The sequence below is a fragment of the Lygodium microphyllum genome, chromosome 1 (assembly GCF_053477565.2).
Source record: "Lygodium microphyllum isolate KBCC chromosome 1, Lygodium_microphyllum_v1.1.10, whole genome shotgun sequence".
In the NCBI taxonomy this organism is placed as follows: Eukaryota; Viridiplantae; Streptophyta; class Polypodiopsida; order Schizaeales; family Lygodiaceae; genus Lygodium; species Lygodium microphyllum.
Genome location: NC_141135.1, coordinates 124,630,939 through 124,703,027, shown reverse-complemented (window position 1 = coordinate 124,703,027; position 72,089 = coordinate 124,630,939). Strand labels below are relative to the sequence as shown.

Below are 72,089 nucleotides of genomic sequence, written 5' to 3'. Positions count from 1 at the left end.
TGTTTATTGTTCTTTACATTAAAAAATGACACAAAATAACCATTTATACCTATGCACCGCATCAACACCTAAACGATGAGGAGGGATAAAGTTTGTGTGACGATCTAATTGCTGAAAATATACAAATTCTGATTTCCCTTTTTGTGCATAGAATTTAGGGATGGTTCCATAATTAAATAGAGGCAACTAGTAGCACCAAAGTTCTGGTGCTAGTTCCTAAAGTACCTTAGCACGTAAGACTTAGTTAAAATTCATGAAAGGGCTATTTCTTGCACCTCACATGGCTAGTTTTTAAATCATAAAATGGTGGTGCAGAATTATCATACACCTTGCATCAAGCATGCCATGTGGTATCTCTTGGAATGCATTGCACTTGATTGATAAACTTTGACCAACGCTGAGAGGACAAGAAACCTAAGTTGTAGGATTAGACGGGTGCTTCCGTTGGAGAAAGTTTTGTGAGGCAAATCAAAATCTCCTGGAATGCTAAATTATGAAAGAGTGGAGTTTTTGCGAATGTTATATGTGTGAGCGACGCATCTTGGGGCTAATCCTCGAGGTGTAGGAGAGTCGTAGTGGAGCCGCGGCAATTAGCCAGAGGTGCTTCCCTATGTGTGTATTACGAGGCATTATGTCTATATGTTATGGGATCTCCCTCTAAGGAAAGGGAAAGTGAACTTTGGACTACATATTGGATACAAACGCAAAATTGTCATAAGCATTTAGTGCAAAGTGAGGTTTAGATGATCCTTGCCTGCAAGGCCTTGTGGTGGGGTTGTCTGTCGTATGCATGAGGTCCGACTAGTGCCATAGCTAGTGCCGGCCCATTTTATGTCCCATTAGTGGTGTGTCTGCCAAGAGCCGCCAACAAGTGGTGGTTCTTGAGTCTAGTGTTTTTAGGAACCAAATAGTTGGTTTATGTCCTCTAACAAGGACCATCAAGCCGAAATACAAAAAGCAGAATGTGCTGGGAAGGCTAGACGGCGGTTGGAGATTATAAGACGCTATTCCCCTCAAAGGAGCAGCCCATTACGCATAAGTCGTAGTGGTTCTAGTAACCTAGGTGTTACGAGTAGCTCTTCGAGTGCAAGTGTAAGTCTTGGTACTTTTCTATTTCCGGTTAATCAACCCACAACAAGTGGGGGTGTAGTGTTTCCTACACAAACTCCGGTTGTTAATCTGGTTGTAGCCATAGCACAACCTATCGCAATTCGAGCAGATACACCGGATTTACTGGCATTAGGACTACCATTTCCCATTTTCCATGGGTTAGCAGAAGAAGATGGAGAACTCCACATTAAGGAGTTTCAAACGCTCATGTCCAACTATCGAATCCAAGATGAAGGACAACTAATGATGTTCTTCAATATGACGTTAAAAGGAAGAGCGATAGTGTGGTATCACGGTCTAGGAGGAAAAACCATACACCTCAATAGAAACGAGTCATAGATGCGTATGTTAGACGCGCAAAGTTGGGTGTGTCTATCATTGCATCTATATGCGCATGTAAAAGAGCGTGTAAATAGACACGAATTTGGTGTCTATATATCGGCACAAATAAACATGAACATAGACGCGATTTCAGATGTGTAATTATTAAACCACCTGAAATTGGACTTAATATAATAAAAAAACTAGAGTTAATAATTATTTTTGCATTGCTCTCTAATTAATGGTAGTTCCTCCAGTTGACAAGCCTGATATAATTAATTAGCGGCAAGTGATACAAACCTTATTACACAATTAGTAGCAGGCATTGCATGTATCTCGTAATTTCTCTATCTGCGCGTCTAAATACGCGTCTATTAGCGCATTTATGTAAAATAAGACGTGCATATACACACACAAAAAGATGCAAATGTCAAAATTCAAAAGATGCAAGAAATTTCTTTTCAAACTGCACCTTTCCTGTGTTTTTTGCACGTTCTAGAGCTCGAGTTCAGCCGACATGCAGTCTACCTGCACTAGTCTCTTCATGACTCACCTCTTCTTTCACTTTAAAGAGACAAGAAGGGAAAGAAGATAGCTAAAGGGAAGAAAGCCAAGGAGAGGAAGAAAGAGAGAACAAAAGAGAGGAGAACAAGAGGAACAAGAGGCAAAGAGAGGAGACAACAAGCAACAAGCATCAAGGGAGAACAACTCACCAAGGAGAGGAAGAAGGGGAAGGAAGCAACACCACCACCCGTCCACACCAAAGACCCAAGGTGAGTCCTCTCTCACTCTCTCAGTCTCTCCATTTCCCCCTTCCTCCCTCCCTCTCTCTGTCTGTATTAGAATCTTTCTTTCTATGAATTCGAAGCTTTTATATCACAAAAAAATCATGGCAGTTGTCGGTCTTAGAGCGGCCGACTTAGCGTGTCGCGTGTAGTTTCCAGAGTAGACGCAGATATAGATGTGCAACTGTGTTTTCTGTTATTGCATCTACAAGCGCGTCTCCAAGCGCATCTATTTTGAATGATAGACGTGTGTATAAACACGCCATGCTAAAAAAAAAGCTTTTGATTTTTCCATGGTGGTACCGCGTCTCTAAGTGCGTCTATTCTGCATACTAGATGCGAGAATACACGCGCTTTGCTAAAAAAAAAAGGATTTGACTTCGGGGAAGCATCCTAGAGCGCCTCTATTCTGCATCTCAGACACGAATATACACGCGCCACGTCTGATAAAAAGACAAGCTTTTATTTATGGAATTGTACAAACCTGTTACACAATAGTACAGCTTACACAATATTGCAGTTTAGCAAATTTGTCTTATTCCTGTGTTTTATTTGCAAATCTCGCATCCTGGTTCATCTAGCAATGACCCTGATTTGGAGCGCATGAATGATACATTGGTCTTGTTCAGTAAAGAGGTCAATGCTTTTCTTGGAGGTTTTCCTAGTAAGGAGGACTTCATGGGAGAGATGACTAGACATCTTGGCCACTCTCCCACAGCAGACGAGGTGTTCAATGTCATGTCTCGAATGCCTCTGATGTCTTTACCTGGCACTGCTTCCCAAACACCAAATGTCCAAACCCCAATTGCAGGTACTCCACCTGTACTGCTTGTACATGCATCAACTGAAGCACAAGCGTCAGCCAATGCATGTGCATCTAGCGAGGCAGAGGGTAGTCAGCAGAGAGGGAGGAGGGAAAGTCGAGGGGGAGGACGAGGCTTGTGTGGGGGTTTCCTAGGAGATGGCGAGCGATCACCCTCACCAAAAGATCACGTAGAGGAGCGAGTATGCCAGTACTATAGAGTTACAGATACTGGTGGCATCTGTAATGTGTCCCCTAGTATCATCCAGGACACGTCTTAGCAGTCCATCAGAAAGGATGTCTAGAAAGCTCCACCCGGCACTCCCATGGAATGTTACGGGTTTTGTGATCTAGTTCTTTCCGCGTCTGCCACGTAGCGGAAGTATCCTGGCCGTTCCCACTTAGGATCTAATAGCAACTAGCGTCAGACCCGAGCGAACTACTTTACGTAGAAACGCCAGGTCCGAAGCGGATTCACGTTGCACTTGGTTCAAGGAGAATGGGAAACGAGAGGGATTCAACACTCAACCTCTCTGCCATAAGGCATAGTCCCATTCCGTTCCCCTAAAACAGCATAAATCGGGTAAGACATAACTCTAGGTCATCGTTCTCGTTATTCTTTTTGATGATGATGATCATTCCGCTGTTCCTCGAGATTTTTGAGAAAAGTTCCCGGCTAACCGGGACTACCCAACCGTAGGACGGGCCCATGGCCCATCCTCCACACTTTCCTCGGTTTGTTTTAGTTATGTAATTATCTAACACATTAATCTTGTTAAGCACTGGTTCCTTCACGTAATCTTATCACGTGACATATAAAAACAATATCAAGCAAGTTCTTTTAACATCTCATCATTTTATCTTTGAATTACAAGAAGTTCCGCTAGTAGGCTTGTCCATAATCTTCCCGAAGGCTAACCAGTAATCTCCAGGGATCACTATTCCAAGCTTCCCCCCGTCAACTAGTATGCGGGCCTCGAGATCCAATCCCGAGTCACGTTAGCCTCTTGTGCAGGACTCGAAAGGTGAGGGATTTACGGCCAGAGCCCCCCTGGCACCCAAGCGTCCTCCTACTCCAAGTAGAGCTTAATAGAAAGACCTCTCGCGGCGGGTTCGGTCCACGTTCTCGGCGCGGTCAACAACCCCCTTGGTTAGGGTTAGGCAGGCAGTCGGGGGTAACTGAAGCTGCCTCTCCCTTGAGGCCTTTAACCTGAAGTATAGGTGCTTATTTAATTTGTAATTCATAATTCAAACAGAGCCCTAAAATCTCTAGCAAGCACAAACATTTCCATTTATCAACCCACTTGTATGGCAAACTGCTAAGGAAGTGTTTGTCAAGATTGTGGGAGAGAAGGAAGGAGTCTCGCTTGAAGCTTTCTTGCTTGCACAATGGGGGAAGACACACAAGGGTGGAGGCTGAAAACAGTTTTCCTCTTCTTAGTTGTGTAAGCCAAAAGAACTCTTGTACAAAGAAATAGAAGAACCCTAGATATGGGTCTCAAACCAAACTCAACTAACTAAGGTGGCATACTAACTGAGCCACGAACTAGAGTAGATAAGGATAGCTATCATGTAGCTATTATTCATGGGCGGTGTACCAACCGCGTCTGCAACTGACACGTCGGTGACATAAATACACAACAGTCACCCTGGCGTATCACGAGTGGAGCTCGATATCTCAACACTCCCCCTCGAGCTCAATCCCAATTCCTGCACACCAAGCAGGTCTCTGAACTTGCGCAGCTTCTCTGCGCCCAATGCCTTCGTGAATATGTCAGCTACCTGATCCTCTGTGCTGACATAAACTAGATCAATAAGACCTAGTAAAACCCTCTCTCGCACATAGTGATAATGCACCTCAATGTGCTTTGTTCTAGCATGATAGACTGGGTTATTTGCCAAGTGTATACTACTCATGTTGTCACAATAAATGACAACTGGCCCATCTGTAGACTGATGCATATCATAAAGTAGCTTATGCAACCAAGCTACCTCACATGCAGCCATTGCTGCACCCCTGTACTCAGCCTCTGTGCTCGACAAGGCAACTGTAGGCTGTTTCTTGCTGCTCCAAGTGACTGCAGCACTCCCAAAAGAGAACACATATCCACTGGTAGATCGTCTATCAGAAATACTACCAGCCCAATCAGCATCAGTGTATCCATGCAGCTGTATCTGAACCCCAGTCTCATAAAATAGTCCATACTGCAATGTGGGCTTCACATACCTGAGTATGCGTCTAGCCGCATCCAAATGCGGTTTCCTTGGAGCCTGCATAAACTGACTTACCAATCCAACAGCATAGCTCAAATCTGGCCTGGTAATAGTCATATAAATCAAACTTCCTACTATGCGTCTGTACATAGTAGGGTCTTCCAGAAGGTCACCTGCATCTGCGCTCAGCTTCACATTCTGCTCCAAAGGAACTGAAATAGGCTTACAGCCTGTCATCCCATATTTGGACAGCATGTCCAATCCATACTGCCTCTGCAAGAGCTGTATCCCACTTGGTGATCTAATCACCTCAATGCCCAAGAAATAACGCAGCTCTCCCAAATCCTTCATCTCAAACTTCTGCTTCAATAGCATTTTCACATGAAGGATATCTTCATCACTGTCACCTGTCATAATCAAATCATCAACATAAATGACAAGTAGCATAATACCTTTCTCTGTTTTTCTCACATAAAGTGAGAAATCTGCCTTGGAAATCTGAAAGCCAATAGTGACAAGATACTGTCCTATCTTGTCAGACCATGCTCTAGGTGCTTGCTTCAAGCCATACAAGGCTTTCTTCAACCTGCAAACAAACTCAGGATGAACAGCATGCACATAACCTGGTGGCTGCTCCATATAGACCTCTTCTTGCAAATCACCATGCAAGAAGGCATTCTTTACATCCATCTGATGTAAAGACCATCCCTTTGATGCAGCCATAGCAATGACTGCTCTTACAGTTGCCATCCTTGCAACTGGACTGAATGTTTCTTCATAGTCAATGCCATATGTTTGTGCATACCCCTTGACTACTAATCTTGCCTTGTATCTGTTCACAGAACCATCTGCATTGTGCTTCACCTTATAAACCCACTTACAGCCAATTGCATTCTTACCTTTAGGCAAAGGTACTAACTCCCATGTAGCATTTGCTTCCAAGGCATCCATTTCTTCATCCATGGCTTTCTCCCATTTTTCTTTTCCCATGGCTTGCTCAAAAGATGTGGGTTCTGGTTCCTGTATCACTTTGACCATATATGCATAGTGAATGGCTGTAAATCCATCATATTTCAGCCTATCCACAGGATACCTAACTCTGGTAGACCTGCGCAAAGTGGGTTCACTCCCAGGTGCTCTCAAAACATCCCTGGTCTTCCTTACTCCAGGTGTAACAATAGAAGGAATACCCAACTCATCATCAATGCTCTGTTCTGAGCCACTGGATTCACCATCCACATAAGAGTGACCTGCATTCACATCAAACATGGGCTGATCAACCTTCTCTTTTCCTTTTCGTGATACCTGCATATCACTATCTGCATTACTTTGAGAAGATTCTCCTGATCTCAATCTGCCTGTCCATGGCGAAGAATGTGAACCACTGCTAGAGGATGCTCCAGGTCCACTAATATTTTGTGACTGCTGCTGTGAATTCTGTGCAGCATTACCATTTTGTGCATCTACATCATCAATCACATTTACTGGTTTATACCAGCTACTCATCTCATCAAAAACAACATCTCTGCTCACTGTAAACTTACGAGTAGAAGGGTTATAGCATCTATACCCTTTTTGCTGCAGAGAGTAACCAATAAAGATGCACTTCTCAGCTTTTGGATCCAACTTGGATCTCAACTCATCTGGCACATGTACATAGGCAATGCAACCAAAAATTTTCAAATGAGAAATATCTGGTTTCCTACCAGTATACCTCTCCTCTGGAGTCATTCCATGTATTGCTGCAGTGGGAGTCCTGTTCATTATGTAGACTGCTGTAGCAACTGCTTCAGCCCAATAAAAATCTGGCAGGTCTTTTTCATTGAGCATGGCACGAGACACCTCTCCAATATGTCTGTTTTTCCTTTCTGCAATTCCATTTTGCTGTGGGGTATGACTGCATGAATATTGCTGCTTTATGCCATGCTCCTGCAGGAACCTTGCAAACTCATTTGAGAGGTACTCTCCCCCTCCATCTGACCTTAGGCATTTTATCTGCAGACCTGTTTCTTTTTCAACCATAGCTTTAAGAGTTTTGAAATGCCCAAAAACTTCACTTTTCTTTTTCATAAAATACACCCAAACTTTTCTGCTATAGTCATCAATAAAACTGACAAAATAATGACAGCCTCCAAGAGATGCAGCTTTAGTTGTCCACACATCAGAGTGGATTAATTCCAATGGCTTCTCACTCTCTTGAACATGTCTAGGAAATGGTTTCCTTGCCTGTTTTCCAAACTGACAGGCTTCACATACCTTATGCATTTCTGCAACCTTGAATTTTGGCAATCCTGCAACAATATTTTGGGCCTGCATTGATTTAAGTCGCTGTACATTAACATGACCAATGCGTTTATGCCAGATATCAATATCTGCAACTACACCGGTCCCATGTGCAAACATTGCTGCACTCAATTCAGACATGTCTGCATCCAATGTAAACATTCTGCCCTTCTTCTTTCCTTTTGCTATCAAGCGACCTTTATTTTTCATATCCTCAACAAAGCATCCATGAGGATTAAATCTGACCTGCAAGCCCTGTTCAACCATTTGACCAACTGAAACCAGATTCTTGGTGATATTCGGGACATGAAATACATCGGACAGGTATTTCTTTTTCCCATCCTGCATAGACAAGGGAATCTTTCCAATCTGCACAATAGGATGTGCAGTATCATCACCAGTCTCCACAAATCCTGGTTTTTCCATTTTCCTTGCATCCTCCATCCATTCTGCATGACCTGTCATGTGGTTTGATGCACCTGAGTCAACATACCATACATCATTGCTTTCTTCTGCACTTGTCACAGAATTGTTCATGTGCTGCACCATAAACAGATGCTCATTTCTGTCATCACCCTGTCTACTAGAGGATGCATAATTTCCTTGTTGCAGTTTTCCATTCATGATGTCATTCTGCTTTTTATAGCAGTCTTTAGCCATATGACCCATTTTACCACAGTAGTAGCATTCAACATTACTGTTTGCATTTTGGCCTCTTTGCCATCCACCACGACCTCTTTGGCTCCCCCTGCCTCTAGAGTTACCACGTCCTCCTCCATAGGACTGGTTTTCTTGAGTTTGCTGCATATTCTGATTTCTACCACGGCCTCCAAATCGGCCTCCTCTACCTCTGCCTCTACCTCTTCCAGCATTTGAGTAGAAGACAGCTTCTTTTGAAGTTCCTCCTGAAGAAGATGCACCACCATTTCTCTGTTCCTCAGAAATTAGAAGAGCAATCAACTCCTCAAAATCAGGAAATCTTTCACGAACTGAAATGGATGTCCGAAACTGTGCATAATCCTTTCCTAGACCATTCAAGGTCACGGAAACTAAATCATCATCTTCCACTGGCGACCCAATGGAAGCAAGTGCATCTGCAATCTTCTTCACCTTCATGTGGTAGTCGTTGATGCTCATACTTTCTCTTTGCACATTATGCAACTCTTGCTTGAGCTGCATTTTCCTGGCTTGCGTATTTGTGCTGTACATTTTTGACAAAGTATCCCATGCCTCCTTTGGCGTACTTGCATCCTGAATATGCACAATCATAGAGTCTGAAATGCTGATAGACAGCCAATACATAACTTTCCTGGCTCTCTCATGCCATGATTTAAATGCCTGCATTTGCTGTTGATTGGGAACATCAGGAAGAACTGGTTCTTCTTCATTTCCTGCAACAAATTCCCAATATCCTTTTCCCATAAGGAAATTCGTCATTCTAAACTTCCATGCTTGGAAGTTGTTCTTGTCAAGCTTTTCAGTGACAATCTGTGAAAGAGAATCAGATGCCATTACAGAAGACTGCAAAAAATTCTGTCACTGCAAAAACCACAGCTTCACCCTCACAAGGGAAAATCTGCAAAACTGGCGAAAGTGGTATTTGACCACACAGTCACTTCCTAGTGACGATTTTGCATCAACAGGCAACAGGGATGATTCTGCAACTCACAATGTCTCTGCGCACAAGCATACAATGCAATTTTTACAGTAACTATTCACCGACCTGTAGAACAGTGGCTGCACAGCATAAAACTGGGCCTTTTCCTGAGTGCGTGCAGAAAACTTCCGCCTCCAAAACAGGCCCCGAAATGGCCTCAAATAAAAAAAATAAGGTCGCCAAGAGCTAAAGCTCTCTCCCGCAGCATATACTGCCCTCTTGCTTCACCGCGAAGGGCGTCTCAACCTGAGACAATGCACTCTTGCAATTTCTGGCTGTGCTACCTGCAGAGATCTGCTCCCAAAACAGAAAATGAAAGCAACACTGCTCCTCTTACCAGAACACCGCGAGCTTGGCTTGCTTTCTTGAGCTCCTTACCACGAACAAGGCTCTGATACCATGTCAAGATTGTGGGAGAGAAGGAAGGAGTCTCGCTTGAAGCTTTCTTGCTTGCACAATGGGGGAAGACACACAAGGGTGGAGGCTGAAAACAGTTTTCCTCTTCTTAGTTGTGTAAGCCAAAAGAACTCTTGTACAAAGAAATAGAAGAACCCTAGATATGGGTCTCAAACCAAACTCAACTAACTAAGGTGGCATACTAACTGAGCCACGAACTAGAGTAGATAAGGATAGCTATCATGTAGCTATTATTCATGGGCGGTGTACCAACCGCGTCTGCAACTGACACGTCGGTGACATAAATACACAACGGTCACCCTGGCGTATCACGAGTGGAGCTCGATATCTCAACAGTGTTCTTTCCTTTTTGAGTGTATCAGCAGTCGTTCTCAAGATGTCTTGTAACTTGGCAAGATCCCTTATATTCGGGTGTAGGGTATACCCAACTTGGTTTTCCCTTTTCTCCTTGTGAATCGATCACAAAATGATTTCATACATGTTGCGCAAGTTCGGCGATGGAATAATCTGTTTAGATTCCTTAAGCTAACATATGTCAGGCCTAGGGTTCCTTCATTTAAGAACCTTAGGGACAAACCCTAGTTTCTTATCTTTATGAATTTATTATCCCTACGGTAAGGAAAGTAGTCCAGTGTTTAGGGTATGAATGTTTCTATGTTTAGATTGGTTCGGTTATCTTTTGGAAGGTAATCTTACTCGTCTTGTTACGGTTTTACTATCCTTGTGACAATTAACCTTCCTAATCAATACAGTTTAATTTGGCATATAGCATAATGCCAAAATGATACAAAGATAACAATACTCCTTGGGACAAAAAGGCCTAGCTAAGAAATTGGTGTATACACACTTTATTAGTTCCAAGTCCTCAAATAGCAGGGAAAAAGTGTTAATAGAGTGTCATCCAGAAATTCCCCATTACATTTTCTTTCCAAATGAGTTCGTATATTTAATTTTTATACTTGTTAATTCCTAAAATTTAACTTCCATTTTCTTTAAAGATGAACTCATGCCAAATAACAACAATTGCCTTGCTAAGATGTGCAACTAGCAAAGATAACTCCCTAGTAATTTGAGCATCAAAAGAAATCTTTCATGAATTTAGTCATTTTACCATGATTCTTTGCGAAAGGAATAAGACTAATGGTGCAAGATATAATTTCTACACTTTAGGAATATATTACTATAGTAAATGGTTAATCTTGCCTATAATTTTATAATGCTTGATGCAATTTGAAGAAAGCTAATTTGTATACATTATCATTCATAAGCTAACTCCTTCGTTAAAAATAACTCGAACAAATATATCTTTCCTTAACAAATTTTCTTTGCATGCTTGACTTAAAACCAAATTAACACCAAGAAGAAAAACCTGGCTTTGAGGTGAGATATCCACATGGATACTGGGAGATGACCCTCCCACAGCTACACCTTGGATTTTCTTTGGCGGTATCGTAGTTCGAATGCGAGATAGCCTTTTCCTTTTTCTTCTTGGAATTCCACCGTCTTCTCCTTCCTTATCTTTTACCTTTTTCCCACTCTTCCTCCTTCACTCCCTCTTTTCACTCCCTCTACTTCCCTCCCTATCTTTTATCTCACGGCTATTTCTTCCTTACGGGATACCATACGAGTCCCTGATGGTGACTTGGATTTTTTTGGACATGGGAGTGTGTGGAAACCGGCTTGTTTGATAAGATTAAGAACACAAAGCTTAGCTACGAGAGCACTTGCACAAAAAGATTTAAAAAGTGAGTGAAGGAATTTATGCAAGAAAATGGAAGTCTGCATGGTAGCCTAAGGACAATGTAGGCTTATGGGTATGACTTGAATAGTCTTCAAGAAAAATCCGGAGGGAAAAAGGGCAAGGGCTTAGGGGGGAAAATTAAAACCGGAAGGGGAAACAAGGGGGCTTAGGGGGGGGAAATTTTAAACTCGGGGGTAATAAGGACTTTTGGGGGATTCAAATCCGGAGGGGAAAAAATACAAGGCTTGGGGGGAGGGGGGGGAAACAAGGCCTTACGGGGGTTTAAAAAAACCCGGGAGGGGAGGGAACAAGGCTTTAAGGGGGATTTAAAATCCCGAGAGTGGGGGGGAAACAAGGCCTTACGGGGGTTTAGAAAAAAACCCAGGGGGGGGAACAAGGCCTTACGGGGGTTTAAAAAAAACCCGGGAGGGGAGGGAACAAGGCTTTAAGGGGGATTTAAAATCCCGGGAGGGGGGGGGGAAACAAGGGCTTAGGAAGCCCACCTTGGAACCTTCCAAGGGGCTTTCTGGAAGGCCACGTGGGGGGGGGGGGGGGAAGGCTTCTGATGGCGTGATGGCCAGGTGGCAGGGACGGCCCATGCAAGCGGCGTGCTGGGAGGCAACTGCTGACTGCCGCAGCAGCCCACGGCTCCTCAATACGAACTGGCGGTTGAAGAATGGCGATGTGGTGGAGGCAGATGTTGGTGACTCATCTTCCTCCTCGGCTCGGAGTTATGGTGGCACGGCCCAGCCTCTCCCTGTACAGCAGCCCCCTCCCCTCGTTTAAATAGTGGAGGGAGGGGGATCTTCACTTCTTGTGTGTCGATACGCATGTCCCCCCCTCCCTCCAAGGCTCCACCAAGGAGCTTAGTAGCTCCTTCTATTCCCCTCCCCCTCCAGCTCGTCAATCGGCTGGAGGGATAAGGGGGGGGATTAAAACAATTCTATTAGTCCGATTTATTTTCTCCATGCGGAATATTACAGCATCTTCCATGATGATGAAGGAAGGGATGTAATGGCGTACATGAGGAGCATTGTGCATGCGACATATAAAGATTGTTTCATTTACTTCAAGAATTAGAAAAGCGGCTTGTTGCAGGAGGTGCTGAGGGCAGTCCATAGAAGGTACCCAAATCCTGAGGGTCAGCGATCTTGGATAATTGGGGATGCAAAAAAGTGAGGGATTTGCTTCACAACAAAAGATCCCAGGTCATGACATATGCCAGGGAGTCAGTGTGGAGACAAGAGGAGGGGCGTAGAGCCTATAGCCAACCACCTATGTGCCACCTCATAGAGTGGAAGAGAGCCAAGAAGAAAGCAGCAGAGCAAGTGAAGAGTCGCTAGCACGCAGAGGCGTGACGCATCCAAATGGAAACTATGGAATCATCGCATTACAGATCGGGTGGCAGAGAGTCATGGGAGGAAGAGTTTGTAAGTATATTTTGATTTTTAGTTTTTTAAAATTTATATTTTTTTCAATTCTTTATATAATTTGTTCTAATACAATGTGTCTCATAATTGTTTGTATATCATAATTGTTTTGCAGACTACTATCATTGGTAGAATGCCTACTCCTAGAGAGGTAGGTTACCATCGAGGTCATAATCGCGCAACCACATAGCTTCACTTCCATGAGGTGGGTCTCATCATTGAGGAGCAATACAACAGGGCTATGAGGATTTGACAACCAGAGGAGGTATGTTTTTCTTACTTTCCTATCAAAAGTATGGCTAATTATAACTTTTTCTTTGCAATTGTACATAAGCAACATTGATATTTTGTGTGTGTAGGCGAACCTCGATGTGGAGCATAGCGAGGAGGGGGATAGCGACGCTAGTAGCAATGGTAGTGCTAGGAAGATGTTTCTTCTTCAAATTCGTAGAGGAGCACTTAAACTCCCCATGTAAAAAACTAGAATTTGATGTTTTTTTTTCCAATTCTGTGCTTTGCGTCTAAATTGCAGAAAATGCGTGTCTATACTCGCATCTAGAATGTAGAGTACATGCATCCATCGATGCGCTATATAATTCAAATTACTAAAAAGAAATTAAATATCTTTTAAAAAAAGAGAGATTTTTTATTTTGCAGTCGCGTCTACTGGTGCATGTGAAAGCGCGTCTATGCACATGTTTATGTGCCCGTCTAATCTTCCATGTAGACACACAAAAGAAATTAAATAAATAATAAATTTGGTTTTCTTCTACATGTTTATTTATGCATGTATATGTGCGTCTATTGGTGCGTGTGTATTTCCTTATACACGCGACTATAGACACGAAATGGTACACACACATTTAGACGGGCTTATAGACGCGCTCGTAAGATTTTCTCTCAATTCAAAAATCGCGTCTAAGAGGCCTTTTTGTTGTAGTGATAACTAGCAGTGCCCAATTCTTTACAGCTTTCCATAAGGAGTTTGCCCTTGAGAAGGATGGGTAATATTGGTTGCATGTTCTAAATGTAACACGACAAGAGCCAAATGAGAATGTCCAAGCATATGCCAAGAAACTAAAGAAAGTTCTTCACAAACTTAACGCTTATATTCCCATTCGAGCGGTTGCACAGTTGCAATATTTCCTAGATGGATTGAATTTTAATATCCAGGTGCAGCTAAGTAGTGTTGCTTTGGCCGATATTGACATTGCCATTACCCAAGAAGAAGGAGTAGAATCGCGCTTGCAAGCGGCTTATGCAGCAAGGATCAATTGGAATGGTAATAATTTGGCTTTGACAAATGGGAGTCAAGGGGACCCCATGTTAAGTACGAGTGGTAGAGAGACTATTATGTCAAATTTGCCTATGTTACCAGCTCCTCCTAGCATGACCATGCCTATGGCTAGTCAGGCGGCCTCACTAAATAGTGGTGGAAACCAAACAATGAATCCTAATGTTGTCCCAAGACTAATTCCTAATCAAGTGGTTAGGCCCATGGGGTGAAAGACTGACGATTGTGGCTATGAGTCAAGTGCTTCTAATGTCCTTGGTGAAGTTAATGATATGATGAAGCACTACACTGATATGATCTCTGAACAATATCGACAAATAGCTGTGGATGCCAATTTTCTTAAGAAGCAACAGAATTTGATAGGGAGCCGATGCCCTGAAGAGGGTGGCCCCTCAAGATTTAGCTATAAGTGGTGTGGGGGCCAACATTTGCCTAGGAATTATGCGGTAGTGGAGTCAGCCTTATTGAGGCTGTACGTGTCAATGATACTGAGAATTTTAATTCATGAGCCGTAACAAGAGGCCAAAAGGCTAAAGAGGGTGAAAAAGATAATGTAAAACCTGTCGAGGGAAGCCCTAAGCAAGATGCTAGGGAAAAGCAAGTCTTGAATCCTGATAAGGAAGGTGGACCATTAAGACCTGATGGTAGTTAAGTCGATCCCGAGGAGGATAAAAGATTGCCAAGTAAGAAGGTAAAGGCTAAAAAAGAGGCACCAAAGCCAATTGAAAGACCAAAGGAGAGAATGGTTTGGCACAAGAAGAGAACTTTGGCTAATTACTATGACTTTGATCTAGCAAGTTCCCTTTGCGAAGTGAAACCAAACGTGAATCTCCCACAATTGATTAAACTTTCTCTAGGATTATGCAAGGAATTCAAGAAATTCCTGCATATAGGGTATATAGTAGAACCTTTGGGCATAGCTAGAGTGAGGGAAGATTGGTTCGATCATGCTAAAAAGCATTGTCCTAGGGTTCCAGCATATGTGGATGGAGTATTAGTGGAGCATGCTATCTTGGACACTGGATCCTCCGTCATATCATAAGTTCAGCTTTGATGGAGAGGTTAGGTCTAGAGATCCAAAAAGACAGCTCCACACTTCTTAGGATGGCTGATGATAGTCTAAGACAACCAAAAGGTTGCATTACTAAGGTCCACATTACAATTGCGAGCATGGAATGCTATCTGGACTTTAGGGTGATAAGGTTTGCAAGACGTCCTAGCTATCGGTTTTTGCTAGGTAGGTCATGGATTCTACGACAGACTATCAAGTCTATATACCTACTGGTCGAGTGATTATAGGTCGAGGTGCCCATCGTGTAATAGTGGATGCTTACCCTAAGTCCCCTTAGAGTGAGAGAGCTCCACTATCCTCCACTGAACTAGAAACAGTAGATGATCCATCTGGTAGTGAGATGTCATCAAGCGATGGATCTAAGGAAGGGTCCACTATACAGAGGATACTTACCAAATAACCTTGAATGAGCCTATAGAGCCTCATGATCGAATAAGAGATGCAAACATTATTGAGTTGGATCTTGGTACGCTAAATGATTTGCGGGCAATTAAATTAGGATCCATGCTCAATTTGAAAGAAAGAGAGGATTATGTGTCCTTAATTCAAGAGTTCCATGATATCTTTGCTTGGAGCTATGACAAACTTTGGGGTATTCCTCCCAGTCTAGTTGTGCATACTTTTCTTGTAAAAGAAGGTACCTGCCCTGTACGTCAAAAAGTAAGGTGTATGCCTTTTGAATTAAAGGACGGGTTGTATGAGGAACTACAGAAGTTGCGTAAAGCACGTTTGATCTTACGTGTTCAACATACAAAATGGTGTTCACTAGTAGTGATCAAGAAGAATAATAATAATCAAATACGTCTTTGTGTAGACTTTAGAGAGCTAAATAAGCAGACTATTAAAGATTACTACCTATTGCCATTTATTGACCAACTTTTGGATCAACTAGTGGGTTGGGAAATATCTTCATTCATTGATTACTTTGTAGGGTATAATCAAATGGTGATTGCTGAGCAAGACAAGCTAAAAACAATGTTTATTACAATCTTCAGTACCTTTGCATACCATGTGATGGCATTTGGGTTGTGTAATGCACCTGGGTTCTGGAAAAGAACAACCAACAAGACCTTTCGTGGCATCTCTCCAAAGGAGCTGAAAGTATTCATTGATGATCTAGGGGTAGCCACCATAAGGGATAGACAGTTGATCATTTTGCGCAAGTGTTTTGAGCGTTGCAGACAATTTTGCATAGCTCTTAACCCATGGAAGAGCGTCTTCGGAGTCCCTTATGGGATCTTGTTAGGCCATGTGGTTAGTTTCGTAGAAATTGCAACTGATCCTAAAAAGATCAAGGTCATAGTCGCCATGAGTCTGCCACGTACTTAAAGGAAGTGCATAGCTTTCTGTCATCAGTAGGGTATTATCGGAGGTGTCAATGCCTTGGCAAAAAAAACATTATCGTTGACCAACCTATTGTCCTTTAATTGTCACTTTTCATCGAGTGATGCTTGCAAAGTATCTTTTGACAATGTGAAGTAGGAGTTTGCCAAAGCACCTATTTTAAAAGCACCAAAAAGGGGCGAAATGTTCTATATATTTTTAGCAACAACCGTGTATAGTATCAGCTGTTGTTTGGCCCAAAATTGAGAGGAAAAGTGGCACCATGTGGTAGCTTTTGCTAGTCGAAAGTTAGGCGTATTGGAAATTAACACACCTATATGGAGAAGTTGTACCTTGCGATGGTATTTACGACCAAAAAGTTCAGGTACTACATTCTCTATGAGAGGGTGGTTTTTTTATACGAAGACAATGGCTTCAATTGTTGTTGAATAAGTTACAGTTGCCTAACCATTTAGCAAATTGGTTAATCACTTTGTAGGAATTTGATTATGAGATAAAGAGCAAGCCGTGGAAGCTTCATGGCATTGTAGAGTGACTTGTGGATTTCAAAGAGCCAAAGAAAGTCGTGGCTGAAGGAAGTGACACCAAAACTTTGTTCAAGATTGATACGGCATCTATTCCGTTGTCGTAGATTTCGTGTAAGGGCTGCAGAACACGGAGTTCAAGTTGCAACAAGTGAAGAGCCTAACAAGAAGAAATCGAATTTTTGATGCCAAAGTTCACTAAATTCCTTGTCAAGAGAGTTACATGAGGTTCATGTTCAGAAAAATCTGAAGTATCTCTTATCCAGCTTTACATCTAGGTGTTTGAGATCAGTTTTGCCTTTGGCACATAGACTTGTTAAAATCTGTTGGGTATTCCTGTTCACTGTGTTAGTAGTATGGCCAGTTTTGAACTTTGAACATTTCAACAAACCAGAAAATGCTATGTGTGTCTAATTGTCTATCATAAGGCACATTTGTTTCACACCCATTTTCAGCACTCTTCCTGTTAGTACCTTTATGATTTCTGTAAGGATACCTGAACAAACTCTGTCTTTAAATCCTCCTTGGCTGCACTAATGAATGCCTCATAGTATAAACAGCATTCTCGTTTCTTGTGAAGCCATCGATGTATCACTGCTAATGTATACTGCCTGAGAAGGGAGGTTTCGAAGATTATCAAAGCATTGAGTAGTCAAAGGCAAGCACGAAAGACATTCAAGTGCATTTTGTCAACATCTGTTCTGTTTTCAAACCAAAATTTCTTGATTTTGTCTAGATGTGTTGCACTTGCAAGGTGCCTGATTGCATTTGAGCATGCGTACACACTGTCCAATTCGAATATGTCCTCGCAGCAGAAGACGCACCAGTACTTATTGCGCTGCCTATCTTCATGTCGCAAGCACGTAGAATGCTTCAAAAAAAAACTTACGTCCTTGACTCTCTGCTGCGCTTTGGCTAGAAGAGGAGCAAGATGCTGCTTGTGCTTGTTAGAATACGTGTGGCCTTTCCCTTGATCATGGTTCAACCTGCAGAACTTTAGGGAGCGAGGTTGTCTCTATTAGTTTCTTGCACTGATCAACTGTGAATAATTCATCATATTCCACAACTCTGCGCTGACTCTTGACCTGTACTACCACTCCAGAGTGCCAAGAGCCACGGAGGTCCAACTCTTTCTGCCGGACCTCTACTCTTTCCCCTTTCAGAAGCTTCCTCTGGTTGTCCATCGAGCCTTCCATGGCTCATTGACGGTTGAGAATTCACGGCCTGGCTCCAAATCCAAAGATTCCACAATGGTTTTTCATCCTTACGAGGTAAATTCGGAGTTTTCTTGAAGAAGAAGAATGAAAAACTCCCATAAGAAGAACCTAAAACCTGGATATGTGCAAGAATAGTTTCTTGCAGGGACAGTGCGGAAAGGCAAACAGGCTCCTATAGGAAGAACAAGATAGAATTGTAAAACAATGTAGGATTGAAGGTTGCTTTCGACGCTTGCGATATTTTGTATGACCGAGAAGGTTTGGGAGACGCAAGCAATAAAGGACAGAAACAACTAGAGTAATAAGCCTGTCCGTCGCTGCTGCTGCTGCTGCTGCTGCCTGTCTCTGATTGACTGACGGCTACAAGCAGGGCTAGCGTTTCTGCGCCAAAGTCAAGACAGTGAACCCTGTAGTCCCCCTTAACCCGTTAATTCTGACCATTCCCAAAACAGCCTGCTTTTTCTCCCTCCAAAAGAAGTTTAAACCCAAATATAGGTTTTCCTTCTTCCTCCTTGAATAACCCTTTACACCTTTAGCTTTAACGCTAATCTCCAATTCTGCCCATGTAAAGCATAACCTGTGATAAAGGCATTCCAACTTATTGCATTCCGGACAAGAAGCTCATCCAACACTCCCTGTGCTTTGCCAAATGCACCACACTTGGCATACATATCCACCACAGCAGTCCCAAGTGTTGTACATACCCAGCAATAAGTGCATTCCAAGAGTTTACATCTCGGCAAGGGAACCCGTTCAGCACTCCTTGAACTTTTCCCATTACACTTGATATTCCTGAATTTACTCCTTTGTCTTCATAGCTTAAATGTCAGCTTCTATAAAGCTTCCTTTGATTCCACGGTATCCTGCACTTTTCTTCGAGTTCATCATTAAAATTATCAGCTGGATAATGTCCTTTGGCATCAGTTTTTCATGTTTTTCTAATACACACACATCATGCATCCAAACAAAATCATACACATGCACTAAGGGAATATATACATTGGATGCAGATTATCGTAATGCATCACACACATGATGAATCACACGCAGAAAATAACACAAATGCACAACAAAAGAAATGGAGGTGTATACGACTCGGATGCGCAGCAGCACGACACCGTCCTAGTATGATGCTATAATGCAATATCTTTCTATGGGAGAGAGTGGAGCTGCTTTATCAAAATCGAAGAAGAGGAAGATTAAACAAGAGGAATTAAAATTTTCCTTGATCGCAAGAACATTATATTGGCAGGGTGTTAATGATATTTATCGCTGATGTGTGATGCATGACAAGGTTCCCTTTATTTTGGAAGAGTGCCATGACTCCGCTTGTGAAGGGCACTTTGCTGGGCAATTAACGGCACAGAAAGCTTTCAGAGCTCGATATTGGTGGCCGTCCATCTTCCAAGATTCCTTTGAGTATATTAAGAGATGTGATACATGTAAAAGACATGATAGTCAAGAGAACAAGAAGTGACTATTTATGCCTATCATGGCTATCCTTCCATTTGAGAAGTGGAGCATTGACTTCATGGGTCCTATCACCCTGTCGTCTACTACTCAAAAGAGGTACATTATAGTAGAAACTAATTACTTTACAAAGTGGTCAGAAGCATGGGTGACGAGGCATGACAATGCAAAAGAGACTGTCAGTTTCCTACTTGAGCAAAACATCTGCCGATTTGGTCCGCCAAAAGAAATAGTATCGGACCATGGAACTCACTTTTTAAATAAAGTGATTAAACGTCTCACTGAAGCATTGAAAATTACGCATAACAAGACGACCCCCTATAATCCGCAAGAAAATGGACAAGTCAAAAAAACCAATAAGTAGCTTGTGGATATCCTATCGAAGATAGTCTCCCAAAAGAAGCGAGACTGGGATACAAAATTATATGTGGCAGTTTGGGTGTATAATACAACGTTTAAACGAGCCACTGGCCACACCCCATTTAAATTAGTTTACGGGGAGGAGTGTGTCTTGCCCTTAGAAATTGAGTTTCCAACCATTAGATTCACAATCAATCATTCTCTAGGTGATGAAGATGCCATATTTGAGTAGTTTAGGACTATAGTCCACTTGGAATGTGTCCACTTGTATCTTTAGGATACGTCTTAGTAGTCCATCGGAAAGGATATCTGGAAAGCTCCGCTCGGCACTCCCATGGAATGTTACGAGGTTTGCAATCTAGGGCTTTTTGCATCTGCCACATAGCGGAAGTATTCCGGCCGTTCCAACTTAGGATCACCAGAATTAGGGTTTTTCCTTATTGGTCATTTCCTAACCGCAACTAGCGTCGGACCCAAGCAAACTACTTTACACAGAAACGCAGGTCCGAAGTGGATTCACGCTGCACTTGGTTCAAGGAGAATGGAAAACGAGAGGGATGCAAAGCTCAACCTCTCTACCATAACGCATAGTCCCATTCTGTTTCCCTAAAACAGCATAAATCGGGTTCAATCATAACTCTAGGTCAACACTTTTGTTGTTCGTGTTCCTTGACGATCTTCCTGCTATCCAACGTGAATTTGAGAAAATTTCCTGGCCAACCGGGACCACCCTTCCGTAGGACGGACCTATGGCCCATCCTCCGCACTTTCCTCGGGTTGTTTTAGTTATTTAATTACCTAACACATTAGTTGAACATGTAGCAATCAACTTCTTTAATTAACCTGTTAGGCACTGGTTCTTTCACATAATCTTATCACTTGACGTAGAAAAACAATATGAGACAAGTTTCTTAATAACAGGTTATCATATTTATCTTTGAAATACAAAGAGTCGAGCCCGTAGGCTTATCCACAATTCGCCCGAAGGCTATCCAGCAATCCACAGGGATCACTAATCCAAGTTTTCGCCCGTACACTAGTATACGGGCCTCAAGATCTAATCTTGAGTCAGGTTAGCCTCTTGTACACGACCCGAAAGGCGAGGGATTTACGGCTAGAGCCCCCCTAGCACCCAAGCATCCTCCTACTCCAAGTAGCGCTGAATGGAGAGACCTCTCATGGTAGGTTCGGTCCACTTGCCCGGCGTGGATAACAACCATCTTGGTTGAGGTCAGACAGGCAGTCGGGGGTAACTGAAGCTGCCTATCTCTTCCGGCCTTCAACCTGAAGTATAGATATTCATTTATCTTTTAATTCATTGATCAAACAAAGCTAAACAATGCTCTAAAATCTGTAGCAAGCACAAACATTTCCATTGATCGTTTTTGTTGTTGGCAAACTACTAAGGAATGAATCCTTCCTTTCGAATGCATCCAGCACTTGATCCAGGATGACTTGCAACTTGGTAAGATTCCCTATATCCTGGGTTAGGGCGTATCCTATTATCATGACTTGGACAAACCTTAAGTTTATTGGTTACTTCAGTTTATCAGCTAGTCTTTAGTTTCCAATCAATCCTCTTTACTCAAGAAAGACCACTAAATTAGGATGATTATTCATCCTCTTGTAATATAAATTGCATAAGGACATGCCAAATTTATTGCGAGAATTTGGCCATTCTCTTGTGATCCAATCACAAGATCATATGACTCCGCACTTGTTGCGCAAGTGTCGCTTCGAACTATGAGACTATGGAGTCATGAAACAATCTCTTTTAGGTTACTAGGCTAACGCTGTTAGGCCTAGGGTTTCCAAGTTTCATCTTCTAAGATTCTTAGGGACAAGCCCTAGCTCACTTTATGATTACATTTCACTATCCCTACATTCAGTGAAGGTGGGCAAGAATTTAAGGTATAGGCATTTCTTGGAATTTAACTTATTCCGAATGAGTACTCCGTGGCTTAGGTGCTTTAAGTTTATGCCAATTTGGTTAACTCTAGAAGATAATTTCGAGATTACTTCCACATGATTCGTTGTCTATGCGTAAATTGATTTTTCAACCTTAACTTATCGGTTTGAGGTCATGCATAGGTTAGGTTAATTCCAACTAACCTTCCTATAATCATGCGAATAAAATTCATGCTAACAAGCAACCTTTTTCTTGCTAATTTATGCAGTTGACAATGATAATCTCATAGAGTTTATGCATCGTAAGAATCATTTCATGCTTTGCACTTTCCATGATGATTCATTGTGATATGGGTTAATAGTATGAGATGCAGTTTATACTTTTAAGCTTCACCGAAGCATACTATTTTAATGGATAATAATCCAATCCTATAATTCATTTCAATGCATAAGCTACTTGCTAGAAATGTGTTTATGCTTTCTTAATTTGCATGTTTCATTTGAAAGTATTGATGACTAAGTTCCTTCTTCGTGAACACTTATGACGAAAATATATCCTATTTCTAACAATTAACCTTGCATGATTGAATTACAACAATATCAAATAAAAATTAGGAAGGAAAACCTAGGTTTGGGGTGAGATATCCATATGGATGCCCGGAGATGACCCTCCCACAGCTACGCCTTGGACTTTCTTAGGAGGCATCGTAGTTGTAGTCTTTCGGACATGGAAGCAGCTTTACAACTCCTGTTTGGAATTCCACCGTCGCTCCTTGCACCGTCCGTGGAAGTAATTTTTAGAAGGCATCCTTCTTGAAGTCGGGAATTGGAAAGGAGTGTTTCAGAATCTTTTACAACTAAGACCTATTAAGCCATGGGGAAGGCTTAATGGCCTTTGTAAGGACTGCCACGAATGGGGAATAATGAGGTGTGGAATCCCTTACGAGGGTTTTTGAGTGGGAAAGGGAGGTGTTTTAAAAAAAAAACCTTCAACACTCTTCTTCTCTTTTTCAAGTGGGGAAAAAACAAAGTCCCAAGGGTATTTTGCATACGAGGAAGAAAAGGCTAAGGACAATGTTTCTTGGGAAAAATGGCCTTATAGAATCGTAAGGGAGGAACTTCCAAGGGGAAAAAGTAGCCTTTAAAGGCTATACTTTTTGGAATGCGGGAAAAAGCCTAAGGGCCTCTAAAGACAACTCGAAGGGGGTAATCTTAAAATCCCTTAAAAAGGGGGCTAATTGGTTTAAACACAAGGAGGGGTGTGTGACTCCAAAGTCAAGGAAAAAGGGGGCTTAAGAAGGCCCCCCCTTAGAAGCTTCTAAGCTTCCAGAAGTCTTCCACGTGGGGGGGGGGGTAATAAGGCCGTCCGTCGACTGCGGATGATGGTGGCATCGGTGGGGTTTGGCATCCCTCGACTGGCAGAAGTGGCAGTGGCGTTCAGTAACCCTCATTTGTGCAGAGGCGGCAACGGTGTTGGCTTAACCCTCCATCAAGCTTTCTCTCTCCCTCAGTGTTTCAGAATGGCGGCCCTCACTCACACCCTTCATCTTCCTCACATCTTGTTTTAAATAGGAGGGGAGGGGGGATCCTCCCTCTCTTACGTGGCAGCACACATGGCCTCAACACCCATATGGGCGCCAGCGTGCTGCATTCCATGGCCTTCTTCCTTCCCCTCCACTGCAACGGTGGCTGGGGGACGAGGGAATAAAAAAATTTCCCTTTATTCCTTCTAAAATGGTTTTATTTATCATTTTGGAGTTGTTACATTCTCTCCCCCTTAGAGGAATCAAGATGTCCTCATCTTGTGATAAACTAGGGATATTGATGGTTGAGAGTACCTTCATCTATCCAAGTGGCATCCTCTTCGGGATAATATTTCCACTGGATGAGGCATTCTCTCAAGGTTCTGGATCTTAATTGTCTCTCCCTAATGTGTAAGATCCTATCAGGCCTTAGTTCAAGGACTCCTTGACTAGGCATTACAACTTGTTGATCGTCAAGTACATGGTTATGGTTAGGTACATACTTTTTCAATAAGCTGATATGGAATACATTGTGAACCTTTAGGTTTTCCGGGAGTTGCAGTTTATAAGCATTAGGTCCTAGGAACTTGAGGATCTTGTACGGTCCACAATATCTTGGACTTAGCTTCTTGCAATCTCCTAGGGATAGGAAACTCTTTTTAGGGCGTACGCGAATGATGACCATGTCTCCTTCTTCGAAGACTCTATCTTGATGCTTCAAATCTCTGTATTCCTTCTATTTATCCTTAGCTGCTTCGATGTCCTGTCTTATTGACTTTATTTGGTCATCCATCTCTTCCAACATGTGCCTTGAAGCTTCAACCCTTAAGGTTGGATCTGAAAAGTTTAGGGGACTTTGACAGCCATGACCATACAATGCTTGGAAAGGGGTCATCTGAATGCTTTGCTGGTAAGAAGCATTGTAGGAAAATTCAACCAAAGGCAAATATTGAATCCACCTCTTCAGCTCACGACAGCAGTATGCCCTTAGCATATCCTCCATGAATTGATTTACTCGCTCTATTTGGCCATCCGTTTGGGGATGGTAAGTGGTGCTAAAGCAAATTTGAGTCCCAATAGCTTCAAAGATAGCTCTCCAAAAGTGTGACGTCAAGAGAGAATCACGATCACTAATGATTCTTCTGGGTAAACCATGTAGCTTGAATATCTCCTTGATAAACAATCTTGCAATGTGTGAGGCCTTATAGTTTGTCTTTACTAGAATAAGGTTTGCAACCTTAGTAAGCATGTCAACCACAACCATGATGGAGTTGTATCCTCCCTGGACTTGGGGTAGGCCTACAACAAAATCCATACTGATGAATTCCCATTTCATTTGGGGAATGTCGAGCGGTTGTAGTTTCCTTGGTATCTTGACATGTTTGGCTTTTATACATTGACAAGACAAACACTCGGTGACATATTTGAGAACGTCACCTTTAAGCCTCTCCCAATGGTAGCTCTTCCTAACTGCATTGAGAGTCTTGGCATAGGAAAGATGTCCTTCGAAAGGGGAATCTTGAGCTTCCCACAATATCTTCTGCTTAAGTGACTGGCTTACTGGTATACACAGCCTTGTTCTATAGTAAACAAGTCTATTATTGATAGAAAATTCATGATACTTAGCATGCAGCTTTTGATTCTTATCCTTGATAGAGATTTCCCTTAGCATTGTTTGGTAGGCCGGATCATGGCATGCTTCCTCTCTAGCTAGCTCAAGTATAGGGTTGTTTGGCATAGATACTTTTGTAGCTAGAGATCTGGCTATTGAAAGATTTTGCAAGATTAGGAAATTAAGGAATGCCTTGAGACTAAGTGCATCGGCAACTACATTCTCTTTTCCTAGTCGGTACTTGATTTCAAAGTCATATTCCTCCAACACTTCAATCCATCGACGTTGCCTCATGTTGAGCTCATTCTGGGTAAAGATCCATTTGAGACTCTTATGGTTAGTTACTAGAGTAAGGTTGTTACCCAACAGGTAGTGTCTCCAAAGCTTTAGAGTGTGGATGACAACTAGCAATTCCAGATCATGGGTAGCATAATTCTTTTCATGACTCTTCAATTTCCTTGAAGAGTATGCTACAGGATGACCTTCCTGCATGAGTACACACCCCAAGGCAAGAATGCTAGCATCAGTTACTACCTCGAACTCCTTATTGAGGTCTGGAAATTTTAGAATAGGTGCTGATACCAAACTTTGCTTCAATCTGTCGAAGCTATTTTGTTTAAGAGTTGACCATGCAATGGAAGTTTGCTTCTTCAGTAAGTCTCTCAGGGGTGCTGCAATCAAAGCATAGTTTTTTATGAAGACCCTATACCATCTTGTCAATCCAAGAAAGCTGTGTATCTCTTTGATAGATGTTGGTATTGGCCACTGAAGCACATCTCTGACCTTAGCTGGGTCCACTGAGATTCCTTCCGCTAATACTATGAATCCCAAGTATTCAATCTAACGCTTGAAGAATGCACACTTGTTCATCTTAGCATATAGCTTATGTGACTTCATTGTCTCAAGGACAATCCGAAGTTGGGGTTCATGATCTCCTTCATGTTTAGAATAGACTAAAGTGTCGTTGAAGAAGTCAAGCACGAAATCATCAAGATATGGTCTAAAGATATCCTACATTAACCTGTTGAAGGTGGCAGGTGCATTCGTAAGTCCGAATGACATAACTAGGAACTCAAAGTGCCCATATCTTGTATTGAAGGCCGTCTTGGGAATATCTTCTTCCTTGATCCTTATCTGATAATAACCTGATGTGAGATCAAACTTGAAGAAGATCTTAGCACCCTGAAGACAATCAAGAAGCTCATCTATTCTAGGAATAGGGTACTGATTGATTCAATCCTCAATAATCAATACATAGACGAAGTGTCCCATCTTTCTTTTTTTGAAATAGTACTGGAGCTACCCATGGTAAACTGCTAGGATGGATGTAGTCCTGATCTAGCAGTTGCTTGAGTTGTTCCTTCAGTTCAATTGCTTCTGGTATGGACATTCTATAAGGTCTCTTTGCAATTGGTGCAACTCCTGGTACTAACTTAATCTCATGATCCACTTCTCTTTGGGGCAGGAGTTCAGTCAACTCCTCAGGTAATACGTCCACGTATTCCTTTAGCTAAGAAGGTCCTTCATTAGACTCTTGTTTCTGATCTAACTTTTTGAGTTTGATCAAGTAGACACGTAATTCTTTTCTAACTTCTTTTATGATCCGATATACTTCGGCCAATTGGATTCTTAGCACTCCAACCTCACCTTGAGTTGTGACTAATTCCCTTTGAGAGTTTCGAAAGGAAACTTGACCCTTTCCACAATGAATGTGGGTGTCGTTAGGCTTAAGCCAATCCATTCCAAGTAGACACTCATGGATACCTAAATTCATGACTCTAAATTTGACCGAAGTCTTCTTTCCTCCCAAAAATAATTACACCTTAGCAGTTTTCCTGGTACAAGTAACCTCACGACCATTTGCCAATTCCAGAAGCAAGGTAGGTGCTTCTATTGTAGCTATTTCTAATATTTTTGCACAAGCTGGTGAGATAAATGAATGTGTACTACCATAATCAATCAAGGTCTTGAAAATTTTACCTTGATAGTCCGATGATATCTAAATCACCGAGAACTGGCGATTTGGTCGTTTCTTGTGTAGAGCGGCATGGACTATTTCCCTTTCAAACTCTACTTCCATGGTCGGATCTTCTTCTTCTTCTTCTTCGCACATTTTCCTATTGGCAATGCAGACGGTTCTTCCTCTTCCTCGTGTAGTGGCTCCTTGACCACGGCCCGTTCCTTGGAAAGGTGCTTGGCGATGTCCTCCACCAAGTTTGGGACATTACCTCTTGAAGTGACAGAGTTCGTTACAATGGAAACAACAGAGGTTTCATCCATTGCTTTAAGTAGAAACAAAGTTGTTGACATTGTTAGTCCTTGATATCTTTCTTTGTCCCTGATTATGACCTTGAACTCTCTTTATCTGAGGTCTGCATTCTCCTCTGTTCGGGTCATTATAAGACCAAGTTTTGTTACCCCTTGGTCTAGACTACACTTCCTAAATTATAGGTGTAGCTTGAATGAGTGCATCCTGAAGATCTGATGGATGCATAGATTCGAGATAGGTATTTACTGGTGGATTTAAACCCGCACAAAATATGAACACCTGCTGTGTCATGTCCATCTGCAGTGTATACTTAAGAAGTGAGAAAAATTTAGAATAGTATGCATCAAGCATGAGCCCCAACTGTTTTAGCTCGTAGAACTTATTCATTTTTTGTGTGCGATATGAAGGTGGTAAATATCTTCCTTGCACAGCTTTCTTTAGCTTCTCCTAGGTAACAGATCCCTTTGCGATCCCTTGATCCCTGCACCATTGCTTCCACTAAAGCCTGGCTTCACTAATGAGCTTTAACTTGGCGAGCGTAGCCTGATTGGTGGGTGCAATATCAGCTACTTCGAAGTAATCCTCCATGGATTCAATCCAAATTTCAACGTCCGCTTGGACAGACCTGCCTCTCCTGTCAAACTCCGGTGTCTTAATCTGTCAAGATTGTGGGAGAGAAGGAAGGAGTCTCACTTGAAGCTTTCTTGCTTGCACAATGGGGGAATACACACAGAGATGGAGGCTGAAAACAGTTTTCCTCTTCTTAGTTGTGTAAGCCAAAAAAGCTCTCATACAAAGAAATAGAAGAACCCTATATATGGGTCTCAAACCAAACTCAACTAACTAAGGTGGCATACTAACTAAGCCATGAACTAGAGTAGATAAGGATAGATGTCATGTAGCTATTATTCATGGATGGTGTACCAACCGCATCTGCAACAACTGACAAATCGGTGACATAAATACACAACGGTCACCCTGGCGTATCACGAGTGGAGCTCGATATCTCAATACTCCCCCTCAAGCTCAATCCCAATTCCTGCACACCAAGCAGGTCTCTGAACTTGCGCAGCTTCTCTACGCCCAATGCCTTTGTGAATATGTCAGCTACCTGATCCTCTGTGCTGACATAAACTAGATCAATAAGACCTAGTAAAACCCTCTCCCGCACATAGTGATAATGCACCTCAATGTGCTTTGTTCTAGCATGATAGACTGGGTTATTTGCCAAGTGTATTTTACTCATGTTGTCATAAATGACAACTGGCCCATCTGTAGGCTGATGCATATCATAAAGTAGCTTATGCAACCAAGCTACCTCACATGCAGCCATTGCTGCACCCCTGTACTTAGCCTCTGTGCTGGACAAGGCAAGTGTAGGTTGTTTCTTGCTGCTCCAAGTAACTGCAGCACTCCCAAAAGAGAACACATATCCACTGGTAGATCGTCTATCAGAAATGCTACCAGTCTAATCAGCATTAGTGTATCCATGCAACTGTATCTGAACCCCAGTCTCATAAAATAGTCCATACTGCAATGTGTACTTCACATACCTGAGTATGCGTCTAGCCGCATCCAAATGCAGTTTCCTTGGAGCCTGCATAAACTTACTTACCAATCCAACAGCATAGCTTAAATCTGGCATGGTAATAGTCATATAAATCAAGCTTCCTACTATGCGTCTGTACATAGTAGGGTCTTCCAGAAGCTCACCTGCATCTGCGCTCAGCTTCACATTCTGCTCCATCCATAGGATGGACCCATGGTCCATCCTCCGCACTTTCCTCGGTTTGTTTTAGTTATGTAATTACCTACCACATTAATTTGACATATAGCAAACAGCTTCTTTGATTAACCCTGTTAAGCACTGGTTCCTTCACGTAATCTTATCACAGGACATAAAGAAAACAATGTCAAACAACTTCTTTATTATCATTTTATCATTTTATCTTTGAAATACAAGGAGTTCCGCCCGTAGGCTTGTTCATAATCCGCCCGAAGGCTATCCAGTAATCCACCAGGGATCACTAATCCAAGCTTCTGCCTGTAGACTAGTATGCGGGCCTCGAGATCCAATCCCGAGTCACGTTAGCCTCTTGTGCAGGGCCCGGAAGGCGAGGGATTTACAGCCAGAGCCCCCTCTGGCACCCAAGCGTCCTCCTGCTCCAAGTAGAACTCAACGGAGAGACCTCTTACGGCGGGTTCGGTCCACGTCCCCGGCGCGGTTAACAACCCCCTTGGTTAGGGTCAGGCAGGCAGTCGGGGGTAACTGAAGCTGCCTCTCCCTTCAGGCCTTCAACCTGAAGTATTTAGATATCATTTCATCCTTTAGTTCATTGAGCAAACAATGCAAACAGTGCTTTCTAAACTGTTACAAGCACAATCAATTCCAGTGGTCGTTTTAGCTGGCAAACTGTTAAGGAGTGACTCCTTTTCTCCGAATGCAACCCGCATTCGATCCGGAATCAATTGCAACTTGGCAAGATTCCTATCGTCCTTGGGCTAGGGTCATACCCTGTCAATACTTTAGGTTTGGTTTATGGTAAATTCCGGCGACCATGTCGCTTTAGTTTATTGATTAATCATTTTCGTCCAAGCAAATGCCTAGCTTCCCTTAACTTGACAAAGTTTCCCTAATTAGGATAGAGTAAAAAGACGATTACCCTTTTTCCCTTGCGAGTTTAAACTGGCGCAAGAACCTGCCAACCTTAATCCACGGAATGGCAAAACTTCTTACGATCAAACCGCAAAGCTAAGTGACGTTGCAATTTATTGCACAAGTGTCGCCTCCATTCCAAGAGATCATTTCACCTAATGAGTGGCGTATTCAGGTCACGGAATTAACTTCAGACGAGAAGGAGGGTTTAGGGTGTCTTTTACCCACCCATCCTTAATTTCACTAAATCGACAGCGTTTAGTCCAACTCAAATCGAGTTTCATCATCTTGAACGCTTGGTCCTTAAGGTAGGAATCCTAGATTATTGTTTACATGAGCATCCAATTAGCCCAACATTTTTGGGAATATGGTCAAGACTATTGGGTTTGAAGGTTCTGACTTAGCGACAATGGGAAAACTTGGCCGAATCCTTAGCCTAGTTAGTGTTCGGGGTGTCTATCGTACCATATGATTCCTTTGTGGCTAGGTGATTTGGATAATTCATTATGCTTGTCTCGCGACAAGGATGAATCCTTTCTAGAGACAATAAACTAGATCTAAAAGAGGAAAAATAGTTGCAACTAACATATTACATGTAAACATGTGCTTCATTGATCCCACGCATCACATGGTTCACAATAACTCTATCTTTCCTTGGTATAGTAAAAATGCATGATAATCTGGATACTAACCTTCCTAGGACATACTAGGACTTACATCAAATAATCATGCTTACAACCTTGTTGTCTACACTTTAGAATCTCATGCTTTGATAACCCATGCGACCTTTTCTAGATACGGCTCCTAATGAGTGGAATTTTTGCATGATGACTATGCAACACGCAACTTTCCCCTAGCTACAATGTAGTTAATGAAGTTCATACCAACTAAAACTAGTGTTAACTTATTCCATGTTACATGCTACTTGCAAGTTCATAAGATCATTTTCATACTCTTCTATTTCTTTCCGGATAATATCTTATCGGTGTTAACTTTTCCCCACAAATCATTACAAGAAAGATGTTACCCAAAATGCGGCACACGCTTATTCCTACCATGCCTAGTAACCAAATGCACTTATCAATTTCATTTCTTTGCCCTATATGTTTAGACTCATTGCTTTGATAATGTTCCAAAATAGCAACATGCAGCTAGTCTTTTAAGGCGGACAACTCTAGAAATGCAACCGTTTCAATTCCATGACATGCATCAACCTTATCTAATGTCTAAAGAGATAATTTATCAAATGTATTATTAACGCTGCCACAATGCGTAAAATGCGTTCTTCCTTATGGATTTAAGCATGCCTAAATATTTCTTTATGCGAGAATAAACTTGAAAAAAAAACCTGGACTTGTGGGCTCGGGGAGATATCCACTTTTATGCTCGGGGAAGAGACCTCCACATGTGCGCCTTGTGACTTTGGCTTTGGAGCCATCGTAGATGTAGAGGATTTGGGCTTCGGGGTTTATCCTTACCCTTTATGGCTCTCTAAATTTCCTCCGAGTTTTGACAAGTAGTCTCAAAATATGTTTACTTCTCCCTTATGTAGGAATACCCCTTTATAGGGTATGGATTTTAAGATCCCGGAAAGCTCGTGGGAACGGGGCTTATGGGACCTAGTGGGAAGGGGGCTTATGAAAGCCCCCTTAGAAGCTTCCTAAGAAGCTTCTAAGAAGCTTCCAAGCTTCTGCAGCAACGTCGAGGGGGGGGAAAAGGGGTCGTGATCCAGGCGGCGGCGGACCGTGTCAGCAAGGCGGCCGTGGCGGCGGCTATGGCGGACTGGCGGACTGGCGACTGCAGCGCAGCGGCTTCCTCTAGCACGTCCAGCACGGCGACCTCCACCTCCAATCCGAATCCCTCTCTCTGCACGGCCCTCCCTCTCTCGCTTTCCCTCCCTCCTGACTCCCAGGGGGGGGGGGGGTTTATAGGCCTTGGGGGGGGGAAAGAGGGCCTCCACACACGTGGAGGACTCCTCCTCATGCAATCCGACTCACTCCTCCTTGGCCATTCCTCCCCACACTCCCTCTCCTCCAGCCATGCATCGGCTGGGGGGAAGGGATAATAATTAAAAAAATTTGCCTAAAAATCTCCAAATTGCCCCTTCAAAAAGGGTGTTCCCTCGCGGCTTTTACGGTCTTCAACCTCAGCCTCTTATTTACAATGCAGAGGCCTCATTTATTTGAGCGTGCATGGTATGGATTAAGCTACCAATAATACGATGTAGGGGATAACCTTGCACAGGATTTACACGACGTGCGGGAAGTCAATATTTACGATATGCAGTGTGCGGAAATATTACATTCTCTCCCCCTTGGAAGAATCGAGATGTCCTCATCTCGAGATAAACTGGGGATATTGAAGATTGAGAGAGCTTTCATCCATCCAGGTAGCATCCTCTTCAGGATAATCTTTCCACTGGACGAGGCATTCTTTCAAGATTCTAGATCTTAACTGTCTCTCTCTGACATCTAAAATCTTTTCCGGTCTTAGTTCAAGGACTCCTTGACTAGGCATTACAACTTGTTGGTCATCAAGTACATGATTTGGGTTGGGTACATATTTTTTTAAGAGACTAATATGGAACACATTGTGAACCTTTAGGTTATCAGGAAGTTGCAATTTATAAGCATTGGGTCCCAGGCATTTGAGGATTTTATACGGTCCACAATACCTTGGACTTAGCTTCTTGCATTCACCTAGAGATAAAGAACTCTTTTTCGGCCGTACACGAATGAAGACCATGTCTCCTTCTCCGAAGACCCTCTCTTGGCGTTTCAAATCCACATATGCCTTTTGTCTATCTTTGGCTGCTTGTATATCTTGTCTTATTGACCTTATTTGGTCATCCATGTCCTCCAACATTTGTCTTGAAGCTTCCACCCTTAGGGTAGGATCAGAAAAGTTTAGGGGACTTCGACAATCATGACCATACAATGCCTGAAAAGGCGTCATTTGAATGCTCTGCTGGTAAGAAGCATTATAAGCAAATTCTACTAACGGCAAGTATTGAATCCACCTCTTCGGCTCTCGACAGCAGTAAGCCCTAAGCATATCCTCAATGATTTGATTTACTCGTTCTGTTTGTCCATCCGTTTGGGGATGGTAGGCAGTGCTAAAACAGAGCTGAGTTCCAATAGCTTCAAAGATAGCTCTCCAGAAGTGTGAAGTGAAGAGAGAGTCTCGATCGCTAACGATCCTTCTAGGTAGCCCATGTAGCTTGAATATCTCTTTGATAAACACCCTTGCAATGTCGGAGGCTTTATAGTTTGTCTTTACTGGAATCAGGTGTGCAACCTTAGTAAGCATGTCAACTACAACCATAATGGAGTTGTATCCTCCTTGGACTTGGGGTAAGCCCACCACAAAATCCATACTGATGAATTCCCATTTCATTTGGGGAATGTCAAGTGGTTGCAATTTTCCTGGCATCAAGACATGTTCAGCCTTGATACGTTGGCAAGACAAACATTCAGTGACATATTTGAGAACGTCACCCTTGATCCTCTCCCAATGATAGCTCTTCCTAACTGCATTAAGAGTTTTTGCATAGCCAAGATGTCCTGCGAAAGGGGAATCATGAGCTTCCCATAATATCTTTTGCTTAAGTGACTGGCTTGTTGGTATACATAACCTTGTTCTGTAATAAACAAGTCCATTATCAGTGGAAAATTCCCGATACTTAGCTTGTGACTTCAGATTCTGCTCTTTGGTAGCTATTTCTTTTATCATGGTTTGGTAGGCCAAATCATGGCATGCCTCCTCTCTAGCTAGTTCGAGTATAGGGTTGCTTGGCATAGATACCTTTGTAGCCAGAGATCTGGCCGTTGATGGATTCTGCAAGATTAGGGAATTTAGGAATGCCTTGCGACTCAGTGCATCGGCAACTACATTCTCTTTCCCCGGTTGATACTTGATTTCAAAATCATACTCTTCCAATACTTCGATCCATCGACGTTGCCTCATGTTGAGCTCGTTCTGGGTAAAAATCCATTTGAGACTCTTATGATCTGTTACTAGAGTAAACTTGTTACCCAACAGGTAGTGTCTCCAAAGCTTTAGAGCATGGATGACAGCTAATAACTCCAGATCATGCGTGGCATAATTCTTTTCATGACTCTTCAATTTCCTTGAAGAGTATGCTACTGGATGACCTTCCTGCATAAGAACACACCCCAAGGCAAGAATGCTAGCATCAGTTACTACCTCGAACTCCTTATTGAGGTCGGGAAGTTTCAGAATAGGTGCCGATACCAAACATTGCTTCAATTGGTCGAAGCTATTTTGCTCGAGAGTTGACCATGTAATGGAAGTCTGCTTCTTTAGTAAGTCGGTAAGAGGTGCTGCAATCAAAGCATAGTTTTTGATAAAGACCCTATACCATCTTGTCAAGCCAAGAAAACTGCGTATTTCTTTGACGGATACGGGTAGTGGCCATTCAAGCACATCTCTGACTTTGGCTGGGTCTACTGATATTCCTTCTGATGATACTATGAATCCTAGATATTCAATCTGACGTTTGAAGAATGCACACTTCTTCATTTTTGCATACAGCTTATGAGACCTCATTGTCTCCAAAACAATCCGTAGTTGAGGTTCATGATCTTCTTCCTGTTTAGAATAGACTAAAATGTCATCGAAGAAGACAAGCACAAAATCATCAAGATATGGTCTAAAAATATCCTGCATTAATCTATTGAAGGTGGCAGGTGCATTTGTAAGCCCGAATGACATAACCAAGAATTCAAAGTGCCCATATCTTGTATTGAAGGCCGTTTTTGGAATATCCTCATCCTTGATCCTGATTTGATAGTAACCTGACCTGAGATCAATTTTGGAGAAGATCTTTGCACCTTGAAGGCGATCAAGAAGCTCATCTATTCTAGGAATAGGATACTTGTTCTTGACTGTTGATTGATTCAACCCACGGTAATCAATACATAGTCGAAGTGTCCCATCTTTCTTTTTCTGGAATAGAACTGGAGCTCCCCATGGTGAGTTGCTAGGCCGGATGTAACCCTAATCTAACAGTTGCTTGAGTTGTTCCTTCAACTCAATAGCTTCCGGAATAGACATTCTATAAGGTCTCTTTGCAATTGGCGCAGCTCCAGGTATTAGCCTTATTTCATGATCAACTTCTCTTGGAGGTGGAAGTTCAGTTAATTCCTCAGGGAATATGTCAGCGTATTCTTTTAGCCAAGAGGGTCCCTCATGAGACTCTTGCTTTTGATCTAACTTGTTGAGTTTGATCAAGTAAACAGGTAATCCTTTCCTAACCCCTTTTATGATCCGCGATACTTTGGCTAACTGGATCCTTGGCACTCCCACTTCACCTTGAGTCGTAACAAACTCTCTTTCAGAGTTTCGGAAAGAAACTTGAGCCTTTCCACAGTGGATGTGAGCGTCATTAGGCTTAAGCCAATCCATCCCGAGTAGGCACTCATGGATACCTAAATTCATGACTCTGAATTTGACTGAGGTTTTCTTTCCTCCCAGATAGAACTCCTCCTTAGCAGTTTGCCTGGTACAAGTTACCTCACGACCGTTTGCCAATTCCACAAGTAGGGTAGGTGCTTCTACTGTGGCTATTCCTAATCTCTTAGCACACGCTGGTGAGATAAAGGAATGTGTACTGCCACAATCAATCAAGGTTTTGAAACCTTTACCTTGATAGTCCGACGGTGTCTGAATCACCGAGAATTGGCGACTCGGGCCCTTCTTATGTAGAGCGGCATGGACCGTCGCTCTTTCGAAATCCACTTCCATAGTCGGATCTTCCTCTTCCTCTGCTTCACATTTTTGCCTATTGATAATGCAGGCAGCTCTTCCTCTACCACGGGTGGCGGCTCCTTGACCGCGCCCTGCACCTTGACGGAGTCCTTCGCTAAGCTTGGGACATTGCCTTTTGAAGTGACCGAGTTCATTGCAGTGGAAACATCGGATGTTTCGGCCATTACCGTGAGTAGGAACAAAGTTTTTGACGTTATTTGTCCTTGCTTTCTTCCTTTGTCCCTGATTGTGGCCTTGAACTATCTTAACCTGGGGTCTGAATGCTCCTCTGTTCGGGTCGCTATAAGACCAATTCTTAATACCCCTTGGTTTAGCTTGCACTTCTTGAATTATAGGTGCCGCTCGAATGAGTGCATCCTGAAGATCTGATGGACGCATAGATTCGAGACGGGTATTTACAGGTGGATTTAAGCCTGCGCAAAATTTGGACACCTGCTGTGTCGTGTCCATTTGTGGCGCATACTTTAACAGTGAGACAAACTTAGAGTAGTATGCGTCAAGGGTGAGTCCTAACTGTTTTAGCTCATAGAACTCATTCATTTTCTGTGTACGATATGCAGGCGGCAAATATCTCCCTTGCACGGCTTGCTTTAACTTCTCCCAGGTAACGGACCCCTCTGAAATCCCTTGATCCCTGCACCATTGTTTCCACCATAGTCTGGCTTCACCGGTGAGTTTTAATTTGGTGAGCATGGCTTGATTGGTAGGTGCAGTGCCAGCTGCTTCGAAGTAGTCCTCCATAGATTCAATCCAAATCTCAGCATCCGACTGGACGAATCTGCCTCTCCCGTCAAACTCGGGTGGCTTTATCTGTTTGAGGATGAACTTCTTCTCCTGGATCACAGTAGTACTTGATGTAGGGGGCGAATTTGGAACCTGTACCTGGGGTTGTGCCTGAGTAAAAGTTTTCTTAACATTATTGTATGATAATTGACATTTAGCTTATCTTTAGTTCAGCTATCCCGTAAATCATGAAGCTACTTAACTTTTTGCAACAACCTTGATGCACAATCGGATAGTGATAAAAAGAAGTCCTTATTTATATTTATATGGTGTAGCCTTATACAACATCTCGTGTGATGATAATCCAATCATTACATTTAGTTTGGGGAGAACAACATTGTATTGGATTTGTCTACAGGAACTGTGTAATAGTAGGGTTTTGGGTCATGAATCTTTAGGAATCGATAATTCATCGGAAGTTCAGGGTATCCTTTCCGCTGGAATCCATACTTTCCATGGCGGCCCAATACCTTAATCCTATCAGCTGGAATTACAGGGGTTACTTCCTCATATACATATGAGTTCAATTCAACTTTCCGACCTCGAATATGCAAAGTCGAATTTACGTGAGCTTCCACAAAAATGAACAGCTTCACGACTTTCAAATCTTCCAACCACTTGATCATCTTCAGGTTGGTCTGTAAATAAGCGAACCGGTGGGCAGCTATGTAATAGATTCCTGAAGACCCAGTCCATCTTCGCTCTATATATAGAGGTGATGGATTATAAATCTGCTCCAGGATGTTCATCATTTCAATTCTCTGCCTATAATGCGGAGAATGCATTGCAGTCATAAACATGATCCGGAACACCAAAAACTTGTTCCACGCCTCGTAATTCTGCAAGACAGTATTGAAGATGAGGAAATGTTTGGACAGGAACAATTTCTTTACTTCATTTTTAATGAAATCTTATGAAAACAATTCCATTGTTGGTCGGCTCTGATACCAACTGTAACGTTTCCACTAGAATCCTCTAGGACACGTCTTGGCAGTCCATCGGAAGGCTGCCTAGAGAACTCCGCCCGGCACTCCCATGGAATGTTACGGGTTTTGTAATCTAGGTCCTTCCGTGTCTGCCACGTAGCGGAAGTGTCTTGGCCGTTTCCCACTTAGGATCGACCGGAATTAAGGTTTTCTAGTTTGGTCATTAGCTAGCAGCAACTAGCGTCAGACCCGAGCGAACTACTTTACGCAGAAACGCCAGGTCTGAAGCGGATTCACGCTGCACTTGGTTCAAGGAGAATGGGAAACGAGAGGGATGCAATGCTCAACCTCTCTGCCCTAAGGCATAGTCCCATTCCGTTCCCCTAAAACAGCGTGAATCGGGTAACAGGTAAATCTAAGTCATCCTTCTAGTTATTTGCTCGGCGATGAGGATCATCCCTCTGTTCGTTGAAGATTTTTGAGAAAAGTTCCCGGCTAACCGGGACCACCCATCCATAGGACGGACCCATGGTCCATCCTCCGCACTTTCCTCGGTTTGTTTTAGTTATGTAATTACCTACCACATTAATTTGACATATAGCAAACAGCTTCTTTGATTAACCTTGTTAAGCACTGGTTCCTTCACGTAATCTTATCACAGGACATAAAGAAAACAATGTCAAACAACTTCTTTATTATCATTTTATCCTTTTATCTTTGAAATACAAGGAGTTCCGCCCGTAGGCTTGTTCATAATCCGCCCGAAGGCTATCCAGTAATCCACCAGGGATCACTAATCCAAGCTTCTGCCCGTAGACTAGTATGCGGGCCTCGAGATCCAATCCCGAGTCATGTTAGCCTCTTGTGCAGGGCCCGGAAGGCGAGGGATTTACGGCCAGAGCCCCCTCTGGCACCCAAGCGTCCTCCTGCTCCAAGTAGAACTCAACGGAGAGACCTCTCACGGCGGGTTCGGTCCACGTCCCCGGCGCGGTTAACAACCCCCTTGGTTAGGGTCAGGCATGCAGTCGGGGGTAACTGAAGCTGCCTCTCCCTTCAGGCCTTCAACCTGAAGTATTTAGATATCATTTCATCCTTTAGTTCATTGAGCAAACAATGCAAATAGTGCTTTCTAAACTGTTACAAGCACAATCAATTCCAGTGGTCGTTTTAGCTGGCAAACTGTTAAGGAGTGACTCCTTTTCTCCGAATGCAACCCGCATTCGATCCGGAATCAATTGCAACTTGGCAAGATTCCTATCGTCCTTGGGCTAGGGTCATACCCTGTCAATACTTTAGGTTTGGTTTATGGTAAATTCCGGCGACCATGTCGCTTTAGTTTATTGATTAATCATTTTCGTCCAAGCGAATGCCTAGCTTCCCTTAACTTGACAAAGTTTCCCTAATTAGGATAGAGTAAAAAGACGACTACCCTTTTTCCCTTGCGAGTTTAAACTGGCGCAAGAACCTACCAACCTTAATCCACGGAATGGCAAAACTTCTTACGATCAAACCGCAAAGCTAAGTGACGTTGCAATTTATTGCACAAGTGTCGCCTCCATTCCAAGAGATCATTTCACCTAATGAGTGGCGTATTCAGGTCACGGAATTAACTTCAGACGAGAAGGAGGGTTTAGGGTGTCTTTTACCCACCCATCCTTAATTTCACTAAATCGACAGCGTTTAGTCCAACTCAAATCGAGTTTCATCATCTTGAACGCTTGGTCCTTAAGGTAGGAATCCTAGATTATTGTTTACATGAGCATCCAATTAGCCCAACATTTTTGGGAATATGGTCAGGACTATTGGGTTTGAAGGTTCTGACTTAGCGACAATGGGAAAACTTGGCCGAATCCTTAGCCTAGTTAGTGTTTGGGGTGTCTATCGTACCATATGATTCCTTTGTGGCTAGGTGATTTGGATAATTCATTATGCTTGTCTCGCGACAAGGATGAATCCTTCCTAGAGACAATAAACTAGATCTAAAAGAGGAAAAATAGTTGCAACTAACATATTACATGTAAACATGTGCTTCATTGCTCCCACGCATCACATGGTTCACAATAACTCTATCTTTCCTTGGTATAGTAAAAATGCATGATAATCTCGATACTAACCTTCCTAGGACATACTAGGACTTACATCAAATAATCATGCTTACAACCTTGTTGTCTACACTTTAGAATCTCATGCTTTGATAACCCATGCGACCTTTTCTAGATACGGCTCCTAATGAGTGGAATTTCTGCATGATGACTATGCAACACGCAACTTTCCCCTAGCTACAATGTAGTTAATGAAGTTCATACCAACTAAAACTAGTGTTAACTTATTCCATGTTACATGCTACTTGCAAGTTCATAAGATCATTTTCGTACTCTTCTATTTCTTTCCGGATAATATCTTATCGGTGTTAACTTTTCCCCACAAATCATTACAAGGAAGATGTTACCCAAAATGCGGCACACGCTTATTCCTACCATGTCTAGTAACCAAATGCACTTATCAATTTCATTTCTTTGCCCTATATGTTTAGACTCATTGCTTTGATAATGTTCCAAAATAGCAACATGCAGCTAGTCTTTTAAGGCGGACAACTCTAGAAATGCAACCGTTTCAATTCCATGACATGCATCAACCTTATCTAATGTCTAAAGAGATAATTTATCAAATGTATTATTAACGCTGCCACAATGCGTAAAATGCGTTCTTCCTTTTGGATTTAAGCATGCCTAAATATTTCTTTATGCGAGAATAAACTTGAAAAAAAAGCCTGGACTTGTGGGCTCGGGGAGATATCCACTTGTATGCTCGGGGAAGAGACCTCCACATGTGCGCCTTGTGACTTTGGCTTTGGAGCCATCGTAGATGTAGAGGATTTGGGCTCCGGGGTTTATCCTTACCCTTTATGGCTCTCTAAATTTCCTCCGAGTTTTGACAAGTAGTCTCAAAATATGTTTACTTCTCCCTTATGTAGGAATACCCCTTTATAGGGTATGGATTTTAAGATCCCGGAAAGCTCATGGGAACGGGGCTTATGGGACCTAGTGGGAAGGGGGCTTATGAAAGCCCCCTTAGAAGCTTCCTAAGAAGCTTCTAAGAAGCTTCCAAGCTTCTGCAGCAACGTCGAGGGGGGGAAAAGGGGTCGTGATCCAGGCGGCGGCGGACCGTGTCAGCAAGGCGGCCGTGGCGGCGGCTATGGCGGACTGGCGGACTGGCGACTGCAGCGCAGCGGCTTCCTCCAGCACGTCCAGCACGGCGACCTCCACCTCCAGCACGGCGACCTCCACCTCCAATCCGAATCACTCTCTCTGCACGGCCCTCCCTCTCTCACTTTCCCTCCCTCCTGACTCCCGGGGGGGGGGGGGGGGGGGGGGGAAAGAGGGCCTCCACACACGTGGAGGACTCCTCCTCATGCAATCCGACTCACTCCTCCTTGGCCATTCCTCCCCACACTCCCTCTCCTCCAGCCATGCATCGGCTGGGGGGAAGGGATAATAATTAAAAAAATTTGCCTAAAAATCTCCAAATTGCCCCTTCAAAAAGGGTGTTCCCTCGCGGCTTTTACGGTCTTCAACCTCAGCCTCTTATTTACAATGCGGAGGCCTCATTTATTTGAGCGTGTATGGTATGGATTAAGCTACCAATAATACGATGTAGGGGATAACCTTGCACAGGATTTACACGACGTGCAGGAAGTCAATATTTACGGTACGCAGTGTGCGGAAATATTACAAGAACTTGGAACAATACCAAGTGTATGTCTTAATGAACCGAAGAGAGCTTCACTAAGAGCTTTTGTGAAGATGTCTACAACCATTTGATCACTGGGACAATGCTCCACCATAATAGAACCTTTCTTGACTTCATGTCAAACATAATGATAATGAATAGCAATATGCTTTGATTTACTATGTTTTATATAGTCTTTGGTAAGACTAATAGCACTTTGGTTGTCACATCGAAGAGGTGTACTAGATGATGAAGGATGTCCCAAATCTGCAAGTAGTTGTTGAAGCCAAACTAGCTCGCGAGCTACTAATGATGCAACAACATATTCGGCCTCAAATGTAGAAACCGCAACACATCGTTGTTTCTTGCTGGACCAAGAAACCAAACATCCATTTACAAAGAAACAATTCCCACTTGTAGATTGCATGGATAAATGTGAACTTGCCCAATCAGCATCTGTATATCCAATAAGGTCAAGAGAAGTTGAAGAAAATAAAGAAGAATCCTCTCGACGACGATAAATAAGTCCAAACTCCTTAGTACCCTTGAGATACTTAAGAATACGTTTTTCAGCACTCCAATGAATAGTGGAAGGGGAAGAAATATACTGTCCCAAAAAGTTAGCTGCAAATAAAATATCTGGTCTTATGTTTAAACCAATAAATTGAAGACAACCAAAAAGATTAGCAAAAGGTTTATGAATGGCTGATTCTTCATTGCATGTTGTAGATGTATTCTTGGTAGAGCTCGAAAGAATGGGAGTGTTGGCAGAGTGCACATTTGTCAACCCAAACTTCTTAACAATATCATTAATAAAAATTTTCTGGCAAAGAAGAAGAATGCCTTGTTATCGGTGTTGTTGAACTTGAATACCCAAACAAGAATGTATCTCACCAAGATCCACCATTTCAAATGTAGTGGATAAAAGCTTCTTCATAGCATCCAAGAAAACAATATTATTTGGCACAAGAATAGTATCATCAACATATAGAGCAAGAATATTAAAACATTTATCCTTCCTTTTGATATAAAGATTTGGGTCAGCAAAACATGCAACAAAACCTTTAGATGTGAGGAACTGATCAATCTTAATATACCAAGCATGAGAGCTTGCTTCAATCCGTATAATGCACGATAAAGCTGACATACAAGTTGCTCCTTTCCTGCAATCATAAAACCTTCAAGATGCTCCATATAGATTTCTTCTTCAAGATCTCCATTGAGAAAAGCCATTTTAATATCCATTTTGTGAATTTCTAGATCAAATAGTGTTGCAAAAGCCAAAAGCATACAAACAGTTGTGGAGCACACAACGGGAGAAAATGTTTCTTCATAATCTACTCCTGCAATCTGCGAGTAACCTTTTGCAACAAGTCATTCTTTGAACTTATCAAATGAGCCATCAGCTTTGGTATTGGTTTTATAAACCCATTTACATTTGATAGGAACAGGATTTAGGGGGATTTCAGTGAGAATCCATGTACCTTTGGAGATTAAAGAATCGTACTCAACTTGCATGGCTTCTTGCCATTGATCCCTTTGAGATGAATTGATAGCTTCTATATACGATATTGGATCCTCATGGATAGACATAGCATCATCAAAGACATCATATTCTGTAACGTGTCCACTAGAATCATCCAAGACACGTCTTAGCAGTCCATCGGAAAGGATGTCTAGAAAACTCTGCCCGGCACCCCATGGAATGTTACGGGTTTTGGAATCTAGGTCTTCCCGTGTCTGCCACGTAGCGGAAGTATCCTGGCCGTTTCCCACTTAGGATCGACCAGAATTTGGGTTTTCCTGTTTGGTCATTAGCTAACAGCAACTAGCATCAGACCCAAGCGAACTACTTTACGCACAAACGCCAGATCCGAAGCGGATTCACGCTGCACTTGGTTCAAGGAGAATGGGAAACGAGAGGGATGCAAGGCTCAACCTCTCTGCCATAAGGCATAGTCCCATTCCGTTCCCCTAAAACAACGTAAATTGGGTAAGATGTAACTCTAGGTCATCGTTCTCGTTATTCGTTTTGATAATGATGATCATTCTGTTGTTCTTCAAGATTTTTGAGAAAAGTTCCCGGCTAACCGGGACCACCCATCCGTAGGACGGACCCATGGTCCATCCTCCGCACTTTCCTCAGTTTGTTTTAGTTATGTAATTATCTAACACACTAATTTGACATATAACAATCAGCTTCTTTAATTATCCCTGTTAAGCACTGGTTCCTTCACGTAATCTTATCACATGACATAGAAAAACAATATCAAACAACTTCTTTATTATCATTTCATCATTTTATCTTTGAAATACAAGGAATTCCACCCGTAGGCTTGTCCATAATCCGCCCGAAGGCTTTATCCAGTAATCCGCTAGGGATCACTATTCCAAGATTCTGCCCGTCGACTAGTATGCGGGCCTCGAGATCCAATCCCGAGTCATGTTAGCCTCTTGTGTAGGACCCGGAAGGTGAGGGATTTACAGCCAGAGCCCCCCCTGGCACCCAAGCGTCCTCCTGCTCCAAGTAGAGCTCAACGGAAAGACCACTCGCGGCAGGTTCGGTCCACGTTCCCGGCGCGGTCAACAACCCCCTTGGTTAGGGTCAGGTAGGCAGTCGGGGGTAACTGAAGCTGCCTCTCCCTTCAGGCCTTCAACCTGAAGCATTAGATATCATTTCATCCTTTAGTTCTTTGAGCAAACAATACAAACAGTGCTTTCTAAACTGTTACAAGCACAATCAATTCCAGTGGTCGTTTATTTGGCCAACTGTCAAGGAGTGAATCCTTCTTTCCGAATGCATCCAACGTTCGATCCGGGATTAATTGCGACTTGGCAAGATTCCCAAGGGTTTATTTGTTCACTCTTTTGTCCTTGGGTTAGGGCCATACCCTGTTAACCCAACTTAACCAATACCTTAAGTTTTATTAACAGTAAATCCTGGCGACCATGTCACTTTAATTTATTGATTGATCATTTGCTTTCAAGCAATTACCTAACTTCCCTTTACTTGGCAATCTTTCCCCAAGACAGGTGATGTAACAGGATGACTACTCATTCTCTTGCAAGTTAAACTTGCGCAAGAACTTACCAACCTTATTTCAAGAAATGGCAAAACTCTCTTGTGACAAACAACAAGTCTATGCAACGTTGCAACTTATTGCACAAGTGTCGCATCTATTCCATGGGATCATTTCACCCATTGAACGGCGTTTTCTTGTATCGGAATTATCTTCAGACGAGAAGCAGGGTTTAGGGTGTCTTTTTACCCAAGCCATTCCTAATTACACTAGTTCGACAATGATTGGTCCTAGGGATTCCAACTCAATCCAAGTTCTAGCATTAGGTCGAATGATCCTTAGGGTAGAAACCTTAGATCGTTTTATGCATGAGCATCCAATTGACTCAACATTTCATGAATGTGGGTATGATCTTTGGGTTTGAGGGTTTTGACTTGGCAACAAGTGTAAAACTAGGTCGAATCCTTATCGCGCTAAACCCTAGTTAGCACTTGGGATATTTATCATATCGACTGAACCATGCCTATATGAATCCCTTGTGGGTTAGGTGATTTAGACAATTCAATATACTTGTCTTGCGACAAGGATGAGCCTTTCCTAGAGATAATAAACTAGATCTAAAGGAGGAAAAATAGTTACAACTACACCAATACATGTAAACATGCGATTCATTGCTTCTACGCATCACATGGTTCACAATAACCCTATCTTTCCTTGGTAAATAAAAAATGCATGATAATCTGGATACTAACTTTCCTAGGTCCTACTAGGACTTACATCAAATAATCATGCCTACAACCTTGTTGTCTACACTTTAGAATCTCATGCTTTGATAAACCATGCAACCTTTCCTAAATGCGGCTCCTGATGAATGAAATTTTTGCATGACGACTATGCAATACGCAACTTTCTCCTAGCTACAATGTAGTCAATGAAGTTCATACAAAACTAAAGCTAGTGTTAACTTATTCCATTTTACATGCCACTTGCAAGTCCATAAGATCATTTTCGTGCTCTCCTATTTCTTTTCAGATAACATCTTATGGGTGTTAACTTTTCCCCATGAATCATTACAAGGAAGATGTTGCCTAAAATGCGACACACGCTTATTCCTACCATGTCTAAAAAAAAATGCACTTATCAATTTCATTTCTTTGCCCTAAGTAGTATATGTTTAGACTCATTACTTTGAAAATGCACCAAAATAGCAACATGCAGCTAGTCTTCTAAGGAGGACAACTCTGGGAATGCAACCGTTCCAATTTCAAGACATGCATCACCCTTGTCTAATGTTTAAAGAGATAATTTATCAAATTTATTTTTATCGCTACCACATGCATTAAAAATAAGCGTAAAATGCATTTTCCCTTATGGAATTAAGCATGCCTAAAACATTTCTTTATGTGAGAATAAACTCGAAAAAACCTGGACTTGTGGGCTCGGGGAGGAACCTCCCGCAGGTGTGCCTTGCGACTTCTTGGGAGCCATCGTTAGCGTGTTTACGGACTTCCGGTTTGCCTTTACCCTTACGCGATCGGTGAGTCTTCTCCAACCGTTGTAAGCAGCTTCAAGATCTTTCCCCTTTTCCCTCGTATGCAGGAGATCCCTTCCAAAGTGCGGATCCTTGAGAATACCGGGATTGCGGGATTTGGGCTTATGGAAGGCCTTATGGAAAAAAAACTTATGGGATTTGGGGCTTTATGGGAACTTGCGAGAATGAAGCTTTGTGAGGACATGCAGGAATTGGGGGTTTTACGAGCAAGCTTGTGGGATTTGGAGCTTCTATGAGGCCGGTTTAAAAACCCAAGGAAGTGGATAGGAACAAGTCCAAGCCCTATTCTCAAGAAGCTTGTTAGAGAAGCTTCTAAGAAGTTTTTGATTAAAGTCAGAATCGATGTGGAAGAGGGAGGAAATTTGGAGATTAACGTGGGGGGAAAAGAATTTAAAAAAAAAAACTTATGACTGGGTCGTCAGGGTAATGGCGGCGGCTTGACGGCCTATGGCGGCCCAACACAGTGGAGTTGGCGGGCTAGACCGGCGGCGATAGTCGGCGGCTTGGCAGCGAGTACAGCGGCGGCCTCCTTCTCTCCTAGCGTCGACAGCAACTCCCCTTCCTCTCTCCACGCAGCCTCTGCCCTCTTTCCCCCCTTCACAATCCTGAGGCACGGCAGCTTCTCAGGCCCGTCTTCGTTCACGCAGCCTTCTCCTCCTCCTCAGCACGGCGATGGCAACAACCGTTTTTTTTCCCCCCTCCTTCAACACCTTAAAGGGTGTATTTATAGGACAAGGGGGGGGGGAGAGGAGAGCTCCACCATGTGGCCCTGCATGGGTTCCCCCCTCCTCATGCAGCCCACGACTCCACCAAGCCCATCCCCCCACACTCCCTCTCCTCCAGCCGTGCATCGGCTGGGGGAAAGGGATAAATATTAAAAAAATTTGCTTTAATAATATCCATTTTGCCCCTCCCAAGAGGGTGTTTACGTGTGAATTGCGGATTTGAACCCTCGGGCTTGTTTTGCCAATGCGGATGGTCTCGATTTCTCGCGTGCAGGTTACACATTATACTGCCGGTAATTCCAATATGAAAGATAACCTTTGCACGAGGTTTACGCAGTGTGGGGGAAGTCAATATTCACGAGTGGGAATATTACATTCTCTCCCCCTTAGAAGAATCGAGATGTCCTCATCTCGAGACAAACTGGGGATATTGAAGGTTGAGAGAGCTTTCATCTATCCAGGTGGCATCCTCTTCGGGATAATCTTTCCACTGGACGAGGCATTCTTTCAAGGTTCTAGATCTTAACTGTCTCTCCCTAACATCTAAAATCTTATCCGGTCTTAGTTCAAGGACTCCTTGACTAGGCATTACAATTTGTTGGTCATCAAGTACATGATTAGGGTTGGGTACATATTTTTTTAAGAGACTAATATGGAATACATTGTGAACTTTTAGGTTATCAGGAAGTTGCAATTTATAAGCATTGGGTCCCAGGCATTTGAGGATTTTCTACGGCCCACAATACCTTGGACTTAGCTTCTTGCATTCTCCTAGAGATAGAGAACTCCTTTTAGGGCATACACGAATGAAGACCATGTCTCCTTCTCCGAAGATCCTCTCTTGACGTTTCAAATCTGCATATGCCTTTTGTCTATCCTTGGCTGCTTGTATGTCTTGTCTTATTGACCTTATTTGGTCATCCATGTCCTCCAACATTTGTCTTGAAGCTTCAACTCTTAGGGTTGGATCAGAAAAGTTTAGGGGACTTCGACAATCATGTCCATACAATGCCTGGAAAGGGGTCATTTGAATGCTCTGCTGGTAAGAAGCATTGTAGGCAAATTCTACTAACGGTAAGTACTGAATCCACCTCTTCGGCTCTCGACAGCAGTAAGCCCTAAGCATATCCTCAATGATTTGATTCACTCGCTCTGTTTGTCCATCCGTTTGGGGATGGTAGGCGGTGCTAAAACAGAGTTGAGTCCCAATAGCTTCAAAGATAGCTCTCCAGAAGTGTGAAGTGAAGAGAGAATCTCGATCGCTAATGATTCTTCTGGGTAAGCCATGTAGCTTGAATATCTCCTTGATAAACAATCTTGCAATGTCGGAGGCTTTATAGTTTGTCTTTACTGGAATCAGGTGTGCAACCTTGGTAAGCATGTCAACCACAACCATAATGGAATTGTATCCTCCTTGGACTTGGGGTAAGTCCACAACAAAATCCATACTAATGAATTTCCATTTCATTTGGGGAATGTCAAGTGGTTGCAATTTTCCTGGCATCATGACATGTTCAGCCTTGATACGTTGGCAAGACAAACATTCAGTGACATATTTAAGAACGTCACCTTTGAGCCTCTCCCAATGGTAGCTCTTCCTAACTGCATTAAGAGTTTTTGCATAGCCAGGATGTCTTGCGAAAGGGGAATCATGAGCTTCCCATAATATCTTCTGCTTAAGTGACTGGCTTGTTGGTATACATAGCCTTGTTTTGTAGTAGACAAGTCCATTATCAATGGAAAATTCCTGATACTTAGCTTGTGACTTCAAATTATACTCCTTGGTAGATATTTCTTTTATCATTGTTTGGTAGGCCAAATCATGGCTTGCTTCCTCTCTAGCTAGTTCCAGTATAGGGTTGCTTGGCATAGATACCTTTATAGCCAGAGATCTGGCCGTTGATGGATTTTGTAAGATTAGGGAATTTAGGAATGCCTTGCGACTGAGTGCATCGGCAACTACATTCTCTTTCCTTGGTCGGTACTTGATTTCAAAATCATACTCCTCCAATACTTCAATCCACCGACGTTGCCTCATGTTGAGCTCGTTCTGGGTAAAAATCCATTTGAGACTCTTATGATCGGTTACTAGAGTAAACTTGTTACCCAACAAGTAGTGTCTCCAAAGCTTTAGAGCATGGATGACAGCTAATAATTCCAGATCATGCGTGGCATAATTCTTTTCATGACTCTTCAATTTCCTTGAAGAATATGCTACTGGATGACCTTCCTGCATAAGTACACACCCCAAGGCAAGAATGCTGGCATCAGTTACTACCTCAAACTCCTTATTGAGGTCAGGAAGTTTTAGAATAGGTGCTGATACCAAACATTGCTTCAATTGGTCGAAGCTATTTTGTTCGGGAGTTGACCATGTAATAGAAGTCTGCTTCTTTAGTAAGTCCGTAAGAGGTGCTGCAATCAAAGCATAGTTTTTGATAAAGACCCTATACCATCCTGTCAAGCCAAGAAAGCTACTTATTTCTTTAATGGATATTGGTATTGGCCATTCAAGCACATCCCTGACTTTGGCTGGGTCTACTGATATTCCTTCTGATGATACTATGAATCCTAGATATTCAATCTGACGCTTAAAGAATGCACACTTCTTCATTTTAGCATACAGCTTATGAGACCTCATTGTCTCAAGAACAATCCGTAGTTGAGGTTCATGGTCTTCTTCCTGTTTAGAATAGACTAAAGTGTCATCGAAGAAGACAAGCACGAAATCATCAAGATATGGTCTAAAAATATCCTGCATTAATCTATTGAAGGTGACAGGTGCATTTGTAAGACCGAATGACATAACCAAGAACTCAAAGTGCCCATATCTTGTATTGAAGGCCGTTTTTGGAATATCTTCATCCTTGATCCTTATTTGATAGTAACCTGACCTGAGATCAATTTTGGAGAAGATCTTTGCACCTTGAAGGCGATCAAGAAGCTCATCTATTCTAAGAATAGGATACTTGTTCTTGACTGTTGATTGATTCAACCCACGGTAATCAATACATAGTTGAAGTGTCCCATCTTTCTTTTTCTAGAATAGTACTGGAGCTCCCCATGGTGAGTTGCTAGGCCTAATGTAACCCTGATCTAACAGTTGCTTGAGTTGTTCCTTCAACTCAATAGCTTCCGGTATGGACATTCTATAAGGTCTCTTTGCAATTGGTGCAGCTCCAGGCACTAGCCTTATTTCATGATCAACTTCTCTTGGAGGCGGAAGTTCAGTCAATTCCTCAGGGAATACGTCAGCGTATTCCTTTAGCCAAGAGGGTCCCTCATGAGACTCTTGCTTTTGATCTAACTTGTTGAGTTTGATCAAGTAAACAGGTAATCCCTTTCTAACTCCTTTTATGATCCGCGATACTTTGGCTAACTGGATTCTTGGCACTCCTGCCTCACCTTGAGTTGTAACAAACTCCCTTTCAGAGTTTCGAAAGGAAACTTGACCCTTTCCGCAGTGGATGTGGGCATCATTAGGCTTAAGCCAATCCATCCCGAGTAGACACTCATGGATACCTAAATTCATGACTTTGAATTTGACTGAGGTTTTCTTTCCTCCCAGAAAGAATTCTTCCTTAGCAGTTTGCCTGGTACAAGTTACCTCACGACCGTTTGCCAATTCCATAAGTAAGGTAGGTGCTTCTACTGTGGCTATTCCTAATCTTTTTGCACATGCTGGTGAGATAAAGGAATGTGTACTGCCACAATCAATCAAGGTTTTGAAACCTTTACCTTGATAGTCCGACGATGTTTGAATCACCGAGAACTGACGATTCGGGCCCTTCTTGTGTAAAGCGGCATGGACTGTCGCTCTTTCAAATTCTATCTCCATAGTTGGATCTTCCTCTTCTTCTGCTTCGCATCTTTGCCTATTGGTAATGCAGGCAGTTCTTCCTCTTCCACGGGTGGCGGCTCCTTGACCGCGGCCTACACCTTGACGATGTCCCTCACTGAGCTTGGGACATTGCCTTTTGAAGTGACCAAGTTCGTTGCAGTGGAAACATCGGAGGTTTCGGCCATTACTTTGAGTAGGAACAAAGTTGTTGACGTTGTTTGTCCTTGCTTTCTTCCTTTGTCCCTGATTGTGACCTTGGACTCTCTTCACTTGGGGTCTGAATGTTCCTCTGTTCGGGTCGCTATAGGACCAATTTTTGTTACCTCTTGGTCTAGCTTGCACTTCCTGAATTATAGGTGCTGCTCGAATGAGTGCATCCTGAAGATCTGACGGACGCATAGATTCGAGACCGGTATTTACGGGTGGATTTAAGCCCGCGCAAAATTTGGACACCTGCTGCGTCATGTCCATCTGTGGTGCATACTTTAAGAGCGAGACAAATTTAGAGTAGTATGCGTCAAGGGTGAGTCCTAGCTGTTTTAGCTCGTAGAATTCATTCATTTTTTGTGTACAATATGCAGGTGGCAAATATCTCCCCTGCACGGCTTTCTTTAACTTCTCCCAGGTGACGGACCCCTCTGAAGTCCCTTGATCCCTGCACCATTGTTTCCACCATAGTCTAGCTTCGCTGGTGAGTTTTAATTTGGCGAGCATGGCCTGATTGGTAGGTGTAGTACCAACTCCTTCAAAGTAATCCTCCATAGATTCAATCCAAATTTCAGCATCAGACTGGACGAATCTGCCTCTCCCGTCAAACTCGGGTGGCTTTATCTACCTGAGGAGGAACTTCTTCTCCTGGATCACAGCAGTACTTGATGTAGGGGCCAAATTTGGAACCTGTACCTGGGGTTGTGCCTGGGTAAAAGTTTTCTTAACGTTATTACCTGATAATTGACGTTAGCTTATCTTTAGATCAGCTATCTTGTAAATCATGAAGCTACTTAACTTTTTTAACAACTCTGGTGCACAGTCGGATATTGATAAATGAAGTCCTTATTTATATTTACATGGGCGTAGCCTTATATAACATCTCATGTGATGATAATCCAATCATTACATTCAGTTTGGGGAGAACAACGTTGTATTACATTTGTCTACAGGAACTGTGTAATAGTAGGGTTTTGGGTCATGGATCTTTAGAAATCGATAATTCATTGGAAGTTCAGGATATCCTTTCCGCTGGAATCCATACTTCTCATGGCGGCCCAACACCTTAATCCTGTCGGCTGGGATTACACGGGTTACTTCCTCATATACATATGAGTTCAATTCAACCCTCCGACCTTGAATATGCAAAGTCGAATTTACGTGAGCTTCCACAAAAATGAACAGCTTCACGACTTTCAAGTCTTCCAACCACTTGATCCTCTTCAGGTTGGTCTGTAGATAAGCGAACCGATGGGCAGCTATGTAGTAGATTCCTGATGACCCAGTCCATCTTCGTTCTATATATAAAGGTGATGGATTATAAATCTGCTCCAGGATGTTCATCATTTCAACTCTTTGTCTATAATGCGGAGAATGCATTGCAGTCATAAACATGATCCGGAACACCAAAAACTTATTCCACGCTTCATAGTTCTGCAAGACAGTATTGAAGATGAGGAAATGTTTGGACAGCAACAACTTCTTTACTTCATTTTATTGAGATCTCATAAAAACAATTCCATTGTTGGTCGGCTCTGATACCAACTGTAACGTGTCCACTAGAATCATCCAGGACACGTCTTAACAGTCCATCGGAAAGGATGTCTAGAAAACTCCGCCCGGCACCCCATGGAATGTTACGGGTTTTGCAATCTAGGTCTTCCCGTGTCTGCCATGTAGCGGAAGTATCCTGGCCGTTTCCCACTTAGGATCGACCGGAATTTGGGTTTTCCTGTTTGGTCATTAGCTAACAGCAACTAGCGTCAGACCCAAGCGGACTACTTTACGTAGAAACGCCAGGTCTGAAGCGGATTCACGCTGCACTTGGTTCAAGGAGAATGGGAAACGAGAGGGATGCAAGGCTCAACCTCTCTGCCATAAGGCATAGTCCCATTCCGTTCCCCTAAAACAACATAAATTGGGTAAGATGTAACTCTAGGTCATCGTTCTCGTTATTCGTTTTGATAATGATGATCATTCCGCTGTTCTTCGAGATTTTTGAGAAAAGTTCCTGGCTAGCCGGGACCACCCATCCGTAGGACGGACCCATGGTCCATCCTCTGCACTTTCCTCGGTTTGTTTTAGTTATGTAATTATCTAACACATTAATTTGACATATAACAATCAGCCTCTTTAATTATCCCTGTTAAGCACTGGTTCTTTCACGTAATCTTATCACGTGACATAGAGAAACAATATCAAACAACTTCTTTATTATCATTTCATCATTTTATCTTTGAAATACAAGGAATTCCGCCCGTAGGCTTGTCCATAATCCGCCCAAAGGCTTTATCCAGTAATCCGCTAGGGATCACTATTCCAAGCTTCTGCCCGTAGACTAGTATGCGGGCCTCGAGATCCAATCCCGAGTCACGTTAGCCTCTTGTGCAGGACCCAGAAGGCGAGGGATTTACAGCCAGAGCCCCCTGGCACCCAAGCGTCCTCCTGCTCCAAGTAGAGCTCAACGGAAAGACCTCTCGCGGCGGGTTCGGTCCACGTTCCCGACGTGGTCAACAACCCCCTTGGTTACGGTCAGGCAGGCAGTCGAGGGTAACTGAAGCTGCCTCTCCCTTCAGGCCTTCAACCTGAAGCATTAGATATCATTTCATCCTTTAGTTCTTTGAGCAAACAATGCAAACAGTGCTTTCTAAACTGTTACAAGCACAATCAATTCCAGTGGTCGTTTATTTGGCCAACTGTCAAGGAGTGAATCCTTCTTTCCGAATGCATCCAACGTTCGATCCGGGATTAATTGCGACTTGGCAAGATTCCCAAGGGTTTATTTGTTCACTCTTTTGTCCTTGGGTCAGGGCCATACCCTGTTAACCCAACTTAACCAATACCTTAAGTTTTATTAACAGTAAATCCTGGCGACCATGTCGCTTTAATTTATTGATTGATCATTTGCTTTCAAGCAATTACCTAACTTCCCTTTACTTGGCAATCTTTTCCCAAGACAGGTGATGTAACAGGATGACTACTCATTCTCTTGCAAGTTAAACTTGCGCAAGAACTTACCAACCTTATTTCAAGAAATGGCAAAACTCTCTTGTGACAAACAACAAGTCTATGCAACGTTGCAACTTATTGCACAAGTGTCGCATCTATTCCATGGGATCATTTCACCCATTGAACGGCGTTTTCTGGTATCGGAATTATCTTCAGATGAGAAGCAGGGTTTAGGGTGTCTTTTTACCCAACCCATTCCTAATTACACTAGTTCGACAACGATTGGTCCTAGGGATTCCAACTCAATCCAAGTTCTAGCATTAGGTCGAATGATCCTTAGGGTAGAAACCTTAGATCAATTTATGCATGAGCATCCAATTGACTCAACATTTCGTGAATGTGGGTATGATCTTTGGGTTTGAGGGTTTTGACTTGGCAACAAGTGTAAAACTAGGTCGAATCCTTATCGCGCTAAACCCTAGTTAGCACTTGGGATATTTATCATATCGACTGAACCATGCCTATATGAATCCCTTGTGGGTTAGGTGATTTAGACAATTCAATATACTTGTCTTGCGATAAGGATGAGCCTTTCCTAGAGATAATAAACTAGATCTAAAGGAGGAAAAATAGTTACAACTACACCAATACATGTAAACATGCGATTCATTGCTTCTACGCATCACATGGTTCACAATAACCCTATCTTTCCTTGGTAAAGTAAAAATGCATGATAATCTGGATACTAACTTTCCTAGGTCCTACTAGGACTTACATCAAATAATCATGCCTACAACCTTGTTGTCTACACTTTAGAATCTCATGCTTTGATAAACCATGCAACCTTTCCTAAATGCGGCTCCTGATGAATGAAATTTTTGCATGACGACTATGCAATACGCAACTTTCTCCTAGCTACAATGTAGTCAATGAAGTTCATATAAAACTAAAGCTAGTGTTAACTTATTCCATTTTACATGACACTTGCAAGTCCATAAGATCATTTTCGTGCTCTCCTATTTCTTTTCAGATAACATCTTATGGGTGTTAACTTTTCCTCATGAATCATTACAAGGAAGATGTTGCCTAAAATGCGACACACGCTTATTCCTACCATGTCTAAAAAAAAATGCACTTATCAATTTCATTTCTTTGCCCTAAGTAGTATATGTTTAGACTCATTACTTTGAAAATGCACCAAAATAGCAACATGCAGCTAGTCTTCTAAGGCGGACAACTCTGGGAATGCAACCGTTCCAATTTCAAGACATGCATCACCCTTGTCTAATGTTTAAAGAGATAATTTATCAAATTTATTTTTATCGCTGCCACATGCATTAAAAATAAGCGTAAAATGCATTTTACCTTATGGAATTAAGCGTGCCTAAAACATTTCTTTATGTGAGAATAAACTCGAAAAAACCTGGACTTGTGGGCTCGGGGAGGAACCTCCCGCAGGTGTGCCTTGCGACTTCTTGGGAGCCATCGTTAGCGTGTTTACGGACTTCCGGTTTGCCTTTACCCTTACGCGATCGGTGAGTCTTCTCCAACCGTTGTAAGCAGCTTCAAGATCTTTCCCCTTTTCCCTCGTACGCAGGAGATCCCTTCCAAAGTGCGAATCCTTGAGAATACCGGGCTTGCGGGATTTGGGCTTATGGAAGGCCTTGTGGAAAAAAAACTTATGGGATTTGGGGCTTTACGGGAACTTGCAAGAATGAAGCTTTGCAAGGGCATGCGGGAATTGGGGGTTTTACGAGCAAGCTTGTGGGATTTGGAGCTTCTATGAGCCCGGTTTAAAAACCCAAGGAAGTGCATAGGAACAGGGCCAAGCCCTATTCTCAAGAAGCTTGTTAGAGAAGCTTCTAAGAAGTTTTTGATTAAAGTCAGAATCGATGTGGAAGAGGGAGGAAATTTGGAGATTAACGTGGGGGGGAAAAGAATAAAATAAAAAATAAGTTATGACTGGGTCGTTAGGGTAATGGTGGCGGCTTGACGGCCTATGGCGGCCCAACACAGTGGAGTTGGCGGGCTAGACCGGCGGCGATAGTCGGCGGCTTGGCAGCGAGTACAGCGGCGGCCTCCTTCTCTCCCAGCGTCGACAACAACTCCCCTTCCTCTCTCCACGCAGCCTCTGCCCTCTTTCCCCCCTTCACAATCATGAGGCACGGCAGCTTCTCAGGCCCCTCTTCCTTCACGCAGCCTTCTCCTCCTCCTCAGCACGGCGATGGCAACAGCCGTTTTTTTTCCCCCCCTCCTTCAACACCTTAAAGGGTGTATTTATAGGACAAGGGGGGGGGGAGAGGAGAGCTCCACCACATGGCCCTGCATGGGTTCCCCCCTCCTCATGCAGCCCACGACTCCACCAAGCCCATCCCCCCACACTCCCTCTCCTCCAGCCGTGCATCGGCTGGGGGAAAGGGATAAATATTAAAAATATTTGCTTTAATAATATCCATTTTGCCCCTCCCAAGAGGGTGTTTACGTGTGAATTGCGGATTTGAACCCTCGGGCTTGTTTTGCCAATGCGGATGGTCTCGATTTCTCGTGTGCAGGTTACACATTATACTGCTGGTAATTCCAATATGAAAGATAACCTTTGCACGAGGTTTATGCAGTGTGGAGGAAGTCAATATTCACGAGTGGGAATATTACATATTCAATAGAATAGAATCCATGCTCTATCACAATAGGAAGATTGACATATATCTCCAAATTTTCATCAATCTTCTTTGGAGGTGAAGGAGGTTTATGATCATCAGAATTAGTAGACTCACAAAGCAAGTAAGAAAAAGCACTAGGCAAAGACAGTGTATCATCTAAAACATCTGACGACCATGTGCCACCCATAGTCTTCTCATCAAATATAGCATCACAACTAATGATAACCTTTTGAGTAGAAGGATCATAAAATTTGTAACCTTTGGAATGATTTGAATAACCAAGAAAAATAACCTTCAAACCTGGAGGATCCAAATTATGTCGAATGTCCTTGGGCACATGAATATAAGCAATGAAGCCAAATGTGCGAAAGTGAGAGACTAAAGGTGTCTTCCCTGTCCAGATTGTTATAGGAATTTTACCAGCAGGTGCAATTGTTAGAAGATGATTTTGAATAAAAACGGCTGCTAGAAGTGATTCAATCCTAAAATTTTGAGACAAACCAGAGTGTATAAGCATGCAATGTATAGCATTAAGAATAGTGTGATTTTTGCACTCGGAAACACAAATTTTCTGAGGAGAATAAGGAACTGTAAACTCATGATGAATACCTTGATCCTTACAGAAGTCATCAAATAAATATTCACGGCCATTGTCACTACGAAGCATCTTTATAGAGAATCCAGTTTGAAGCTCCACACTTATCTTGTATTTTTTAAATATAGGTAAATCCTCAGACTTATGTCGAAGAAGATAGACATGTGTGTAGCGTGAGAAATCATCAATGAAAGTTATAAAATATTGATATTGAGACTTTGAGGCAGGAAAAGGACCGCAAATATTGGTATGAACCAAATCCAAGAGAGCACAGGAATGTGATGAAATAGAAGTGTGGAAAGGCAAACGATGGTGTTTTCCAAGTGCACAGTACTCACATATTCCCATACGTGGATGAGATTTAAGATCCATACCTTCCACAAGACCATGACGATGAAGATCAAGAATTTTGGCAAAATCAGAGTGTGCAAATTGTTGATGCCATAATTTGCAATCTGCATCTCCAGGGGCAGTAACAACATTTGCAACCATATCGTTCAATGATAGCTCAAATAGATTACCATGTCGAGGAGTCACTGCTATAGTATGTCTGTCTTTCTCTATACAACATTGATTATGATCAAAGCCAACAAACAAACCAAGATCAACTAGACGAGCAACAGAAAGAAGATTTCTTTACAAATCTAGAACATAAAGAACTCCTCTTAATATTCTAGTGGATGATAAAGTCCCCAGATATAAATCCCCCACTCCTTTGACTTGACAAGTCGTATCATCCGCAAGGTAAAGAAACTTCTTGACAGGAAGAGAATGATAATTGTGAATCCACTGCGATTGGTATGTCATGTTTCCAGTGGCACCTGAATCGATGATGAATAGAGAACCATCATGAACATGAAGTACCTTTTTTGGAGAGATATCATGATGGACGAAATTGAGCTCCTGACGAGTATGATCATCATTAGTTGTAGTTTGTTGAACAATATAAGCTCAAGAATGTTCTTCATAAAATCTGCGTTTATAACAATGACGAGATGGATGATTTGTATGTGCACAATAATCACAAGGAGGAAAACTTTTGGACGAGCGAGGTTTCTTTGTAGTAACTCCATGCTCCTCATCATATTGACGTGCCCAGCAATCATAATCCACATGGCCTTTCTTATCACAATAAGAACAATGTTTTTTAGAATAAGTAAGATGAGAAGATTTACCACCTTGATTAGGATATCTACCCTGCTGAAAACGTGAAGCGGGACGCTTGCGAGCAACAAAAGCAGCAGCAAAATCCCTTTGTTTGTGAGTGACCAAAACAGCATCAAATTTTTCCAAATGATGCTCATGATGTTGAGAATATTCAATAAGAGATATACATGCTTTTTCAAAGTGGATATCATCCTTGTTAGACAAAATAGTGATGATATTGTTATGTAAAGGATCTTTGATGGTATGAAGAAGCTGAGTAACAACCTAATTTTTAGCAACAAGAGTGCCGGCAGCACTAAGGTGATTGATAATGTCTTTAAAAGCCTCGATATGAGAGTGCATAGAAGTACCAACCTTATATTGAAGATTCTTTAAACGAGTTTGGAGATATAAAATTTCGGTGACCGATTTCTTCTCAAACGTTGAGATAAGATACTTCCAAACAGAATGAGAGGTTTCCAGATTAAAGACATCCAACATAAGTGAGTCAGGAAGTGCAGACAATATATAACGACGAGCTGCTTTGTCACGAAGAATCCAAACAGTATGATCAATTTTACATTCTTCAAATAATGGGCCATCAGTAATAAGAGAATTATCAGGTTGAACTGGGCAAGACAGGTCACCCAAAACAATATCAAATAATTCGTCACCTTCAAGAATTAGCATCATCTTTGCTTTCCACCCAGGAAAGCCTTATCCTTGGAAGAAGGGAATCGAATGTTGGCCAGACAGATATCCAATAACAATTACGCAATTGGCCATGCCTATATCTCGAGAGAAAACAAATAAGATAAGATCGCAGAATCTGCAAGCCATGAACAAGACGAGCATAGTTGAGACGCGTGACAATCAAAATAGGGAGATACACGTAAGAACGACAAAAAGTATTGAGTGACTAAAAAGAAAGCCCGAAATAGAGAGACGTAACGTGCAAGAAGAGATGACTTGTATAAGAAAAGTGCTATTTCAGTCGAACAAAAAATGTGAACGAGAATAAAACATCGCTAAAAATAGCAAGATGTTTGCTTGTCGTAATCAACGTCATTAACAAAGACGAGCGATTAAGGAGCTGTAATTGGGAATTAACAAACTGTAATTAGAATTATAGTTTTAAATAAAGAATCGCATATTCGAGAAGAATTGTTGTCTTGAATCGTGAACTGTCATAACTTTTGATCCAAAACTTTGATTGACAAGAGGTTTTGATAGGATTCAAGAGCACAACGAGAGCTACACACCCAAAGAATGAAATCATACTTCTAATTTGAAAAAGTTCATGTATCAAATCATCACTTGTGCAAAGAATTCAATCAAGTATAAACAATGAAACAACTTATCTTCCTTGTTGTTGATATGCATCCATAGCTCTGATACCATGTTGAGAGAGAGAGAGAAAGAGTACAAGAGAGATACATAAGACATGTTCCCAAAGAATGATTCATATTGATGTAGAGTTAGTATATATAGGTGAGACCCAAGTCAAGTGAGAGATGATATGTATAGTGCGGTGAGTACATTGCTCCCTCTTGGTTTGTTCTTGTTCTTTCTTCTTTTTTTTGTTTGTTTTTATTGAGAATGAGGTGCATGGAGGGAGAAAGAGAGGGAATAAGGAAGAATGGATAAGGAAGAAAGAACGAGAGAGGGAGTAAACATGAAAGATAGTGAAGAAAGAGAGAAATAGAAAGAGGGAGGTAGAGAGAGAGGAGAATGAATGAGAAAACATGAGGGGGTAGAGAGAAACAAAGAGAGGGTTTGTTCTTGTTATTTCTTCTTCTCTTTGTTTGGTTTTTTAGAATGATGTGCATTGAGGGAGAAAGAGAGGAAATGAGAGAGGGAGATGAAGAAAGAAAAAGGAAGAGAGAGAGAGAGAGAGAGAGAGAGAGAGAGAGAATAAACATGAAAGATAACAAAGAAGGAGAGAAAGAGAGAGAGAGAGGGAAAGAGCAAAATGAGTTTAAGAAAAAGAGAAGGCAAAGAGAAACAAAGAGAGGGTTTCTCTTGAGAATGAGGTGCATTGAGGAAGAAAGATAGGAAATGAGAGAGGGAGAAGAAAAAAGGAAAAGGAAGAGAGTGAGAGAATAAACATGAAAGATAACAAAGAAATGGGGAAGGAGAGAAAGATAGAGAGAGGCAAAAAAGAAAGAGAGAGAGAGAGAGAAAGAAAGATAGGAAATGAGAGAGGGAGAATAAGAAAGGAAAAGGAAAATAGAACAAGAGAGAGAGAGAATAAACATGAAAGATAACAAAGAAATGGGGAAAGACAGAGGGAGGGAGGGAGGGATAGAGAGAGGAGAATGAGTGAGAGAACATAAGGGGATGGAGAGAAATAAAGAAATGAGCAACAAAGAAAGAGAGAGAAAGAAAGATAGGAACTGAGATAGGAGAAGAAGAAAGGAAAAGGAAGAGAGAACAAGAGAGAGAGAGAGAATAAACATGAAAGGAAACAAAGAAATGGGAAGAGAGAGAGAGAGAGGGAGGGAGAGAGGAGAATGAGTAAGAAAACATAAGGGAGTGGAGAGAAACAAAGAGAGAGGCAACAAAGAAAGAGAGAGATAGAGAGAAAGAGAAAGGGGAGAGAACATAAAACGAAGAGCACAAAGAAATGTGCAAAGAAAGGGGAGAAAACCAAGACTTTAGTTTATGTTAATTTTGTTGAGTTACAAGGGAAGAAATCCCTTTTCAAACAAATTAAGAAAGAAAAAGAGAACGAGAACAAAAACAAATTGTTTGTCATAAGGTAGAAAAAATGAAAAATGAAAGCTTGTGATGTTCAAGATCGCGAGGCGTATCTTGATCAATGTGTCCCGTATCCTTGCTCTCAATGCAAGCTGGCAATCAAACGAAAGCATTCCTTGTCTATAGAACATGTACGACACTTCAACAAGTTTCAATCAGAGATCATTGATAAGGTGATCTCAAAATTTGAGCAAACAATAGGCTTAGTGTGTATCAATCATGCATTATATTTGCAAACTAATGGAATATCATATACAAAAACATTCGATGTGGCCGTAAAGTTTATATAGGGAGGTGATGTCTCATCCCAAGGAGGAGTACATCTATTGCCGCTAGTCAGAAGAGTTTGTGGGTGTGCAATGGATCGAGTGCCTGAGCCAATCCACCACTTGGAAGGCACTACGCAATCTATACCATCACTACAAGAGGAGAGAGACTGCCTTTTAGACTTTCCTACAAGCTTGAAGCTTGAGATGGAGGCAATGATCGATGCACTGATGTCCATGGATGTCGAAACATCTAATCCGCTTAGAGAGGAAGCATCCATAGCATTATATGATAGGTACTGAGTATCTCGGCTGAAGACACTGCCTAAACTCAGGTTATCGTGCATGTCCATTGTATGGGCCACAGTTAGATTCTCGAAGGTCATGAACCATGAAGAAGATGGTATATCAAGGATATGTCACTTTCTTGCCGGAAGGTCATGAATTGAGGGAAGGTTTTCTTGGACGACCTCCAGCACGAATGAATACCCAAAGCTGGTACGAGTTGAAAATGGTCCACACAAAGCCGCATCCAAATAGAATGCGATGGTTCTTAGTTTTCTACGAGTTTCTATATTGAACCCACTTACAGATCAACCACTTATTGGATCCCATGCATATTTTCAAGAATGTGGGCAGCTTGCTATGGGACCACATCACAAGAAAGAGACACATTGCAGGGGCACGAATGGATTTGAAGGAGGTAGGCAAGATGGAGGCGCTTTGGCGACATGCGAGTGCTGTTGGTTGCTTGCAACTACCTCACGCTCCTTGGGTTTTTTCCACTAAAGAAGAGCACATTGTGAAGTAAATTTTCAGGTCTATTCGCACTCTGACAGATACGATGCATTTTCTCAAATCATCTTTTTCCAAAGATGACCAACTATGAGGGCTAAAATCCCATGATTGGAATAAGATATATTAGGTCTGTACTACGAATGGATTGTAAGTGGCCTATATATTTTGCTATCGAGTCTACTCGGTGTTCATAATGCTTCTTCATTTGTGCCAGTTTACACTACCGATCATGATGGTAGGATGCCTTACTCGAGAAATACGTAGGGCGATTTATAGGTTGTCAAATTTAGTGCAATGGATGTCACAAAAGAAGATCAAGACATCCTCTATTGAGTCCACAAGGCGGGGAGCAATGGGGACAATTTGTCTCTTTGAGAAGTACATGCCTATTAGCATGCTCATGATACAGACCCACCTCCTGGTGCATCTTGTTGATGAAGTGGAGATTTCCGGACCTATCCATATGCAATGGATGTTCTTCTTGGAGTGCTTCATGAAAACCCTAAAAGACTTTGTGTGACAATGAGCTCGGTCAGAAGGTAGCATGGCTGAAGGTTGGTTGGTGTTAATGAATATTTCACAATGGCTACCAATGGTGGAAAAAGACAACAGTATGCTATAGTCCCTGAATGACGATAATAGACTAATCGAAGATGTGATGGTTGGAAATGGGATAGGAAAAATGATGGATGTTGCAATGAAGGAGAAAGTGAATCCTTTTTGTAGGTTGCACCATGCCTCCAAGGAGATGTGGCTTGCAAGGTAAAAGCAAGTGAAGAAAGATCGAGAAGAAGTGCGATCCAAATTTGGATGTAGTATGCACTATCGACCAATTTGATATCTCGAGGGCATGGAGGAGATCCCAAAGTTTATGTCTATGCAATGGTTACATGGAGCTTTGATGCAGCCTCTCTACTAAGAGGAGTGGGAATTCTCAAGGGGATGTAGTCCAAAGGTGACCACATGTTTAATAAGTTGTCATATCTAGATTTTATATGTGATAACTAATTAATTGTTTTAACGTACAAAAAGATATACAGTGCAATATGGTCACATAGATGACATTTTTGCATGGAGTATATTGACAAAATGCCCTCCACAATGAATTGTGATGTCATAACAAAGTTCGGGAAAGAGAGCCGACAACAAGCCACGAATCCAAACATTGTTATAGATGAGATGGAGTATTTTTGGAAACTTGCAAATTATTATCATGGTGGATTACCGTATTTTCTTTATGATCCTTTTCGATCTGCAGTGGTTCAAAATGGTATTGAAAGGATCCAGGGCAACTATTCGATGAGCTCCATCTAGATTTCTGAAAAAAAATTCTGAAAAAAGATAGTCGGATTTGCGTGACATGTTTGTCTTGGAGATCTATTGTGAAAAAGTACATTAACTCATGTTTTTTCAAATTTTATTATGACATGGTATATGTCAAGACATGCACTTGGTATTGTTCCAAGTTCTTGTCTCACTGATTGAGGCATGTATCATTGTATTCAAGAAAACTTTATAGTAAATCATTTTTGTATCCTATGTATGTGTAGGGGCTTAGGTTTTTCCCTTGTTCTCCCCAAGGGTTTTTTCACTCGTAGCCAAAGTCCTTTGTTTGAGTGGGGATGTTACAACTATATATATCATCTCTCACTTGACTTGGGTCACATCTATATATACTAACTCTACATCAATATTAATCATTCTTTGGGAGCATGTCTTGTGTATCTCTCTCGTACTCTCTCTCTCTCACAATAGTAGGGACAGTAAGACATACTTGCGAGAGAAGATCTAGGGTTTTTTTCCTAGGAATCTCTCACTAAAAAGATGAAACTCGGAACCCTAAGACCAACAATGTAGGACTAATGCAATCAGGAATGGATTGTTATATCTAATCATGACACCGTGATTAGAAGACACTGTTGATGGATAGAATAGTCCCATAGTTTGATGCGACACTTGTGCAACAAGTTGCAAAGTCGCATAATCTCGTGATTGGATCACAAGGGAATGGCCAATTTCCTCGGAATGAGGTTGGTACATTCTTATGCAAGTTATCTTGCAAGAGGATGAATAATCGTCCTAATATAGTATCTTTCTTGGGTAAAGATAATTGCTTGGAAGCAAAATACCAACCAATAAATTGGAATAACATATGAACTTAAGGTATTGATCAAGTCGGTCTAATATGTTATGGCCCTAACCCATATAGGGGATCTTGACAAGTTGAAATTAATCACAGATCGAGTGTGGCATTCGGAAACAAGGATTCACTCCTTAGAAATTGGCCAAAAATAACGACCAATGGGAATGATTGTGCTTGTAACAGTTTTAGAAGCACTATTTGTCTTTGTTTGATCAAAGAACTAAAGGATAAATGGATATCTAATGCTTTAAGTTGAAGGCCTGAAGGGAGAGGCAGCTTCAGTTACTCCCGACTGCCTGCCTGACCCCAACCAAGGGGGTTTTTAACTGCGCCCAGAAGGTGAACCCGCCACGAGAGGTCTCTCCATTGAGGGCTACTTGGATCAGGAGGACGCTTGGGTGCGAGGGGGGACTCTCGCCGTAAATCCCTTGCCTTCCGGGCCTTGCACAATAGGCTAACGTGACTCGGGATTGGATCTCGAGGTCCGCATACTAGTTTACGGGCAGAATCTTGGATTAGTAATCCCTGTGGATTGCTGGATAGCCTTCGAATAGATTATGGATAAGCCTACAGACTGGACTTTATGTATTTCAAAGATTAATATGATAACCTATTGAAAAGGAACTTGTTTGACATTGCTTTTCTATGTCAAGTGCCATGATTACGTGAAGGAACCAGTACCTAACAGGCTAACTAAGGAAGTACCTAACGGGCTAATTAAGGAAGCTGATTGTTACATGTACAACTAAATGTGTTAGGTAATTAAATAACTAAAACAACCTAAGGAAAGTGCCGAGGATGTGGCCATGGGTCCATCCTACGGATGGATGGTCGCGATTTTCCAGGAACTTTTCTCAATCAAGATGGATAGTAGGAAGATCATTCAAAGAACACGAACAACAAGAGCATTGACCTAGAGTTATAACTGATCCCGATTTACGTTGTTTTAGGGGAATGGAATGGGACTATGCCTTATGGCAGAGAGGTTGAGCTTCGCATCCCTCTTGTTTCCCATTCTCCTTGAACCAAGTGCAGCATGAATCCGCTTCAGACCTGGCGTTTCTACGTAAAGTAGTTCGCTCGGGTTCGACGCTAGTTGCCATTAGGAAATGACCAATAGAAAACACCCTAATTCAGGTTGGTCCTAAGTGGGAACGGCCGGAATACTTCCACTATGTGGCAGACGCCAAAAGTCCTAGATCGCAAATCCCATAACATTCCATGGGAGTGTCGGGTGGAGCTTTCTAGACATCCTTTCCGATGGACTGCTAAGACGTGTCTTCAAGATAACAAGTGGACATGTCTTGAAGATAACAGGTCCTAAGTGGAAACGACCGGAATACTTTCGCTACGTGGCAGAAGCAGAAAGTCCTAGATCGCAAACCCTGTAACATTCCATGGGAGTGCGGGGTGGAGCTTTCTAGACATCATTTTTAATGGACTACTAAGGTGTGTCTTGAAGATAACAGGTCCTAAGTGGGAACGGCCGGAATACTTCCGCTACGTGGTAGACAGGGAAATTCGTAGATCGCAAACCCCGTAACATTCCATGGGAGTGCTGGGCGGAGCTTTCTAGACATCCTTTTCGATGGACTGCTAAGACATGTCCTGAAGATAACAGGTGGACACGTTACAGTTACCTCTTGGTAACATAGACCTAGAAGTAGATAGTTTAGCAAGGTATGATCTCATTGAAGATGAGATGGATCATTCACTGTAACATACTTGATTCGCTTAATGATTCAATGTGTATTCTTAATTTTATGGAAAATATCATACGCACATGCGCATACTCAAGAATCAATAGTCAAGTTTAAACCTAAATTTAATTTTCCATAGTAAAAAGAAAATATTTCTTATCATCTTCAAGTAGAGAAATTACGAGATACATGCAATGCTTGCTACTATTTGTATAATAAGGTTTGTGTCGCTTACGGCTAATAACTTATATGAGACTTGTCAATTGCAGAAACTACCATTCATTAGAGAGCAATGCAAAAATCAATATTAACTCTGGTTTTTTTATTATATTAAGTCTAATTTTAGGTGGTTAAATAATTATGCATCTATATTCACGTCTATGTGTGTGGATATATAGATGCAAAATTCGCATCTATTTACATGCTCTTTTACACGCGGATATAGACGCAATCATAGACACACCTAACTTTGTGCGTCTAATATGTGTGTCTATGCCTCCTTTCTGTTGTGGTGGCACCTCCATCTTGCCTACCTCCAAATTTACTCATGCCCCTACAATGTCTCTCTTTCCTATGATGTGGTCCCATAGTAAGGTGCCCACATTCTTGAAAATATACCATCGTGCTTGCTTATATCTTCTACAATGACCCCCTCCTCCCTAATATTAAGCTCGTTGACTAATGGATGAAGATAAACATCTATATTTTTGACTTTCTAGCGGGCGGGAACGAGCAAGCTAAGGATGAGTTGTACTTTCTTGTAACGTGTCCACTAGTATCATCCAGGACACGTCTTAGCAGTCCATCGAAAAGGATGTCTAGAAAGGTCCGCCCGGCACTCCCATGGAATGTTAGGGGATTTGCGATCTAGGTCTTCCCGCGTCTGCCACGTAGTGGAAGTATCCTGGCCATTCTCACTTAGGATCGACCGAAATTAGGGTTTTCATGATTGGTCATTAACTAACAGCAACTAGCATCCGACCCGAGCAAACTACTTTACGCAGAAACGCCCGCCGGTCTGAAGCGGGTTCACGCTGCACTTGGTTCAAGGAGAATGGGAAATGAGAGGGATGCAAAGCTCAACCTCTCTACCATAAGGAATAGTCCCATTCCGTTCCCCTAAAACAGCATAAATCGGTTAAGACATAACTCTAGGTCATTGCTTTCCTTATTCCTTTTCTTTGACGATCATTCCGTTGTTCCTTGAGAAAAGTTCCCGGCTAACCGGGACCACCCAACCGCAGAACAGACCTATGGTCCATCCTACGTACTTTCCTTGGTTTATTTTAGTTATGTAATTATCTAACACATTAGTTTGACATGTAACAACCAGCTTCTTTAATTAATCCGTTAAACACCGGTTCCTTCACGTAATCTTATCACATGACATAGAAAAAAAACAATATCAAACAAGTTCTTTATTAACATATCATCATTTTTATCTTTGAAATACAAGGAGTTGCGCCTGTAGGCTTGTCCATAATCTGCCTGAAGGCTATCCAGTAATCCCCAGGGATCACTATTCCAAGCTTCCGCCTGTAAACTTGTATGCGGGCCTCGAGATCCAATCCCGAGTCACGTTAGCCTCTTGTGCAGGACCCGGAAGGCGAGGGATTTACGGCCAGAGCCCCCCGTGGCACCCAAGCGTCCTCCTGCTCCAAGTAGAACTCAACGGAGAGACCTCTCGCGGTGGGTTCGGTCCACGTTCCCGGCGCGGTCAACAACCCCCTTGGTTAGGGTCAGGCAGGCAGCCGGGGGTAACTGAAGCTGCCTCTCCCTTCAGGCCTTCAACCTGAAGCATTAGATATCTTTTTATCCTTTAGTTCCTTGAGCAAACAATGCAACCAGTGCTTTCTAAACTGTTACAAGCACAATCAATTCCAGTGGTCGTTTATTTGGCCAATTGCTAAGGAGTGAATCTTTCTCTCTGAATGCATCCAGCACTTGATCCGGGATCAACTGCGACTTGGCAAGATCCCCAAGGGTTTTTTTTTTTGTTAACCCTTATATCCTTGGGTTAGGGCCATTCCCTATTAACCCAACTTAACCAATACCTTAAGTTCTATTAATAGTAAATATGTTATTCCAAATTAGTGATTGGTCTTTTGCTTCCAAGCAATTATCTAATCCACTTATCTTGGTCACCTTTCCCAAGAAAGGTGCTATATCAGGATGACCACTCATCCTCTTGCAAGATAAACTTGCGCAAGAATCTGGCAATCTCATTTTGAGGAATTTGGCCATTCCCTTATGGTCAATCCACAAGGTCATGCAACTCTGCAACTTGTTGCACAAGTGTCGCATCTAATCCATGGGACTATTTTACCCATCGAATGTCATCTTTATGAAATCATGATTAATACGAAATAGGGTTAAGGTGTCCTCATATCCAATCCATTTCTGATTGCACTAGGCCAACCTTGTCAGTCCTAGGGTTCCAATTCAAACCAAGTTTCATTCTTTTAGCGAGCGACCGTTAGGGTAACAAACCCTAGATCGTTTCTTGCAAGTATGTCCTATTTTCACTACATTTCGTGAATGTGGGCAGGTCTTTAGGGTATGAGAGTTTCAACTTGGCAATAAGAACAACTAGGTTACGTCCTCAACGTTCTAAATCCTAGTTAGCACTTGGGATATGTTGCTTTGATTTAACCATTTCCAAGGGAGTCCCTCGCGGTTTAGGTGTTTAGGGTAAACCAATTTACTTGTCTACTCTTGAAGATATTTTCAATACCATTCTCATAATCACATAATTCATTGCCTACAAATGACTAGATTTACCAACCCTAACTTTCCTGGTTAAGATCAAAGCGTAGGTCAAGTTACGGCATAATTTTTCATTGACCCCTCTAAAACATGCATTTCATGATTTATGCTACTAGGCTTTTGGGGTTTATATTAAAATGGACCATGCAGTCTTTTCCTAATTTTATTTCTGAATGAATTATTCGTAGGCTAAATGAGCATTACACCAACTTTTGTAACTACTTACGTAATTGATTGAGATTTATGCCAAAAAACCTAGAGCTAACTTATTCCAATTTACAATCCATGCCACACACAAATTTCTAGAATCATTTCTAGGCTCTTCTATTTTCTACTGGATTAATGACTTTCCATAATGAATCATTCAATGAAGATTTGTCTAAAACTGCAACATGGGATTAATCTTTCCATGCCTAAACGAATGATTTTGACTTTATAAAGATGATCTTTAGTTTATCTAAATTCGTTACTTTGTAATGCATTAAAAAAAACCACTTGCTAGGAATGCATAAAGATCTTATGCTCTCTCTCTTTTTTTTTTTCATTCGTTTATTTAAAAAATACAAATGACTGATTCTTTGATCGTAAGCTATTTAGCCAAAGAATTTCAATCGAAAAAAGTGCAACCTAATTTCATAATTTAACCATGCATAATTGCAATATTTCGACATAAATCAAAAATAGGAAGAAAACCTGGACTTGTGGGTTTGGTGAAATGTCCACATGAATATTAGGCGATGATCCTCCTGCGGTTGCACCTTGTGCCTTTTTAGGGGCCATCGCAAATTCAACCTTCTTGCCTTGGCCACAGTCTTATGATCTTGGCTCGTCTCCCTCGTATGTGAAATTCCCTTTTGCGGTACGGCTTCCTTGACTGAAGCACCGTCTTCCGGAATTGGGCTTTAGAAATGGGAACTTATGAACTTCTCCTTCCTTTCATAGAAGTTTCGGGGATAAGGATCTTTGTGGAGAAGGAGTGTGGGGGGAAAAATTAGGGATGGGCTTACGGGGGAATTCGAGGGGAAAGGGGCTTACAGAAACCCCTCTTCTTCAAAGCCGTGATGGGCTTAATTGAGGATCTAATGGGGAAGCCTTATAGGCTTCCTCCTTGAAGCTCGTAGGGATGAAAAATTATCTCTAGGAGGGTTTGATGGGAAAGCCCTTAAACCCACCAAGGCTATTGGCCTTGAGATGGATGAAATGAAAAAGGCCTTTAAATTCCGGATATAAAATGGCCTTCATGGGAAGGGATAAAATGGATTTAAAGGACTTATGTGGGAAGGGGTTTAAAAGGAAACAGGGGGTAAAGTGGACTTAAGGAGATTCAGCGGGAAAAGGGGTTTAAAACTTGCTAGTGTGGCTTTAAGTGAATCCATGAAAAGGGTTTACGACTGGATAAATGGATTTTGGGGGATGCAAGGGAAAATGTTAATCCCTGAGGATGCAAAGAGAAAAGGTCTTAGTATTGGCTATTGCAGATCCATAAGAAGGGGAGAAAAGAACCCGACTATGGTGGGGATTTTTGGGATGCAAGGGAAAAATAATGCTTAAAAACCTAGGGAATAAAATATGGACTTGTAAGAAACCCCACGGGAAGGGTTGCTTGAATCTCGGGGGGAGGGGGTATCAAAAAAACTCTTTGGAAGGGGCTTATAAAAGCCACAGGAAGGGGGGCTTTCTTAGGACCTTAGAAGCTTCCCAAGAAGCTTCTGGGAACTGTGGAGACCACGTAGACAGAGAGGAAGGCGGCAGATTCTGGTAGCTGGTGGTGTCACGACCCTCCTCATGACTCCTCCTTTGGCGTAGCTGCTCTCCTCCATGGCAGCGTCACAGCTCAGCTCATTCTCTCGAGAAAGAGAAGAGAAGAGAAGAGAAGAGAAGAGAAGAGAAGAAGAGAGGAGAAGATGGAGAGCTTCTCCTCCTCGGTCCCTCACTCTCACCCACTCACTCCCTCACACTCTCACACTCCCTCTCTCAAGCACAAGCTCAAGCAAGCAAGAACAAAAAGAAGAAGAAGAAGAGGGGAGCTACTTTTGGCCACACGCAAGAATGAGCTTCTCATTCACTTTTCAACTTTATATACAAAACCCTAAATCCCTTTTGGGCGGTCATCCCCTTTTTCCCTTTTTACATGGCCGGCCATAGCCTAGGCCCTTTTTCCCATTGTCCTTCTATCTTCCTAGCTTCCTTTCCACCGCCCGTCTACATTTACAAATTGCACGGGTGAGAGCCCGGTGCTCTTTTACAAGATTTCAGGGTGTGCCTTTTTATTTTAAAATGCGCCTTTCCCCTTTTGCCTTTGCCTTGGACTTTTAAGGTCGCCCTTGCGCTTTTGGAATTTTCTCATTTTCTTTCTTCAGTCGGGCTACCTTTTTTTCGCCTTTGCCCTGCGTCTTCTCCACTTCAATTTTGCTTTCTTCGTGTTGGGGTTAACATTACCCCCCTCCTAGATGAGTGCCAGTCCCATGGCACTCACCGTCGTAGGTAGCAGGCTGTAGCATGCACCGAAGACGTGGGTGACAAGGACGCATGTGGTTTCCGTGGAGGAGTGTTGGTGGTGGTGTGGCAGAAGGTCCTGGGGGCCTGTCGGGAGCCAAGGTGGCTGGTGGAAGGTTGTTGGAGTTGGTGGTAGGGTTATGATGTGTTGGGGATTGCATTGATGGCCAGCACAAGTGTTGGTTTGTTGGGGATTTTGCGCATGACGATTCCTTGCGGGCTTGTCGGATGGTAAGGGACAAGCATTCAAAATTGAGTGTTGATAAGGAGCGATTGGAATTTCGTTGGAGGTTTCAATACCTGCAATTTGAAAACCTCTCATGTGATCTCTCCCTAAGGGGTAGTACTAGTCTTCTTATCGTGCACAAGACATATTTGATTAGTTTGGGAGACAAATCGAACTCTAAGCAAGCTGAGAGTATTGTCCTGCACTTGAGGACCCAAACTGTGCATATACTTTGGTGCAGATATTATATAAGTGCTCGTGCATACTTAGATATTACGTAGTTAGAAGACCGTGGGCTAGTTTCTCATAACAATGTGTGGATGAAGCAAAGGTGTCCGTGTTGAGAAGAAGTACACGTGAAGGTATATGAGACATCCTTTGCATCGTGACTATACGACAGAGCATAATTGAATACAGGGACACTGCACTTTCAGGAGCTGGAAACTATTGGACTTGCTTGATGAGTATGGTGTACTTTTCATGTCCAATCGTGCGGTGCTTATCACCACTGATTGCAATGGTACTAAGGCAGAGTGCAAAAGAAAATTGTGCAAGTGGGTCAGGGTGATAGGTCTAACCCTAGGCGAGACAAGCTCCCCACATATGTCCCGCCCTTGATGTGCCCTGAACAATTGTGGGTGATTGTAGGGGGCTAGGGGACTAGGGACGAAGCCGGTCAACCAAGGTCACCAAACGTACCTAATTTGAGGACCCCTAGGTGCTGTGCTATGATCGTGGGTGCTTCTTATTTTTCCATTCACTTCTTTTTCTTTTCTTTTCTTTTCATTTTCTTTTCTTTTCTTTTCTTTCCTTTTTTTTTTTTTTGCTTGAGTACAACCATTACAATATGTTGAGGCTATCAGCCTTTCAATGGGTTGGAAAATGTCAAGCTTCGAAGGCTCAGAAAATGAATAGTACAATGAGGATGGTTCCCTAGCCTCGCTGTTAGAGAAGCAGTTGGCGAAAGGGGGAGATACACTTGAGATATTGCAACCCTCCTTG

The 72,089-nt window shown here is 42.3% G+C and overlaps 1 pseudogene; it reads right to left on the bottom strand.

Annotated features, from left to right (window-relative positions):
• Positions 1–18,504: 18,504 nt before the first annotated feature.
• On the bottom strand, positions 18,505–58,625 carry LOC148041646 (uncharacterized; annotated as a pseudogene).
• Positions 58,626–72,089: the final 13,464 nt, after the last annotated feature.